Source organism: Phocoena phocoena, chromosome 4 (genome assembly GCF_963924675.1).
Source record: "Phocoena phocoena chromosome 4, mPhoPho1.1, whole genome shotgun sequence".
Classification (NCBI taxonomy): Eukaryota; Metazoa; Chordata; class Mammalia; order Artiodactyla; family Phocoenidae; genus Phocoena; species Phocoena phocoena.
The window spans coordinates 73964242-74025189 of record NC_089222.1 but is presented as its reverse complement, the minus strand read 5'-3'; the positions used below and the strand labels follow the sequence as shown (position 1 = coordinate 74025189).

The 60948-nt window shown below is 39.9% G+C and overlaps 2 protein-coding genes across 4 annotated transcripts; both read right to left on the bottom strand.

The window, feature by feature from the left end:
• Positions 1 to 3224: 3224 nt before the first annotated feature.
• Positions 3225 to 37973, bottom strand: RNF168 (ring finger protein 168). 2 transcript variants are annotated; one of them, XM_065876741.1, is made up of 8 exons: positions 37847 to 37973; positions 37181 to 37517; positions 22356 to 22432; positions 18720 to 18899; positions 16416 to 16537; positions 10833 to 10914; positions 7173 to 8076; positions 3225 to 3754 (listed from the first exon to the last, which is right to left on the bottom strand). In XM_065876741.1, exons 2-8 carry the CDS (start codon positions 37479 to 37481, stop codon positions 3642 to 3644), a joined length of 1779 nt encoding a protein of 592 aa, XP_065732813.1. In that variant the 5' UTR covers positions 37482 to 37517; positions 37847 to 37973; the 3' UTR covers positions 3225 to 3641. The 2 variants fall into 2 exon arrangements, with proteins under 2 accessions (XP_065732813.1, XP_065732814.1); XM_065876742.1 differs by lacking the exons at positions 3225 to 3754; positions 37847 to 37973 and having other exon boundaries at positions 7123 to 8076; positions 37181 to 37481.
• A 4522-nt stretch (positions 37974 to 42495) lies between these two features.
• SMCO1 (single-pass membrane protein with coiled-coil domains 1) lies at positions 42496 to 47479 on the bottom strand. 2 transcript variants are annotated; one of them, XM_065876988.1, is made up of 3 exons: positions 47430 to 47479; positions 45000 to 45149; positions 42496 to 42940 (listed from the first exon to the last, which is right to left on the bottom strand). In XM_065876988.1, the coding sequence occupies exons 1-3, from the start codon at positions 47477 to 47479 to the stop codon at positions 42496 to 42498; spliced, it is 645 nt and encodes a 214-aa protein (XP_065733060.1). The 2 variants fall into 2 exon arrangements, with proteins under 2 accessions (XP_065733060.1, XP_065733061.1); XM_065876989.1 differs by lacking the exon at positions 47430 to 47479 and adding an exon at positions 47374 to 47399.
• Positions 47480 to 60948: the final 13469 nt, after the last annotated feature.

Sequence of the window (60948 nt, the reverse complement as noted above, 5' to 3'; positions counted from 1 at the left end):
ATATATATATATATATATATTTTTTTTTTTTTTCGGATTCTTTTCCCATATAGGTTATTACAGAATATTGAGCATAGTTCCCTGTACTATGCAGTAGGTCTTTGTTGGTGATCTATTTTATACATAGTAATGTGTATGTGTTAACCCCAACCTCCTAATTTATCCCTCCCCAGACGCCACTAAATTTGGAATAAAGGTTTCAGTAAAATACATGATGCATAAATTATTATTTTTTGCAGTACGCGGGCCTCTCACCGCTGCGGCCTCTCCCCCTGCGGAACACAGGCTCCGGACGCGCAGGCCCAGCGGCCACGGCTCACGGGCCAAGCCGCTCCGCGGCATGTGGGATCCTCCCGGACCGGGGCACGAACCCGCGTCCCCCGCATCGGCAGGTGGACTCTCAACCACTGCGCCACCAGGGAAGCCCCATAAGTTATTTTTTTAAACCAAAGAAAAGAGGCATGGTTGGTTTAGCTCCCGTTTTTTTGGTAGTTTTTGCTATTATGCAACATTAAAATTGCCACTTCTCCCCAACCAAGGACCTAAGTCTTAGGCAATTAGACCTCTTATCTACTTTTTGGTTTGTGACGTGCTAATCAGCACCAAAAAAAATATTTTTCTTCTAAAAGTAAACCAGTTAACTAATGTAATTTGTAGCTTTATACAAATAAAAGCTTTAATTATAAGTTTTCTAAGCATTTTCCAATAGAAGGAATCAAGTACATTTTTTTGTTTACAAGGTGCTTTTCCAAAAGGACAATCATTTTGAACATTTTTCAAGTCAATGAACTTAGAATACATTTGTATAAACTACAGCACTTCAAGTTCTTTGGGAGTAGAAAGATTCTGTCACATTGAAACCAAACTGATTAGGTATTATCTCAGTGCCTCTTGCTAAGATTATTACATAATTCCTGTCATCTTATTTTTTGCAATCTAGGATTACTCTGGAGTTGCTTCATTATGATCTATTCCAATTACTAAAATGCCCTCCTTTAAACCTTATCCTGGTGTTCTATTATTTCTAGGGCGTACCCTCCTAGGATCTCTGGGAATTTAGCGATGATGTCTGATGGCCTTAATTTTCTGTAGAAGAAATTTCAGAGGGGTTCTTGGCATCCTGGTAGGTGAGGAATTAGAAAGCTTTGTAGGCACTCGGGACAATGGTGGCTTTAGGTGATTGTTAGCTTCTGTATAGGGTGGCACACACAAACCTTACTCTCTAATCCTCAGTTCTGGTCGAGATGGGGACACTTGGGTATACAGGAACTGAACAATTGGCAGGGCTCTCTACACGTACTTGGGAAGGTTCTCCAGTTTTCTTCCATAGATCCTTTATGAGGTTTTACTTCTTCTGGGCATTTGTGCTTAAGCATAATTTCCCACACATATTACTCCATCTTAACAGGATAGGAACTTTCCAAGTTTTTGCCTTAGAGATTTCAAGACATCTTTGTACTAGAATCTATTTACGGAAAACTTCTCTGCTGTATTTTTTTCCCCCTCTTATCTCTTAGCTCCTGCCTGTCTTCTCAAGCCTGCCATTTTAAACTCCGCTGGGATATAAAAAACACTTTTCCAGACTCTCCCAGACTCCTTTGCCAGCAAGCTTCCTATTAAGTTCTATTACTTATAAGAGGTACTAGAAGGGAAGGGAAAAAGGGACATTTTTTTTGCTGTTCCTATCAGTGTTGCCCCAGCAGTGACAGTTGACCCCAGCTTCCAAATGCCTTCAACTCTTCTAGAACCAGACTCACCGGGCCCTTTCAGAGTACCAGCAGTTGCTGGGAAGTGTTTCTTTCTCAAAGGTCTGAACATCAAGTCTGCAGGGCCCGCTCTCCAAAATAATCCTGAGCACCTACATTCTAGTAACCAAAACCCTTCCTGTGTGTTTCCCAGCTTTGAGAGTGCTAGCCACTTCCTGCAGTTATCATCTTTGGGTTATCTGTGTTCCCTTTTGTTTCAACACCTGTCTAACCAATTTCCTATACTGCATTTCCTCTGTTGAAATACCTATTTTGGTTGCTTTCTTAAGTGGATCCCAAACAACAGGTCCAATATAATCTACATTTGTCTAGTATAAACTGACCAGGGAGTGGTATTCTAATCCTGCAGTAAAAAACAGAGACACCCAAACTTTTTATGGGTCTTAAGAAATGAAGAGGAATGATACAAAAGATGGGCAAACTCAATTTATGATCTCCAATTGAGAGAAAACCTTCTGGATTCAACTAGTTTCATGGGTAGAGCCTAACTGCAGCAGCCTGGGACCACAAAAGCCAAGTTGAAGAGAAACATAAAGTGAAATGTAAAGTAAGAGAACGGTCCCCTAAGTTTAACTCAGGGTCCATGTTGCTCCAAGTCCTGCCAAAACAAGGAAATATATATTGGGGAGAACAAAACTGACTCAAAACTTGAAGTCATGATTGTTTTTTTAAGATCTTTACACAGGAATTAAGATATGGGCAAACATACAGTAGTGGCCCAACTCCCCATTTCAAAGTCTGTAGTGATTCACAAACCTTTATGCATACCAAATGTGTAGAACTTGTATAGGAATTTGAGGAAGCCACAAAATATTTCTGAGAAATGGTTTCTTCTGAGGCCAAAGTCTCTTGCAATCTGGGAACTGTGACACAGGGGAACTTATGGGCAGGGGTCTCTTGTGACGTGGAGCTGTAGATACATCTGGTAGGGGAGAGGTGAGTAGTCTTCATGAGTAGACAAAAGGTAAGTTGCAATTTACTGGATGCCACATGTGGGTACTTACGGTACACAAAGTCACTGGATAAAGTAAAACTCTCCCAAAAGTGGGAGTGATGGAGTAGTGGGGCTGAAGGATAGCCAGGAGAAAGTCACTATCACTTATTAAGGTTCTTTTTTGAGTCAGGGCCTGTGCCAGGTGCTCTATTACTTCCCTTAACTCTTTTTTTAAAAAAATTAATTAATTAGGCTGTGTCGGGTCTTACTTGCGGCACACAGGATCTTTCTTGTGGCATGCGGGATCTTTCATTGAGGCACATGGGCTTACTTGCCCCGTGGCATGTGGGACAGTTCCCCGACCAGGGATCGAACCCATGTGCCCTGCATTGGAAGGCGGATTCTTAACCACTGGACCACCAGGGAAGTCCCACTACCCTTAACTCTTGATAGCAACTCTTAGTTACACTCATTCCCATTTACAGATTAAGAAAGTGAGATTAACAGGTAGAGACCAAGTTAAGAAGGAAATTATTCTTTCTTCCCTCCTGCACGACATGCCCTTGTTTTGGTGGTCCAAAACTCATGCACAAATTACTAGTCCCATTGTTCAATTCCTTATATGTGAACTAAGGAATCGAAGAGCCATTTAAAACCATTCTTAGCTCACAGGCTCTACAAATATTGGCGGCATGCAGATTTGGCCCCTGGGATGCAGTTTGCAGACTTCTGTGCTCGGGCTTTCAATTGAGGCCCTGGTGTGTTCAACAGGCTTCCTTCCCCGGTAGGTCCTGAACTCTGTTCTTGTCTCATCAGCAGTGTGAGCCTGACGACAACTCCTCTCTGCTTTTCAGAGGTTTTCAGCCTTTTAGCCTCTGCTCTGAACAGTTTCAAAACTGCAGTTATCTTGATGGGAAAACCGACCTTGTGTTTGATGACCCTCAAGTCTCCAATACTGTCACTCTAGCTTCATGAGATGGCCCAGAGCTCTGCTGGTTTCTCTGTTCACCAGCAGCAGCCTTGATTCTCGTCCTGCATTCAGAACAGGCACATGCTACAAGCAAAAAAGTGGTTGCAAACATCAGTTTACCTCTCAAATCTCCCCTCTCTAGAATCTTAGCCCCTAAGTTAGTCCTCATTGTTTCAGTAGCTTTCTGATGCTTTTAAGTAAAGCATTTTAATTTTTAAATGTAAAAATTTTACATCTTTATCTGGCTTTTCTCATTGTTCTCAGCAGGACTGCAGGTCTGCAGCATTGCTACCTGAAAAGCATAAGCTTTGCTTTCAAATAATTTAAAAATAGTATATTAAAGCTAAATATATTCAAATTCATTCACAACGCTATTTCCAAAAATTTGCGTTATTTTTTTTTTTGCACCGAAAAACCTTCCTATGAGTCTTAGAATTTAAAGGCAAAAAAGCACTGTCTAGAGTGGTATAGGTTGAGATGTTTAAGTATCCTTAATCTTGTAATATTTTAAGAACATTTAAATTTTGAGATGATATATTCAATATGATTGAAAATTTTAAAAGTATAAAAGAACATATAGAGAAAAGTCATTCTTCCACTCCGGTCTCCCAGCCACCCAGTTTCTCACCCTGCTGGCAACACTGTTTATCTCTCTCTTAAATATATATTTCTCTTCTGTGGATAAATGGTTGCACACTATACACTACTCTACATCTTGTATTTTTTGTTTAACTCTATATCTTATAGTTCTTTTTGTATCAGTAAAGTGGGTTTTTTGCTTAATTGCTGTATAGTATTCTACTTTACCATCATTTATTTAGTGTTTCTTGATATGATTAAGGTTGTTTCTAAGCTTATTACAAACAATGCCAAACAAAAATGTTTTATGCATGCCATTCTACATATATGTGAAAACAGCTTTAAGAAATTCCTAGAGGTAGATTACCAAGTTACCTCTCTAGGGCTTTAAAAGTTTCTATACATACCAAGCAACATGTAAGAGTGCCTATTTACCCACATGCTTGCCAAGACTGGGGAAAAAAAAACCCCAAAACAAAACAACTTTACTAATCTGAAGGGTGGAAAAATGTATGAGTATTAGTATAAGTGATATTATGCATCTTTTCACACATTTAAGAGCCACTTATATTTCCTTTCCTGGGAACTATGTTTCTTGGGGACATAAACTTTTCTAATTTTCCTTTTGGGTTGTTAGTCTTTTTCTAAATGTATTGGCAGACACTTTATATAAAGGAAATAAGCTCTTTGTGATGAGTTGTATCTATTTCTTCTCAAGTTTGCCATGTCTTCCAATTTTCCTTTATGGTAGTTTTTGTTATGCAGAACTTTTTATTTTCATGTGTTAATTTTTATTTTTAACTGTGAAAAACACATAGTCCATTTCAATTTTTAACAATTATTTTAATTTTCAGATTCTCAACCTCTGTGTAGTTTTAGCACTCCCTGAGAAATTAAACACACTCATATCCCTTCCATAAAAATGGGAGGAAAGTATCAGTAAATTCTAATGACTGACACAAAACATTTACTAGTTTCTCACAAAAATGCATACATGGTAGTATCAGAAAGACTAATTGAGAAATTATCTTATGGGCTTCCCTGGTGGCACAGTGCTTGAGAGTCCGCCTGCCGATGCAGGGGACACGGGTTTGTGCCCCGGTCTGGGAGGATCCCACAGGTTGCGGAGCGGCTGGGCCCGTGAGCCATGGCCGCTGAGCCTGCGCGTCCGGAGCCTGTGCTCCGCAACGGGAGAGGCTACAACAGTGAGAGGCCCGCATACCGCAAAAAAAAAATTATCTTAAAACCAACTTTAGTCAGGAAGACTTTTTCACAGACAAATGAGTGGTTATATATGTAAATCCTAAATACATTACACTATTTTCCCCCCTTTTTGGTCATGGACTATTCCAGGAAGATTTAATTATATAACTTTTAATTTGAAGAGTCACTAAAATGTAAAGCAAAATTGGTCTTAAAAAATATTGGTTTGATGAAAAGATATATTTTAGACAAATTTGGTTAGCTTCTAACTACATTTCAGCACAATCATTACTCGGGACAATCACTTTTGAGAAAAGGCAAACCAAAATTTAAATCAGCATCAGAATTCTACCCATAATTACCCAATCAATATTGAAGTAGACGCCATCAAGTATGCAAAGATTACAGAATTTCAGTTACAAAATTTGGAGGAAAAAAATCTTAATTATGTATAAAAACAGACAAATTTAAGCTAGAATTATTAGCTCTAGGACAGTTCATTGCATTATTACCTTAAAAGGACGGCTAACTAGATATCAGCAGCAGTGCTGTTAAAACAGTTGTTTGCTCAAAGTTGTTCCTATTAATGAAACAAAAGATTAATAGTCTCTAAGTTAAATTTCACAAAACGAAATAGCAGCCTTCTGATTTAACTTTCGGGGGCAAGACAGAGCAAAACCCAAATATCATACTTTCTATTTTTGTCTACAAACACAAATAAAAGTCAGTATCAATACAAAGGTTAACATAAGGAAATAAACACATGGTTAGTCAGGTTCTACAACACAGGATATTGCGACATAACTCTCCTACAGTAAATCCCCATCCCCCCGCTTTTTTGGAATAGCAGATTAGGTAGTATGGTATGAAAAGCTGTTAAAACTCAAATGTTTTCTGTGCCATCTAGCAAAGAAAGCACGAGGAAGAATACTTTGCCAAACTACACCAGCTACTCCAGCCTGGACCCAGTTGTCTGATCATCCACTCAGTTTCAAGGCCTCCAAATTGTCAATCTACCCCACTCAGCCTCATCCCAAGCTTAGCTACTTTTGCATCAAGAGTCTAGTTTCCTTTCTGTCAGCTAAGTCCTAATTTTCCAGAAAACTCTGATTTTTCTGCTTTCACGTTGATCCTAACCCATTTTAAGTCAAAAAAAAAATGCTGTAATACTTAAAGTAATTGAAGTGGACATGGAAATTAGATTACTTTAGTGTTATGAAAGATGTACTTCAAGTGCTCTGCAAATATATGGGAAAGTTGGAAGAAAACTGAGATTCTAAACCCTGCCTGGATTCCTTAGCTACTTGGTAGATTATAATGTTGCTTTGATTACTAGTCAGTAGAAAAAGGTACGTGAAGGCCACAAAACATGCATATGGGGGGAAATGCATGGAAATGAAGATTTCTTGGGAGTTGGCCAAGGCATTTTTATATCCATAAGGACTGTCAACTTAAATTTAGTACACCAGTGATTAAAAAAGGAAAGGAGTGGGACTCTTGCTTACAACCGAGTTTGGCAGAAACACATTTGTATATTCCTCCCCTGTAATCACACCGTCCTTTAATTAAGGACAGTGAGTATGCCCACGGAGCAGAATTAATGAAAAATTTTAAAAGAATCTATGATAGAGAGCTTCACTAGATTATACAACACTCCCCTTACCCAAGCACTACTTTGTGTATCTCTGAAACATCTGAAAAATACTTTTCTGTGACTTACTAGGCTGTAGGGAATGAGGAGTTTTAGATACATTACAATTATCTCTAGTAGAATTTGTTATCTTTCTTCCATTAACTGAACGTTTCAACTGGATCTTAAAAGAAGGTTGCCAATTTTCATTTTTTGAGCCTCTCCTAGGTTTTGGATGCTCTAGATTAGTTTGTCTTTTGAAGTTTCTATCTTTGGAATTCTTCCTTTGTTCATTTAGTAATTTGTCTGGAGGTGAGGATGTAGCACGTAACTGATATTCATCTGGGGATCCTTTTTGCCGGTTTGGCCTCATCTGTTCTTGATCCACCTCTTTCTGAAGCTGTAATGCTAATAACCTGTCCTGTTCTTCTTGTTTACGTCTCTCAAAAAGTAGACATTCCAAATCTATCAGTTTTTGGGTAAAGTTGATTTCTGTTTCTTCTTGGTCTGAGGCAGCTTTGGGGAACATTTTTCTTCTTTTTGCAGAAAAGCATGGATCCCTGACTGCTTCAGACAAAGATTCCTGGTTTTTTCTTTTGGAGGTATCTTTACCGATCAGTAGGTGAGACTCTTCATTTTCTGTCTCAGCTGTGTTATTTCTAATTATCTGTGTCATATCTGATACAGTGCACTGACTCTCTGTTTTGCCACAAGGCTTAACTGCAGCTTCTCCAGAGCAGGGAACTCTGGCTTCAGGTCCCTCATGATTTATGACACACAACTCTTCTTCATGACTGCTTGGTCTTGTTCTGACTTTTCCTTCAGGCCACCATTCTTCACCACTGGCGCGTAACTGAGGCACAGGTGGCTCCAGTGAAGACTGTGCACCTTGCTCATGAACTTCAAGGCGTATCTGAGGAGAAAGTGTTGGCATATCTTCCTCAATTTCTGTGTCTTGCCATGTAGGGCTCTTCACATCACTGCTGTCAGTTTCCTGTAGAAAACAGAAAAACACGGAGTGAACCAGGGGAAAACATCAAGTCATAATACATAAGTCTAATTACACTGATACCAAAGCTGAGTTGTCACTATAAGGTAATTATTATTACTACTAATAAGATATATTAATTCTTAATGGTATTTTTATTCTGTGTGCCAATTTAGATTAAGGTATTTCTTCATTTTCACTCCCATGAAGACCTACAGTTTAAAGTCCACAAACTAGTTCTATATATGGCCAGGAGCTGGCACCATGACTTGACTTCTCATCTTACAAACTTCCTCTAGCCCAGGGATTTTTAATCCCTTTTTGTGTCACAAACCCTCCTCCTTTTGGCATTTTTGTGAAGCTTACAGACCTCTTTGAGAATAATATTTTTAAACATAACAATAAATACACAGGGGGACTTCCCTGGTGGCTCAGTGGTTAAGAATCCGCCTACCAGTGCAGGGGACATGGGTTCGAGCCCTGATCTGGGAAGATCCCACATGCCGCAAAACAACTAAGCCCGTGCGCCACAACCACTAAAGCCCACGCGCCTAGAGTCCATGCTCTGCCAACAAGAGAAGCCACTGCAATGAGAAACTCACATACCGCAACAGAGAGGAGCCCTCACTGGTTGCAACTAGAGAAAGTCCGCGCGCAGCAACAAAGACCCAACACAGCCAAAAATAAATGCATACATATGGAACAATTTATATTGCAACACAATTATTAAAATCTTACAATTTATGATGTAATAATGCATATCTATTAATAAATTAAATAATAAGATCTAGTGGCAAGTCTAATAATTTGTAACACTGAAGGAGGGATGAGTATAAACGATATTTCAAGAGATCTGCAACAAATGTAATGTGATTAAAAACCTGTATTATCTATTGGTGACAAAGTCACAGGTACTGTTAACAGTATTATGGTTTACCGGTTTGCTGCCTACATTCATAACTAAAGGAAACGCTAAAATGAGAGGTCAGGTGGAAGTAAAGATAAACTTTTCCTTATATCTAGGTTCATATGTACTCTGTGGGTTCTACCCACAGACTTTAGGTTAAGAACCCTTGCTTTAGCCAGTATAGTTCTTCTCACTTACAGGTCTTGGGTAAGTTAAGACCTAGGATTAGTTTTGACCATGAGAAAGCCTTAAGAAGAAAGGTTTCGGTACTTCCCTGGTGGCACAGTGGTTAAGACTCCACGCTCCCAAAGCAGGAGGCCCGGGTTCGATTCCTGGTCAGGGAACTAGATCCCACATGCATGCTGCAACTAAGGAGCCAGCGAGCCGCAACTAAGGTATGCTGCAACTAAGACCTAGCGCAACCAACCAACCAACCAACCAACCAACTAAATAAAATAAATAAAAAAGAAGAAAGGCTTCAATGAGAACTTGCTTCAAAACAAAAATTCCTCCTTGTTTGCGATCTTAAATCTGTTCTTTTACCTACTTTGCTTTGCATTTATCATTCCTCATAAGATTTTTTATGAACCAATGTAGTTTGGATTGGACAAATTCTAGGTTGCTTACCTAGTTTTGCTGTGAATATTAACACCAGGATAGGAAAAAAAATCCCAGCCTACAATGCCTCTCCCATCAATCCTTAGTTCCAGCATAAGCCAGACCATCTGGACTTGAATTCTCCCTCTAATACCTCTACTTAAGGGACACTGAGCAATTCTCTTGCCTCTGCATGCCTCAGTTTTCTCAACTATAATTGGGCACAAGAAGGGTACCTTATAGAGTTGGTGGCTGTGATGAAGATTAAAGAAAATAAATACATTATTTGGCACATAAACGTCCATTAAATGTTAGGTGCTATAAAACCACCTAGCTAAACTGAAAAAAGTTTAGGAACCTGTGAGTAAAGGGCTAATAAAACTTCCATGTAGGAAACTGACCTTGGTGTCAGCTGGCTTTTCCTAGTTCTATTTTCCTGGAAGCCTGATACAGGTGAAATGTCACCTGTGTTACTAGGCCACATAGTTTATGGTAAAAATGACCCTTACTGGTGAACTGCATCTGTACTAGGAGAACTAGGAGTGATCTATAAATACCTTGCAGGAAGCCAAAGCTCAGGGCTTCTGTAAATGACTTACAACTCTTTGGCTGTGTTCCTTCCTAAGACCCCTGGAAGCCACACCCATGAGTTGTTACAGTAAATAATTTACTCTTATGGGGCATGGGACTTCTAAGTCTGGGTGGTTACTACACTCCTCTGCACAGTCTCACTTCCAGGCCATCACTTAGAAGCTCTGCAGTGAGGCCTCTTGCTGAACAGATATGCCTGATGTCTGATGCTACCCTACTAGCACGCTTTGTTTACCATTGTGTAATCCTTTAAGTGAAGCTGGTACCAGGGGTAGCCTATTTAGTTTTGTGAGTCTGATGATCTCCGTCAGGGATGTACAAACTACAGCCCATGGACCAAATTCAGCCTGGTGCTTGTTTTTGTACAGTTTTACTGGAACAAAGACAAGCTCATTTGTTTATATATTGTTATGGATGCTTTCAAATGACAACAGCATCATTGAACAGTTGTGACTGAGACCATTTGGGCCACAAAGCCTAAAATATTTACTATCTGGCTCTTTAGAGAAAAGGTCTGCTGACTCCTAGCCTAAGTGAGCCTAAGGTGACTAAGAAAGGTTGTTCCATTTACTATAGTGACTTAAAAAAAGTTAGGAAACTGCAAGTATTAACATTCTATAGCATTAATAAACTTGCCAAGCCAAGAATATCTTTAGCATCCACATACCTTAGACATGGAGTCTTTCCTGTCTTCTTGCACAACTTCAGACTGTGATGCTGACCAAGGCTGAGATTTAGGTGACAAATACCTTAAAAAAAAAAAAGTTTGCCAAAATTTGAATGCTTTGAAACACAAGTGGCATGTATCCAATATAATAAAGCCAGATTAGCTATTTATGCTGAAGGCTGTCTGGCTTGCTGCTTGGCTGATTTATCAGAAAGAGTGTAATTCATTTTCCTGTCTCAGGTATTTTGGTCTATTTCTGGAGCAAAACTTAGAAGTCTGAGTATTGATATATTTTAGTGAAAAGCAGAAGAAAAGGAAGTAAAAGTCAAATCTAAATTGTTCCTTAATTCTCAAAAGAATTTAAACAGGTAGGTACTAGCATCAAAACAATCTAAGACTGTATACAGTCTTCCCAAAAGTAATGGAACTGACATTTCAAGTCAGGAGAAGGAATATGTTAGTTTCTTTTTAATGCCAGAAATTCTACATTTTTTACCTCTATTTGAAAAATGGTCTATGATTAGATTCTTTACCATTTTTGTATAGAGATTTTATTATATACATATTTTATATCAACTATCTACTTAGAGATATAAAAGATTTATCAAAGTATCAGCATAAGAGCACATCTCTAAATATCTAAGCATCTTTAATAGGCTGTTTGCCACTGAAAGTATTAAGTCTGTAATATAATGGAAAACATAAAAGAAATGGGAACAAAAGGACAGGTTATAAGAGGTTAGGTATATTTTTTAAATACTTTTTTTTGGATTTTGTTAAAAAAAAATCCAAACACATACAACAACTCTGCTCAAAAATGGCACAAATGTTGGCTGTCTTCAAGTGGTGGTAACTTTGGGTGATTTTCAAAGAGCAGCTAGCTTTTATAATTAAAGAAAACAATGGAAAAATGTCTGATTGCAAATATGTAAAATCATAAGTTCCACTGTCCAAAGCACCAACGTGTAGCATATAACATTAAAATAAAATCTAGACAAAGATCTCATATAAAGAATAAATAACCCTTATAGACAAAATAGTATCCAAACCGCATATTTAGTTACATCAACCTAAATATTTACTCTGAAAACTTATGAGAATAAGAACTACCTCTCAGTTGATAAAACAGGAGTCCAGGTTTAGTCTCATTTTAATTTTGTTTCCCAAAGCTGAAGAATTCCTTCTGCCAATGTTAGACATTAGTAACCAAGTATATTAAAACCAACATAGAATTAGTACAGCTTAATAGTTGTTCAGAAATCCATAAGCAGAAAACAAAACAAAGTGTGATCAGATACCCATCTAACATAATTGGTGAAGATTTGTGAACTCTCTGGGATATTGTTTATTTACAAAAACCAAGTAATATATGAATACATGTAGGAAATATGTGTCATCATCCCTTTCCATTCCTATTTGCTTCCTCATATGTAACCAATTTTTTAAAAAATTATTTCTATACACTACACACTATCTTTTTTTAAAGCAATCATATTCTTTTGTGATTTCCTTTTTTCACTTATGTCTTATAGATCTTTATAAAAAACTATATACATAGGCCTCCCTCATAAAAACAAATAGTTTACAAGAAAATAGTTACAAAATATATGTAAGGGGTGGTGGTGGTGGTGATGTGATGAATTGGGCGATTGGGATTGACATGTATACACTAATGCGTATAAAATTGATGACTAATACATTAGTTACAGGGAGGGAGATACTGACTGGGAAAGGATACGAGTGAACCTTTTGGAAACAGTCTGTATCTTAATCTGGAGTGTGGTTTATACATATGTAAAAATTCTCCAGAAGTTACATTTAAGATTTATATATATATATATATATATATATATATATATATATACTTTAAAAAGTTTTAAAATCTTTTATTATCGTAAAAACCCGTATACTTATCACTCAGTTTAAGGGGAAAAAAATCACTGATTTTAAAATTCTTTATGGGGCCTTCTCTTCGTGCCCCAGCTGACAGGCTACAACTATCCTGAGATGCTCTTATCTCTTGCTTTTATTTATTTATTTATTTTCCCCTTGGTCTATTTTATTTTTATCGGGGTATAGTTGTTTTATAATGTGTTAGTCTTATGTCTTGCTTTTAAAAATAGTCTTAACACACACTAGTAACCCTAAACATTTTATTGCTCAGCACTGCATGATTTCTGAACTTTACATATATGGAATCATACTACATGTATCTTTCCACAACTTGACTTCTTCACACAACGCCTTCCTGCTTCAGGCATGTTTTCCTTAGCCAGAATTCATTTTCATTGCTGGAAAGTAACAGTATTCTGGTCCACTGTTGGACATGTGGGTGCTTCTGGCTCTTTACTGTTACTAATAGTACTGCTGGGAACATTCCTGCACATGTCTTCTGGGGTTTTAGTGTCTACAGTCCAGTCATAGAGCATCAACCTTTTACACTCCCACCTATAGTGTAAGTGCTCCTTATCCTCTAGGATACTTAATATTGCCAGAAAGTTTAATTTTTCCAATAGGGTGAGTATGAAATGTTACCTCGTCATTATTTTGTTGCTATTTTAATTGAGGTGCAATTGACATATGACATTATATTAGTATCAGGTATACAACATAATAATTCAATATTTGTATATGTGAAATGACCTCACTGTAATTTTTTAAAAATTCTATTGAAGTATAGTTGATTTACAATGTGCTAATGTGTTAATTTCTGCTGTACAGCAAAGTGGTTCAGTTACACAGATATATATATATTCTTTTCCATTAGGGTTTATCACAGGATATTGAATGTAGTTCCCTGTGTTCCAAGTAGGACCTTGTTGTTTACCCATCCTATATATAATAGTTTGCACCTGCTAATCCCAAACTCCCAATCCTTCCCTTCCCCACCCCACCCCCTTGACAACTGCAAGTCTGTTCTCTATGTCTGCCTCACTGTAATTTAAATTAAAATTTCCTTGATTACTAATAAAGTTCAATCTTTTCACATATGTTTTGGCCTTCAGCTTTTGTGTTTTGTGATGTCAAAATTTTTTGCCTCTTTTTCTGTAGTTCTGTCTTTTTCTCACAAATAGGTGGGTATTCTTTAATAATACACTTTTTCCAGTAAATGAGTTGAAATATCTTCTTTTAGAGGGCAGCTTATCTTTTCATTCCCTAAAGGTATTTTGATACAGACATTTTAAATCTTATTATAGTCTATTTGGTTTGCTCCTTAAAGCATCCCTCTCTACAGACATCCTCCTTTGTTATCTTCTTAAAGATTTATTTTATGTATATATGTATTTACATATTTGCTTGCTTACTTATTTACGCATGCTGCGCTGCACGGCTTGCTGGATCTTAGTTCCCGGACCAGGGATTGAACTCGGCAGTGAAAGTGCCGAGTCCTAACCACGGGACCGCCAAGGAATTCCCTTGTCTTTTTAATAGGTCTTTAATTCGCCTTAATTTTTATAGATAGTATGAATAGAGATCCAAGCTAATTTTCCCCACATATTATCCACTGTCCCACAGGCATTTATTGACAAGTACATCCTTTCCGCACTGACCAGCAATGATGACTACTGTGTTGGTTATCCAAAGTACCCCAAAACTTAGTGGCTTAAACCAACAAACATTATCTCATAGTTTCTGAGGGTCAGGAGTTCAAGAGCAGCTTAGCAGGGTAGTTCTGGCTCAGGATTTTCATGAGGGTCCAGTCAAGATGTTGGTCAGTCATCTGGTCAGTAGCCTGACTGAGGCTAGAGGATCACCCTCCAATCAGGCTCACACACAAAGGCTATTCTGGAGGTCTCACTTCCTTACTGGTTGTTGGCAGAAGGCCCCAGTTCCTTACCATGTGGGACTTTCCATAGGGCTGCTCACAACATGACAGCTAACTTTCCCAGAGCAAATAATCCAAAAGAGAAAAGTCACTTTAGGACTTAGTCTCTGAAGTGTACAATGTCCCCCTCTCTGAAGTGTACAATGTCCCTTCTGGTAATTCTGTGTATACTTAAGTCCAGCCCACATTCAAGGGGAGGGGAATTAGGCTCAGTCTTTTGAAGGGAGAAATATCAAAGATTTGTGAACATATTTTAAAAACACCAAAGCTAGGGCTTCCCTGGTGGCGCAGTGGTTGAGAGTCCACCTGCCGATGCAGGGGACACGGGTTCATGCCCCGGTCCAGGAAGATCCCACATGCCGCAGAGTGGCTGGGCCCGTGAGCTATGGCTGCTGGGCCTGTGCGTCCGAAGCCTGTGCTCCGCGTCGGGAGAGGCCACAACAGTGAGAGGCCCGCGTACCGCAAAAACATAAATAAATAAATAAAATAACCATTTTAAAGCGTACATTTAGTACATTTACAAAGTTGTGCAACCATCACTTCTATCTACTTTGTTGTTTATTTTTAAGAATTCTTTATATATTCCAGAGACTAGACCTTATCTGTTTTTAACTTTGTGTACCTTTAACCCACCAGTTTCTCCAATTTCTGCTTTTAAATTCATCAGTTTATGCTTATATTTCTAGTAAAGTTTTATCTTTATATATTTCAAAATATATATTTAGATTCATGGCAGTTATATCCTTTACGCAGAATAGTATTAATATCAATATGAAATATCCCTGCTTTTCTTTTTTTTTTTTTTTTTTTTTTTTTTTTTTGCGGTACATGGGCCTCTCACTGTTGTGGCCTCTCCCGTTGCGGAGCACAGGCTCCGGACGCGCAGGCTCAGCGGCCACGGCTCACGGGCGCAGCCGCTCCGCGGCATGTGGGATCTTCCCGGACCGGGGCACAAACCCGTGTCCCCTGCATCGGCAGGCGGACTCTCAACCACCGCGCCACCAGGGAAGCCCCTGCTTTTCTTTTAATGGTTTTTCTCGACTTCTACTTTGCATTATATCAGGCATTAACAATATTGATGTTACATGTCTATTTCTTCTTTTAATAGCAACCACCTCATTTAATGCTGCCCTCTTCCCATCTATCTCCATCTCCCTGTCCCAAATTTCCACCATCTAAAATCCTAAATTTCTATGAATTTTGAAAGGAAGCAAATTACCTGCACAATATTTACCCAGTTGAATCAAAAGCCCTTACATGTTTTTGAAGTCTAGATTGTAGCTGATAAACTTTTTCAACTATGAATTACTATGGAAAAGCTTATATCCTCATAGAGTCATCAACTCTTCCTGCTGCTAAGAGGGGCACTCTGGGGCAACGAAATTCACTCCACTGTTGACTACCTGACTCATGTTTTTTGTACAGTGGGGAAGAAATGTAATATATAAACTGGGAAAAAGAGGGTGGGGTAATGATCTAGATGCCAAACTGTAAACTCCTTCAATGAGGATGACCTTATATGGAACTAGATTCTCACTTGAATCTAAATCAAGAGAAAAAGGAAATGGGAACAACATGGAAATCCTGAGCAATGAAGATAAAAAAGGTTTCACATCCCTCTTCATGCTAGCCAGGAATCTAAGCTATGTGAGCATCTCTCTTATTTTCACTTTACATCAACCTCAGACCATCTGGAGGGTTTTCATGCAGAGCTGATGGGCCGAATTTTGATATAGCAGTAAACTATATTCACTTACTTCTGAATATCTCCAGTGTTTGTTTGTTTGTTCTTACTTTTCTTCTGTGACTTGGTTGTGAGTGGATCAGATTTTTCGGAATTCAAGGGCGAAGCCAAGATACTTCCCTCACAGAAATTGTTCTTCAACAGCAGAAAAAGCATAAAACAATTTTAAAATAAAATAAGCTATTAATTCAGAATCCATAATAGAATTTTTCAGGAATTATTAAATTCTATACATCCTTTGAATAATACTGACCATGAAAAAATTAATATAAACAAGATAAAGTTTATCTAAGTTGGTCTAAATTGCATTTTTACTCTACATTATAAACACAAAGAGCATGATGGTACTAATCTCATTAGCTGATAATTTCTGCTAACTTTTCTAATGAATAATTTCATATTTATAACTACCGTAATCTGTAGGGAAAAATTCAGAGCTGTGGCTATACCTGGTATAAAATTTATTTTGTGTTAAATAATTTAATTTGGGGATTTAAGGGCATACCAATAAATATCATCAATATTTACTTGCTGTCTTATGGCAGTCTCATAAGTTTCTTACTACACTATTGGAAAAATTAATATACTTGGTGGTGGCAGACATCTGGCCTAGGACGACCAAACTTTTACAAGTAAATGAAAAACTATTTTAAAATATCAGTAGATCTGCTCTTATAAGCCCATGTGAAAACACGAAGAATTAAAACAATAACTCTTGAAAGACAAAGTTGACCCCAGATTTTCCTCTCTGATATATTTTCTCTCCTATCCCACTTGTTGTTCTATTAATCTATGTCTTTTTTTTTTTTTTGGCCACGCTGTGCAGCTTACAGGATCTTAGTCCCCAACCAGGGATTGAACCCAGGGCCATGGCAGTGAAAGCGCCAAGTCCTAACCACTGGACTGCCAGGGAAGTTCCATAGTCTATGTCTTTTATTTAATTTCTCAATTGTGTACTGCTCCAAAGCTATTCCACTTAAATTTTAAAAGGAAATACATTTTTAAAAAGGGCATATAGGGCTTCTCTGGTGGCGCAGTGGTTGAGCGTCCGCCTGCCAATGCAGGGGACATGGGTTCGTGCCCCGGTCCGGGAAGATCCCACATGCGGCGGAGCGGCTGGGCCCGTGAGCTATGGCTGCTGAGCCTGCGCATCCGGAGCCTGTGCTCCGCGGCGGAGAGGCCACAACAGTGAAAGGCCCGCGTATGGCAAAAAAAAGGGCATATAATCTAAAACTTGGGCATATTATTATGAATGGCAGGCCTCTCAAAAATGGGGAAAAAAAACCACAACCCAATTCTGGATATACTTCATTTTGGTAAGTATATTTTAAGATATTTGTTGTTTGAAAGCAGAGGAATTGTTTTTAGAGGCTCTCAAACCTGAATGTACATCAGACTTCCCTAGATGCCTCTGGGAGTGGTATTCCCTAAATCCCATCCCCAGAGATTCAGTATTTTAAAAGAACTACAAGTGATTCTGCCAGGTTCTTTCAAATCACTGGGTCCCACTGTATCCTTTGGTCTTACAGTATGTGTTTTATCATCCTTTCTTTAATTCATTGTTCCCTGGGCAGTAATTTAACTACAGCAAGATAACAAAATCCAGGTTTAATATGTTATTTAAGAATTTAGGGACTTCCCTGGTGGTCCAGGGAAGCAGTTAAGACTGTGCTTGCACTGCAGGGGACACTGGTTTGATTCCTGGTTGGGGAACTAAGATCCTGCAAGCCACACAGCATGGCCAGGGAAAAAAAAGAAGTTAAAAAAAAATTTAATGTGCTTCACTTTCAAAAAGTGATCTGCATCCATACAATGGAATATTTTGCCACTCTTACAAAAGAATTATACACTATATGTAGTAATATAATAGGAAAAATCTCTAAGAAATAGCGAGTGAAAAAGGTCAGGAGAAAAACAGTGTGATTCACACATCCTTTTTAGGTAAAAAGAAAAAAAAGTTATAAGAAACTGTTAATAGTGCTAACTAACCTTTGGGGAAAAAGACTGATGTAATGGAATAGGAATAGGAGTGGAGAAGTGTGTGTGTGGGGGCGGGGAATGGAGCTTTCATTTTCCACTGAATAGCTTTCCTGCATAACTGAATTTACTAACAACTTATAAAAATGTTTTTTTTTAAAGCATACTTGGATTAGAGCAAATATATAACAGTATGCCAAAAAAGTTTTGCTTTAAGTAGAGCAAATATGTCAGAAATAGTTTCTAGTTATGGTGAATGCTTCGTTTTTTAGATTGTTCAAACTCACATAGTCAAAGCAATAGGAATGTAAATACTTCAAAGTTCTTTCTTAAAACTTACAATATTAAGGCTTAGCTTTCTTGCCAGCTCTTCATCACTTTTCAGTTGTTCTTCCATCTCTCTTTGCCTTTTTTCTGCCTGTCTCTTTTCCTCTTCTTCCTCCTCTGCCAGTAATCTCTGTATGTATTCTTCACTGGCTTTGTTTTCTTCTTCCTCATTGGCTCGTCGCTCTGCCTCCACCTTAAAAATGATTAATAAAGAACAATCCTTCTCTGAACTTTTTAGCATACTTGCAATATTTCTTTCTTTCTTTTTTTAAAGATTTAATTTTATTTATTTTTGGCTGTGTTGGGTCTTCATTGCTGTGTGCGGGCTTTCTCTAGTTGTGGCGAGGGGGGGCTACTCTTTGTCATGGTGTGCAGGTTTCTCCTGTTGCGGAGCACGGGTTCTAGGCATGTGGGCTCAGTAGTTGTGGCTCGTGGGCTCTAGAACACAGGCTCAGTAGTTACGGCGCACGGGCTTTGTTGCTCCACAGGATGTGGGATCTTCCCAGACTAGGGATCGAACCTGTGTCCCCTGCATTGGCAGGTGGATTCCTTCCCTCTAAAACACCTGGGAAGTCCCAATATTTCTTAAAAGAATAGAAAAATTAAAAAAAAAAAAAAGAACAAATCGGCAGGAATTAAAATTTCTCAAATGAAGTACAAATCTGGAGAGGCAAATTCCTGTAGAATAGTTCAGGAAGTCTCCTTCAGGAAGCCTTCCCCAGTCAGTCCAATGAAACCTTGATCAAAGTCTCATCCTTCCACATTTCGGTCCTTATCACATTTTCCATTACACTGTCACACATTTTTGGAGGTCTTTCTAGGTGATACTTTTCCTCAGTTAACAGAAGGCCATGTTCTGACTAATTTTGGCATAGGTTTCTGAACTAAACCCTAGCAAGGTAGAATGGAAATGATAAAAACTGACTTAAACCAAACAGTGTCCTTCCCTGAAGTTGGGATGAATCCCCAAACACAGTGGGCAGGGGTGAATAGTTGCTGAAGAAACAACCACAATGGTCATTATATGATTTACAGATGAGGAAAGACACAGAAAAGCTTTCCTAGATCAGAAAGTGATCTAACTTTCTTTTCTTAGCTCAGTAACTGGCAGCGGGGAGACTCAAACTCAGCATCTAGGACCTAAGGCCATGCTTGTGGGCATCTGAACTATACTTCCTGAAAGAAATAATGTAACAACTACTTTAGACATCTAAAGAATTTGACTCAAGAATAAGTCCTTGACCCAATTCAAGTGAAGGTGACATGAGTAAAGGTTTGTTAAGGAACTTTTAAGTCTTCTTGCTCTTAAAGGAAAGCCACTGGAAGAGACAGCTGGTTCTTCCTCTGCATACTGTTGTATATGCACCTGAGGTTCAGAAATGTGCAGCTACTTGTTATTAGCCTGAGGAGAAAGCCAGCTGACAGAAGTTAGCAAAGAAATGGAACTAGAGCTCTGGATGAAACCGACCCTGAAGCCCCTATTAACCTCTGGAATTCCAGTAAATTACAATTTTCTGTCACCTGTACTCAAAAGCATCCTGAAAAAACCTGTTCTCACTATATTGTTGTAAAGATAAAATTACTCCTTACTTAAGGAACTTCCCTGGTGGTGCAATGGTTAGGAATCCGCCTGCCAATGCAGGGGACATGGGTTCGATCCCTGGTCTGGGAAGATGCCACATGCCACAGAGCAATTAAGCCCATGTGCCACAACTACAGAGCCTGCGCTCTAGAGTCCGCATGCCCTACAGCCCGAGCACTGCAACTACTGAAGCCTGCGCGCCTAGAGCCCATGCTCCACCACAAGAGAAGCCTGAAAACCAGGAGGAAGAGTAGCTTCTGCTCGCCACAACTAGAGAAAGCACGTGCGTAGCAAAGAAGACCCGACGCAGCCAAAAAAAAAATAAATAAAACCCTTACTTAAGAACATCGTCTAGACAATATGCTGACAATTAACTATCATAATTATTTACTAGTTCTTCTAGAGCTCTTATGGTCTAATACAGTAGCCACTAGCTACATGTGGCTACTGAGTAGTTGAAATGTGACTAGTCCAAATTGAGATGTATTATAAGTACAAAATATACAATTGCACACTAAATAAGAAAAAAAGTCAATACTTTCTATACTGATTACATAATAAAATATTTTAGATATATGGGATTAAATAAAATATACATAAAATTAATTTCATCTTTTTTAAAAATACTTTAAAAAATATTTATTTATTTTGGGCTGCATTGGGTCTTCGTTGCTGCACGCGGGCCTTCTCTAGTTGTGGCGAGCGGGGGCTACTCTTTGTTGCGGTGCGTGGGCTTCTTGTTGTGGTGGCTTCTCTTATGGTGGAACATGAGCTCTAGGGTGCATGGGTTTCAGTAGTTGCGGCACATGGGCCCAGTAGTTGTGGCTCGCGGGCTCTAGAGCACAGGCTCAGCAGTTGTGGCACACGGGCTTAGTTGCTCTGCGGCATGTGGGATCTTCCCAGACCAGGACTTGAACCCATGTCCCCTGCATCAGCAGGCAGATTCTTAACCACTGCACCACCAGGGAAGCCCCTCATCTGTTTTTTTTTTTAAATCTTTAAAAAATGTGGCTAGGGCTTCCCTGGTGGCGCAGTGGTTAAGGGTCCGCCTGCCGATGCAGGGGACGCGGGTTCGTGCCCCGGTCCGGGAGGATCCCACATGCCGCGGAGCGGCTGGGCCCGTGAGCCACGGCCGCTGGGCCTGCGCGTCCGGAGCCTGTGCTCCACGGCGGGAGAGGCCACAACAGTGAGAGGCCCGCGTACCGGGAAAAAAAAAAAAATGTGGCTAATAGAAAATTTTAAATGATATATGAACCCACACCATATTTCTATTGAACAACACTGCTCTACATTAATCAGGGTAGGGGGAGTACTAGGGCTTTCCTAGTACTAGTGAAGTTCAAAGGCCGTAAACACCACTCCCTCTTTTCATATTTAGGTTCTTCACAATTAGCCCTTTATGCTTTCCTCACCTAAATGCATTGTTTGTGCCCCCCAAACTTCATATATTGAAGCCCTAACTCCTGATGTGATGATATTTGGAGGTGGGGCCTTCGGTAGGTAAGGGTCATGAGGGTGGAGTCCTCATGAAAGGGATTAGTACCCTTAGAAGAAGACACACAAGACAGATGATCTATCTCTCCCTTCCTCTCTCTGCCAGGTGAGAATACAGTGAGAAGGCAGCTGTCTACAAGCCAGGAAGCAGGCCCTTGCCCAATACCAGATCTCCCAGTGCCTTAATCTTGCACTTCCCAGATCCAGAACTGTAAGAACAAATGTTTGTTGTTTAAGTCATCCAGTCTATGGTGTTTTTGATATAGCAGCTTAAATGGACTTAAGACACCCATAATCTACCACCTTTTTCCCATCCTTTATGCTCAAAGCTTCCCGGAAATTAAAAAAATTTCCTTCATACTTAAATGCTTACAGATCACTATCACATAAGAAGAGCATATATAAATAAATTAAAGCAAGTTTTAAACTATTTTGAACACATGTAAAAAATGGAGCCTTTATAAAGCACATTAAAATTATTAACATTTCAATATATACTATTTATTTACATAAGCACATAATGTAAACACAGCAGAAAATTTTTCCAGAAAAGAGCAACTATTTAGTACTTACCTTGCTTATCTCCTCTTCATATTCTCTTCTTAATTCCCCAGGTTTACTTAATAGGCGAACTGGCTGATAGTCATCAACTGTTTCAGATCAAGAAAGAAAATTATATTATAGGCAACACCGAACTCTATGGCTAGCTTTGATCTTCCACTAAACCTGTATTAATATAAAAATGCAAAATTAAAATAAACATACAATTATGAACAGATATAGCAATATTTTTTTAATGGAATTCCATTTTAAAAGAAAGGCCAGGACTTCCCTGGTAGTGCAGTGGGGTTAAGAATCTGCCTGCCAATGCAGGGTACATGGGTTCAATCCCTGGTCCGGGAAGAAAAGATTTAACTCTTTATCCACATTCTATGACCCCCAAATCCCACTCTATATCCAACAGAAATGTAGGCATGTGTTCACCAAAATACAAGTATAAAAATGTTCACAGTAACACTACTCATAACAGCCTAACAGGATACAGAATTTTTCATTGCTTTCACTATTTAATATTTATACAACATAGTACTATGTAGCAATGAAAATAAACCATAACCACATGTATCTCATCAATCTAACCATGAGCTGAAGAAGCCCCACACAAGAGTACGATTCCATTTTTTAAAATGTTCAGAAACAAGCAAATATGAGCCATGGTGTTACAGGCCAGAATAACATCAACAGTTACAGGAACGGGTGAGTGAATAGATTCTGCAAGAGATGATTCAGGAGTTCTGGCAAAGTTCTGGGTCTTGAATGTAGTACTGGTTACACAGACATGTTCACTCTGAAAATTCACTGAACTGTAGACTTATGACTTGTACACTTTTGCATGTACCTGTCAATAAAATTTACATGAAAAACAAAGTAAAGAGGATCAACTTCCAGAATCGTAGATCTGCAGACTTTTTCTTCAACAAAACAACCATAACTGGAGAAAGGTATAAAAAACTGGTAGAATAAAGTTCCTGAAAATTGTCCTAAGAGCCCACAGCAAAAGAAGAAATATTTCCCCCCATCCCACCAAATTTACTAAATCTCAGCAAGAAAAGTGAGAATCTGTGGCACTGCAGCCACAACTGTTCTGCCCCCTCCCTAACTCAACAAGAAGGAAGCTCCACTCCAAGTGGGTGTGTCAAGACAGGAAGACAGGGCTCCCTATCTCCCTAGCTCCCAGTCAAGGGGTAGTACATCATCCCTCCAGGAGGAGCAGCATAACAGCATCTCTTATCACTTCCAGCTCAGTGCTGCAGAGCTAAGTGGAGCTGATTGTGGGCTCTGCTCTTCCGTCCACTTCCCACTCAGGCATAATATGGAACAATAACGGGGCCCCACTGCCCTCATCACAGCTCACTCATAGGGCCAAGGGTTCTAGGACAGGCAAGCCAAGGAGAAGAGACTACCATGCCTGTCCACTGGCCTGTTCCTAAAGAGAGAGGTAAGCCATTGTCTCTGCCTCCAGCTGCAGAGCAGTGGCTCAGAGATTTTGCCAAGGGAGACAGCCCATAAGAACTGAGGGCTCCAAAGATTTCCCTCAAAGAAAATGACTTTATCTGGAATAGAATGTGGATTAGTTCAAGCCTAAAGGCACTCTTGAAAACAATGGCAATTTTAGTGGTAAACACTTAAAGAGAAGGCAGGGTGGGACTTCCCTGGTGGCTCAGTGGTTAAGAATCCGCCTGCCAACGCAGGGGACACGCATTCAAGCCCTAGTCTAGGAAGATCACACATGCCGTGGAGCAACTAAGCCTGTGTGCCACAACTACCGAAGTCCGCGTGCCTAGAACCCATGCTCTACAACAAGAGAAGCCACAGCAATGAGAAGCCCGCACACCACAACAAGGAGTAGCCCCTGCTCACCGCAACTAGCGAAAGCCCGCGCATAGCAACAAAGACCCAATGAAGCAAAAATAAATAAATAAATAATTTTTTTTTTTAAAAAGAGAAGGCAGGGTGGAGTGATGTCAGCAAAATGGCAGAGCAGGCAGCTCCAAGCTCTCATCCCTCCACAGAAACGTCAAAAAAGCAAGGAGAAACTACCAGAGCCAACACTTTCAGAACTCTGGAAAGCAAAGGTTTATAGCAACCAAGAAAATGGCAACTTCAGGAAGATTGATTCAGGATGGTGCAGTAGAAGGAGTTGTGCTCACTCCCTCGTGCGACGGCACCGAAATCACAAATAACTGCTGAACAATCGTCAACAGGAAGACACTGGAACTCACCAAAAAAGATACCCCACATCCAAACACAAAGAAGCCACAATGAGATGGCAGGAGGGGCGCAATCACAATTAAATCAAATCCCGTAACTGCTGGGTGGGTGACTCACAAACTGGAGAACACTTATACCACAGAAGTCCACCCACCGGAGTGAAGGTTCTGAGCCCCACATCAGGCTTCCCAACCTAGGGGTGCAGCAACGGGAGAAGGAATTCCTAGAGAATCAGACTTTGAAGGCTAGCAGGATTTGATTGCAGGACTTCGACGGGACTGGGGGGAACAGAGACTCCACTCTTGGGGGCACACACAAAGTACTGTGTGCACTGAGACCCAGGGGAAGAAGCAGTGACCTCATAGGAGACTGAACCAGACCTACATGCTAGTGTTGGAGGGTCTCCTGCAGAGGCGGGGGGTGGCTGTGGCTCACCGTGGGGACAAGGACACTGGAAGCAGAAGTTCTGGGAAGTACTCCTTGGCGTGAGTCCTCCCAGAGTCGGCCATTAGCCCCGCCAAAGAGCTGGGTAGGCTCCAGGGCTGGGTCGCCTGAGGCCAAACAACCAAAAGGGAGGGAACCCAACCTCACCCATCAGCAGACAAGAGGATTAAAGTTTTACTAAGCTCTGTCCATCAGAGCAACACCCAGCTCTACCCACCATCAGTCTCTCCCATCAGGAAGCTTGCACAAGCCTCTTAGACAGCCTCATCCAGCAGAAGCCAGACAGCAGAAGAAACAAAAACTACAATTCTGCAGCCTGTGGAACAAAAACCACATTCACAGAAAGATACACAAAATGAAATGGCAGAGGACTTTGTACCATATGAAGAAATAAGATAAAACCCCAGAAAAACAACTAAATGAAGTGGAGATAGGCAACCTTCCAGAAAAAGAATTCAGAATAATGATAGTGAAGATGATCCAGGACCTTGGAAAAGGAATAGAGGCAAAGATAGAGAAGATGAAAGAAATGTTTAACAAAGAGCTAGAAGAATTAAAGAACAAACAAAGAGATGAACAATACAATAATTGAAATGAAAAATACACTAGAAGGAATCAATAGCAGAATAACTGAGGCAGAAGAACAGATAAGTGACCTGGAAGACAGAATGGTGGAATTCACTGCCATGGAAGAGAATAAAGAAATAAGAATGAAAAGAAATGAAGACAGCCTAAGAGACCTCTGGGACAACATTAAACACAACAACATTCGCATTATGGGGGTCCCAGAAGGAGAAGAGAGAGAGAAAGGACCTGAGAAAATATTTGAAGAGATTATAGTTGAAAAATTCCCTAACATGGGAAAGGAAATAGCCACCCAAGTCCAGGAAGCGCACAGAGTCCCAGGCAGGATAAACCCAAGGAGAAACACGCCAAGACATGCAGTAATCAAACTGAAAAAAATTAAAGACAAAGAAAAATTATTGAAAGCAGCAAGGGAAAAACGACAAATAACACACAAGGGAACTCCCATAAGGTTAACAGCTGATTCCTCAGCAGAAACTCTACAAGCCAGAAGGGATCGGCATGACATATTTAAAGTGATGAAAGGGAAGAACCTACAACCGAGATTACTCCACCCAGCAAGGCTCTTATTCAACACAGAAATCAAAAGCTTTACAGACCAGCAAAAGCTAAGAGAAATCAGCACTACCGAACCAGCTCTACAACAAATGCTAAAGTAACTTCTCAAAGCGGGAAACACAAGAGAAGAAAAGGACCTAGAAAAACGAGCCCACAACAATTAAGAAAATGGTAACAGGAACATAATTATCGATAATTACCTTAGACATGAATGGATTAAATGCTCCAACCAAGACATAGGCTCGTTGAATGGATACAAAAGCAAGACCCATATATATGCTGTCTACAAGTCTCACTTCAGACCTAGGGACACATACAGACTGAAAGTGAGGAGATGAAAAAAGATATTCCATGCAAATGGAAATCAAAAAGAAAGCTGGAGTAGCAATACTCATATCAGATAAAATAGACTTTAAAATAAAGAATGTTACAAGAGACAAGGAAGGACACTACATAATGATCAAGGGCTCGATCCAAACAGAAGATATAACAATTATGAATATATATGCACCCAACATAGGAGCACCTAATACATAAGGCAACTGCTAACAGCTATAAAAGAGGAAATTGACAGTAACACAATAATAGTGGGGGACTTTAACACTTCACTTACTCCAATGGACACATCATCCAGACAGAAAATTAATAAGGAGACACAAGCTTTAAATGACTCAACAGACCAGGTAGATTTAATTGATATTTAGACGACATTCCATCCAAAAACAGCAGATTACACTTTCTTCTCAAGTGGGGACGGAACATTCTCCAGGATAGATCACATCTTGGGTCACAAATCAAGCCTCGGTAAATTTAAGAAAATTGAAATCACATCAAGAATCTATTCTGACCCAAACGCTATGAGATTAGAAATCTATTACAGGGGAAAAAACGTAAAATACACAAACACATGGAGGCTAAACACTACATTACTAAATAACCAAGAGATCACTGATGAAATCAAAGAGGAGATCAAAAAATACCTACAGACAAATTACAATGAAAACATGACGATCCAAAACCTATGGGATACAGCAAAAGCAGTTCTAAGAGGTAAGTTTATAGCTATACAAGCCTACCTCAAGGAACAAGAAAAATCTCAAATAAATAATCTAACCTTACAACTAAAGGAATTAGAGAAAGAAGAACAAACAAAACCCAAAGTTAGCAGAAGGAAAGAAATCATAAAGATCAGAGCAGAAGTAAATTAAATAGAAACAAAGAAGACAATAGCAAAGATCAATAAAACTAAAAGCTGGTTCTTTGAGAAGATAAACTAAATTGATAAACCATTAGCCAGACTCATCAAGAAAAAGAGGGAGAGGACTCATATCAATAAAATTAGAATTGAAAAAGGAGAAGTTACCACAGACACCACAGAAATACAAAGCATCCTAAGAGACTACTACAAGCAACTCTATGCCAACAAAATGGACAACCTGGAAGAAATGGACAAATTCTTAGAAAGGTATAACCTTCCAAGACTGAACCAGGAAGAAACAGAAAATATGAACAGACCAATCAAAAGTAATGAAATTGAAACTGTGATTAAAAATCTTCCAACAAACAAAAGTCCAGGACCAGATGGCTTCACAGGTGAATTCTATCAAACATTTAGAGAAGAGCTAACACCCATCCTTCTCAAACTCTTCCAAAAAACGGGAGGAAGGAACACTCCCAAACTCATTCTATAAGGCGACCATCACCCTGATACCAAAACCAGACAAATATACTACAAAACAGACCAATATCACTCATGAATATAGATGCAAAAATCCTCAACAAAATACAAGCAAACAGAATCCAACAACATATTAAAAGGAACATACACCATGATCAAGTGGGATTTATCCCAGGGATGCAAGGATTCTTCAATATACGCAAATTAATCAAAGTGATATACTGTATTAACAAATTGAAGAAGAGAAAGCATATGATCATCTCAATAGATGCAGAAAAAGCTTTTGACAAAATTTAACACCCATTTATGATAAAAACTCTCCAGAAAGTGGGCACAGAGGGAACCTACCTCAACATAAGAAAGGCCATATACGACAAACCCACAGCAAACATCATTCTCAATGGTGAAAAACAGAAAGTATTTCCTCTAACATCAGGAATGACACAAGGATGTCAACTCTCACCACTATTATTCAACATAGTTTTGGAAGTCCTAGCCGTGGCGATCAGAGAAGAAAAAGAAATAAAAGGAATACAAATTGGAAAAGAAGTAAAACTGTCAGTTTGCAGATGACATGATACTATACATAGAGAATCCTAAAGATGCCACCAGTAAACTACTAGAGCTAATCACCGAATCTGGTAAAGTTGCAAGATACAAAATTAATGCACAGAAATCTCTTGCATTCCTATATACTAATGATGAAAAATGTGAAAGAGAAATTAAGGAAACACTCCCATTTACCACTGGAACAAAAAGAATACCTAGGAATAAACCTACCTAGGGAGACAAAAGACCTATATGCAGAAAACTATAAGACACTGATGAAAGAAATTAAAGATGATAGCAACAGATGGAGAGATATACCATATTCTTGCACTGGAAGAATCAATATTGTGAAAATGACTATACTACCCAAAGCAATCTACAGATTCAGTGCAATCTGTATCAAATTACCAGTGGCCGTTTTTACAGAACTAGAGCAAAAAAATCTTAAAATTTGTATGGAGACACAAAAGGCCCTGAATAGTCAAAGCAGTCTTGAGGGAAAAAAAATGAGCTGGAGGAATCAGACTCCCTGACTTCAGACTATACTACAAAGCTTCAGTAATCAAAACAATATGGTACTGGCACAAAAACAGAAACATAGATCAATGGAACAAGATAGAAAGCCCAGAGATAAACCCACACACCTATGGTCAACTAATCTATGATAAAGGAGGCAAGGATATACAATGGAGAAAAGACAGTCTCTTCAAAAAGTGGTGCTGGCAAAACTGGACAGCTACATGTAAAAGAATGAAATCAGAACACTCCCTAACACCATACACAAAAATGAACTCAAAATGGACTAGAGATCTAAATTTAAGTCTGGACACTATAAAAGTCTTAGAGGAAAACATAGGAAGAACACTCTTTGACATAAATCACAGCAAGATCTTTTTTCATCCACCTCCTAGAGTAATGGAAATAAAAGCAAAAATAAACAAATGGGACCTAATGAAACTTCAAAGCTTTTCCACAGCAAAGGAAACCATAAACAAGATGAAAAGACAACCCTCAGAATGGGAGAAAATATTTGCAAACGAATCAATGGACAAAGGATTAAACTCCAAAATACATAAACAGCTCAAGCAGCTCAATATTAAAAAAACAAACAACTCAATCCAAAAATGGGCAGAAGACGTAAATAGACATTTCTCCAAAGAAGACATACAGATGGCCAAGAGGCACGTGAAAAGCTGCTCAACATCACTAATTATTAGAGAAATGCAAATCAAAACTACAATGAGGTATCATCTCACACCAGTTAGAATGGGCATCATCAGAAAATCTACAAACAGCAAATGCTGGAAAGGGTGTGGAGAAAAGGGAACCCTTTTGCACCGTTGATAGGAATGTAAATCGATACAGCCACTATAGAGAACAGTACAGAGGTTCCTTAAAAAACTAAAAATAGAAGTACCATATGACCCAGCAATCCCACTAATTGGGCATATACCCAGAGAAAACCATAATTCAAAAAGACATGCACCCCAATGTTCATTGCAGCATTATTTACAATAGCCAAGACATGGAAGCAACCTAGATGCCCTTCGACAGACAAATGGATAAAGAAGATGTGGTACATATATACAATGGAATATTACTCAGCCATAAAAAGGAACGAATTTGGGTCATTTGTAGAGACATGGATGGATCTAGAGACTGTCATACAGAGTGAAGTAACTCAGAAACAGAAAAACAAATATAGTATATTAACACATATATGTGGAACCTAGAAAAATAGTACAGATGAACCAGTATGCAGGGCAGAGATAGAGACACAGATGTAGAGAACAAACATATGGACACCAAGGGGGGAAAAGTGGAACAGTGGGTGGTGGTGATGGGATGAATTGGGCGATTGGGATTGACATATATAAGTTAATATGTATAAAATAGATAACTAATAAGAACCTGCTGCATAAAAAATAAAATAGAAAAGAAAACTTCAAAAGATAATGTCTTGCTGTTTCCAATGGGGTTTTTTAGTGGTTTGTCTAAGATATATCTCTATGGAGATCCTAGTGTTGTATCTTTCTTATTCTTCTAAAGCCGGGTAAATGTGAATTATAACATTAAATGTTTAAAAAAGAAGAAAAAGAAAAAGCCAATCTCAAAAGCAGTAAGGGGCTTCCCTGGTGATGCAGTGGTTGAGAGTCCGCCTGCCAATGCAGGGGACACAGGTTCATGCCCCGGAGCGGCTGGGCCCATGAGCCACGGCCGCTGAGCCTATGCGTCCCGAGCCTGTGCTCCGCAATGGGAGAGGTCGCAACAGAGAGAGGCCCGCGTACTGCAAAAAAAAAAAAAAAAAAGCAGTAGGAAAATTTTGGAGACACTTTACTTGTTCTTGCCCCACACCCTCCTCAGCATACTGGCAGTCTTTAAGAGGGAAACCCACGTTCTCAGATTGGGACACTTGTTCCTGGTTCTGGAGGGAAATGAGCAGACTCAGGGCAAGATACATGCTCAGAAAACATCTGAGCAGACCCTAAGCTTTCACCTTGGGCTGATCCCAGGCTCAATTCAAGGCTGGCGAATTGTTGAAGGGCAGCCTTGGCACCAAGCCAATGTGCCAAGACTGAGAAGTGCTTCTTTGTTTTGTTTCTTTTTCTTGTTTTTTTCAGCTCCTGACATTCAAAGAAATCTGTCAGAACACTAACTGAACACAAACTAAGACAAAGACTCGGTGACCACACACATTAAGGAACACAGTCTTTGCAAAAATAGTTTGGGAAACTCAGTAACAAATGGCCTATTATAGCCTTCAACAATCAAAAAAATGGTAAACACCAGGGAAAGGGAAGAATCTGATTCCCAGAGTTACCACATTGTAATATTCAAATGTTCAATTTTCTCCAAAAAACCAACCACAAGGCATACTAAGAAACAAGAACATTTGGACAATTCAAAGGAACAGAAACCATCCCTAAGGAAGCCTACACATCAGACTTACTAAACAAAAACTTTAAAATAACTGTCTTATCAACAAATGGCACCAGGAAAACTGGATATCCACATGTAAAAGAATGAGGTTGGACCCTTCCCTCACACCATATACAAAAATTAACTCAAAATGGGTTAAAAACTTAGGGACTTCCATGGCAGTCCAGTGGTTAAGACTCTGCAATTCCAATGAAGGGGCGCAGGTTCAATCCCTGGTCAGGGAACTAAGATCCCACATACTGCACAGCACAGGGGGTGGGGGTGGGGTGGGGTAAAAAAAAGGATATACAACCCAATAAGAAAAAAATGAGCCTGAGATCTGAACAGACTCTTTACCAAAAGAGACAGACAGCAAAAAAGCGCATGAAAAGATGCTCATATCAAAACTTGTCAAATTGCAAATTTTAAATACACTCAGTTACTGCACATTAATTATACTTCAATAAAGCTATGAAATTTTAAAAAATAAACAAATAGCACTGACAGAAAAGCAAACAGATGTGCTCACGTGACACGCAATGGCTTGGACTGACTATAGATAATAACACTGTGTATCATGAAGGCTGATTTTAAAGAATGACATTATGATGGACTCTGTTAGTTTCCTATTTTACACCCAGTCTTCTTTGCTTCCTTATTAAAAGAACCTCAACTGTGTACAAGAAAATGTGTCCAGCTAAAACAAGCAGAACTCTTTATCTGTGGCTGTTTTACCTTTGTAATAGAGACGCCACCCCCTTCCCTCCATGTCCATGCTGGAATACAGGAGCACAGCATTTGTACTGTGACCACGAGGACACAAGCCAATACTAAGGATGGAGGGGGGAAAAAACGGGGAGGAACCTGGTTCCTTGATGACATCCACATGAGTCAAGTCTTAGACTGCTTGCCTCTGAACTTCTTGTTGAGAAAAGATGTCTTCCTTGTTTAAGCCATTATTTGTTGCTGTGTCTCTTGCACATAGTTGATCAAAATTTGTAACATTCAGAGAATTTAGTTCAGAAGTGGGGTCTGAGGTACTAGTCACCCAAATCAGCCCTATGTCACTGTCCAATTTTATGGTCCCACTCTTTTCCCTACTAAGTCCCTTAACTTTTATAAGAGATCTAGTGAGATTTTAAACTCAATTTATGTTGTAATTCATCAACTCACAAGCTCAGGCTCTGTGTTTTGACAGTATCAGCCTATGACTGTAAAAGATGAGAAAACTCTCTTAGGGAAATCACAGAAACTTCCTGGGTTTTTTAATGCCTTAAGAAAGAATTCTACTTAAGTAAAATTTCTGAGTAATGGAGGGGGGGAAAAGAAGAATTCTATACAAACCCATGGCAAGCACCCATAGCCTCTCCTTAAGTGGGCACTTTATTCTAGGTAATAACTTAAGGAATGGTTTCATCACTGCATGATACTGGACTGCTAAAGTCACATCCTCTGTAACTAATTTTATCCTCACTGCCATCAAACCCAAACAGTTGCTACAACCAATGTGAGATTCCCACATCTTTGAAGGTCTCCTACTTGCAACTAATCTTGCTATCAATTATCAAACAGGTCTGCCTAGTAATAGCATATTATAGAAATCAAATATAGAAATAATCTTTGGGTGGGCCTGAGACCCAGGTCCTAAAGGTATGTAACCGGCAATAATGCCCAATTACACCATGAGAGTTGTTCTAGCAAAAATACCATTTCTGCTCAGACCTGGATTCCAAAAGTCCAAGCAGTGCTGCCCCTGAAGAAGTGGGTTTCTCTGTCACCAGGCTTGCAGGTCAGTCTTCCTGCTCAATGCTACATATTCATATTGTTTACTTCTAAATCCAGGTCTTAGGTCACATGCCTGGCCCTAGGCAATGGGAAGTATGAATCCTGTAATTTTGTGGAGAAGACAGAACCCTGAGGTAGGGAACTATCAAAACGTAAGATGTTGTGCAGCCACAAATTGTAACTGTCCACCACTTACATTATTATCTTTACCATCTTAACCTCAAACATTTTACACAAGACACTTCTATACAATGACAGTTAATTGCCCATCACCACTTTTTAGTCATACTTACTGAAAGGCCACCTAAAACTACATATAAAGCTCCTGAAGAAAACAGGGGAAAAGCTTCATGACATGGGATTTAGCAATGATTTCTTGGATATGACACCAAAAGCACAAGTAACAAAAGTAAAAATAGACAAACGGGCTACATCAAACTTAAATACTCTGTCCATCAAAGGACACAATCAATAAAGTGAAATGGCAACCTATGAAATGAGAAAATATTTGCAAATCATATCTGATAAGGGTTAACTCCAGAATATATTAGGAATACTAACAACTCAATAACAAAAAAACAAATACCCGATTAAAAAATGAGCAAAGGACCTAAATAAACATCTTTCCAAAGAAGATATGCAATGGCCAATAAGCACATGAAAAGATGCTCAATATCATTAGTCATTCGGGAAATGCAAATCAAAACCATAATGGGATAGCATCTCTCACCCACTAGGATGGCTGTATCAAACAAACAAAACAAAACCATAAAGTAACAAATGCTGACCGAGATATCCTAAAAAGGAACCCTTGCACATTGCTAGTGGGAGTGTTTAAGATTGTACAGCTGCTATGGAAGAGTATAGCAGTTCCTCAAAAAATTAAACATAGAATTACCATGTGATCCAGCAGTTCCTTTCTGGGTACATACCCAAAAGAGTTGAAAGCAGGGATACAGACACTTGTACACCAATGTTCACAGCAGCATTATTCACAATAGCCAAAAGGTGGAAGCCAAAGATGGAAGTAACCCAAAGATCCATTGACAGATGAATGCATAAACAAAGCATGGTAAATACATACAATGAAATATCATTTAGCCATAAAAAGGAATGCAATTCTGACCCATGCTACAACATGGATGAACTCTGACATTATGCTAAGTGAAAGGTGGTGATCATTTTGTAGTGTATAAAAATATCAAATCACTGCTGTACCCCTGAAACCAATACTGTAAGTCAATTATACTTCAATTTTTAAAAAAATTGCCCATTTGCCCTCCTGGAAAGAAGAGAGAGGAGAGGAGAGGAGAGAAGGGCAGGGGAGGGGAGGGGAGAGAAGGGAAGGGGAGAAGAGGGGAGGGGAGGGAAGGGAAGGGGAGAAGAGGGGAGGGGAGGGAAGGGAGGGGAGGGGAGGGGAGGGGAAGGGAAGGGAGGGGAGGGGAGGGAAGAGAAGAAAAGGGAAGAAAAGAAAAGGAAAGGAAAGGAAAGGAAGAAAGAAGCCACATACAAAAGCACAAACAGCTACTATGATTCTACTTATATGAGGTACCCAAAGTAGTCAAATTCAGAGGCAGGAAGTAACACTGGTGGTTGCCACGGGCTGGAAGAAGAGGGAATTGGGGAATTGTTGTTTAATGGGTATGCAGTTTCAGTTTGGGAAGATGAAAAAGTTCTGGAAAGGGATGGTGGTGATGGTTGCACACCTATGTGAATGTACTTAATACCTTGGACTGCACACCTAAAAATGGTTAAAATGGTAAATTTTGTTATGTATACTTTACCACAATTTAAAAAACACACTAAGCTACCACTTAACACCTCCTAGGATGGCTGTAAAAAAATTAAAAGAAAAACAAAAAAAACCCCCAGAAAATAACAAGTGTTGGTTAGGATGTGCAGAAATTGGAACCATTACACATTGTGGTGGGAATGTAAAACGATGCAAACCTGTGGAAAAGTTTGGCAGTTTCTCAAAAAGCTAAACATAGAATCACCATATGATCCAGCAAGTCCACTGCTAGATATATACACAAAAGAAATGAAAACATATTCAAACAAATACTTGTACATGAATATTCATATCAGCACTGTTCAAACAGCCAAAAGATGAAAACTACCCAAATGTACATCAATGGATGAGTGAAAAAAATATATCCATAAAATTATTCAGCCCTAAAAAGGAAAGAAGTACTGATATAACCTTGTATGAACTTTGGAAGCATTATGCTAAGTGAAAGAAGCCAGACACAACAGATCACATACTGAATGAACACACTTATATGAAAAACCTAGAACAAGCAAATTCATAGAGATTAGAAACTCCGGAAAGGGGGAGGGGAGCGGAAGAGTCATTGCTTAATGGTTGAAGAGTCTGTCTGGGGTAATGAAAAAGTTTTGGAAACACAGTGGTGATGGCTGCAAAACATTGTGAATGTAATTAACAACACTGAACTGTACGCTTAAAAATGGTTAAAATGGCAAATTTTATTTACCACAATAAAAAGAATTCCAAAATAAGGCAAGTAGACCAGAGCATAAGCACCACGTTCAAAGCCTAAACATGAAACACCGCATGACTTATTGATCACATGAGTGATCAGGCTGCTAGAGTCCAGTGTTCAGTTTGGAGCATAATGAATAGTACATACTGTGGAGAGCTATGAATAAAAATGGATGAACTAGATGGAACTGGCCACAGAAAGCTATTTTAGGCTCCCAGTGTAACAGGGAAGAGGCAAATCGGACTAGATCTGATTTTTACTTTAACCTTTGCTTCCTGTTGCTTTTGTTCACTAAAAGGATACTGTCTACACATAATGGCTTGCCTGGGGGAACCCTGCCTCTCTGCCTGAATGTTAAACCAAAAGTGCCTTTGTTCAAGGAAACATCTGGGATATTTGCAAAATTTATGGCTTTTTTACTTTACTTCCTCATCTCCTCCCCCTCTCTGTGCTATAAAAGAAACTGGCATCCAAACCCGGTAACATGGCTATTTTGAGACTTGAGTTGGCTATTTTCTAGGTCTGCCGGCTTTCCAAATAAACTCGTATTCCTTTCCTCAACACCTCGTCTCTGATTTATTGGCCTGTCGCCAGGGAGCAGAGAGCTTGGATACTGTAACACTTGCAAGCTGAAGAATTAAATGAATGGCGATGCACGGCAAGTAAGTTAGAGAAAGTAATTTAAAGTGAAAAAGATATTAACACAAGAATCCAGTAGTTTCCTTACTTCTGCTGTTGCTATACTACACTGTTGCTCATCTGTGACTATGTAACTTTTCACATGACTTAAGACTCTAGCAGGCAATTCTTTTGTTCTAGGTTTTTTCTTTTCATTTTTAATCCAGCAAGTATCAATTGAATACAGCCTGCGCTGTGACAATGAACAAAATCGTGCCACTGACCGTAATCAACATTTTGGGACCCATAAAACCCAAATACCCCTGAAAAATTTAGACAAACACTAACCGGGCTTTCTGTTTTATTCTTTAAAAAAATGGATTAGGGGCTTCCCTGGTGGCGCAGTGATTAAGAATCTGCCTGTCAATGCAGGGGACACGGGTTCGATCCCTTTCGACCCCTGGTCCGCAAGATCCCACATGCCGCGGAGCAACGAAGGCCACGCACCACAACTACTGAGTCTGTGCTCTAGAGCCGGCGTGCCGCAACTATTGAAGCCCGTGCGCCTAGAGCCCGGGCTCCGCAACGAGAAGCCACTGCAATGAGAAGCCCGTGCACCCCAACACAGAGCAGCCCCCGCTCGCGGTAACTAGAGAAAGCCCACACGCAGCCACGAAGACTCAACGCAGCCAACAAATAATTAATTAATTTAAAAAAATGGATTACTGGTGATTGGCTGTTTTTTGGGGGGGTACGTGGGCCTCTCACTGTTGTGGCCTCTCCCGTTGCGGAGCGCAGGCTCAGTGGCCATGGCTCACGGGCCCAGCCGCTCCGCGGCACGTGGGATCTTCCCGGACCGGGGCATGAACCCATGTCCCCTGCATCGGCAGGCGGACTCTCAACCACTGCGCCACCAGGGAAGCCCGGTGATTGGCTTTTAAAAGGATTTTTGATTTTAGATAACAAACGCCTTCGGTTTTACTCACCAATTTCCTCTGATTCTTGCCCAGAGGCTCTAAGCTTGCATTCCTCTGTATAGTGTTTTTGAATTATCTCCCACAGTTCCGTATTGACAAGAGAATTTGTTCGGGTATGGTACCGAGTCCACGAAGAGACCCGGCGGCGACAGAAGGGACAGCACAAATTTGCCTTTTCAACAGTCGATTGGAAGCATGGTTTACAGAGCGTGTGGTTACAAGGGAGTGTCACAGGCTCAATTAGGATTTCCACACAGATCTGGCACTGGCATTCCAACAAGGAAGGGATGGCGTCTTTGGGTACAGCCATTTTAATATGCTAATAAGGCATATTCAACATCAACACCTGAAAGAGAAAGAATCGTATTTCCAGCCCAAGTAAGGAAAAAGCAAATTAACAGTTATGTGTTTAAATATTATTCTCAGCAGTCTACCAGAATTCAGAGATTGGGAGTATCAAACGTCTTGAAGTAAAAAGATGTTCTGCTGGCAAGGTAAACAGTACGACCCTGGAAGGCGGTGTATTTGTCCATGTTTAAGACAAACATCCGGAAAGAAAACAAATGAACCTTGGCTGCTCCCAGGCGTTAACAACCGCTGCGGCAAGGAGAACGGTGGGCTCTGGCTCTTTGGCGCCGCAGGAGGCTTGCACCAAGTTCCCCTCCTCCCTCTTACCAGGGGAGGATGCTCTCTTAGCTACAGGCAGCCAAGCCCGAGGCCGCCTAGGCGCGCAACCACCAGGCCACCGCTCGAGAAAGAACGCTGCTTCCGCCCGGACGCCGGCCTCTGCTGGAGCGGGACTCCAGTCTTACCGCTGCTGTGGGGCCGCAAGCGAGCACTTCCCGGGGCTCTGAGCCCACCCCTCGCCTTTCTTCGGTCAGCCAGAAAGCCTCATCTTGGCTGCAGTGCTGTAGCAAACCGACAAGGGCTAGTGACGTCACAACTGCCCGCCAAAACGGCCCCGCCCACCTTAGAGAACCGACCAACAGCAGAGACGGCTAACATTTGGCCGGGAGGGACTTCCGGGCCTGCGCGCGCCGCCCGCCCCGCCCCCGGGAGAGGGCCCTCCCCTTGCGTCGCAACCCCTGCGGCTCCACTTTTCCCGCGTGATTCTTGCTCCCGGAGGCTGCGGAAGCCCGGAAGTGTCGCAAGGTTAGTCTCTGGGCTGAAAATGGGAAACCTCAAAACAAACTAAAAACCGAATAGTAATTTAAAAAATTCTTTCCTCAGTACTCCACAGAATACACTTCTGTTTTCGTTAATTTGTAACTAAGCCTCTTAGGTCGCTTTCCAAAGTTCTTGGAAAAGCATCTCCGAGAAAGGCTGTGGTCAGAATCCACAAACTTGCTGCAGTTGAACAGGCACTTGGGAAACAAACTGGTGCTGCTGCCACGATCTTGGGCTTAACTACTTTATTGTTAAATTTCAGTCTAGAGCAGTCAGAATTACAAAGGAAGTCAAAAGGAAAATATTTCATCTTTTTATGCTTTTGGAATAAGTTTTTCTACTTTGGTATTGAGTTCTTTTACTGACAACTGATCCTACTGAATTGAGTTGTATGAAAAAGTAGATTTTGGCTAAGAAAACGGTGAGGATTATATAAAGACTGTGATCTCTAGTACTTAAGAACCAAGCTTCATAGAGACAAAGTAGAGTTATTATTTAATGGATATAGAGTTTCAGTTTTACAGGTTCTGGAGACGGATGGTGGTGATGGTTGCACAATTTTATGAATGTAAATATTTAATACTGCTGAACTGTGCACGTAAGAATGGTTAAGGTGGTTCTCACTACTGCACTTGACTAGTCTTAAAAAAAATAATAAAAAAATTTTTTTAATGGTTAAGGTGGTGAATTTTATGTTATGTGTGTTTTACCTCAATTTTAAAATTTTTGGAAAAAAAAACAGGTCTGAGTTTTCTGAGGAAATGCTAAATAGCTGTGGACGAAGAGGAAAGAAAGTCACTGTGCATGTAAATAGTCATTAAGGTCTTTTAGGTTTGCTGAGGTCATTTAGGTGCTGGAGATGAGTGGTTTACAGATGAAGGCAAAACTAGGAGGTGTGGATCCTTTCTAGAGAGCTTTGGAAGTTTCGTTTTTTTTAACTCGAGTTCAAAAAACTGGTTGTCATCCAGTTGTCCATAGTATCAATCCCTTAATTCCAGGCTCCCTAATGTGATCCCAACCTCCTTTTCCTGTGGAATCTCCTATTATTCTTTTAAACATTCAGTTATGATCTATTCACTGTCATACAAATCTTGTGTTTTGGGGCCATTGCTTGAAATCTCAGTTCATCCTAAATGAATTGCTTCATGGCTTTGCCTCGTTCAAGGCACTTCCTGTAGGAGATATTTCTCCACCACACAATGATACCCCTCCTCTGAACTCACTCATTTGTATATTGCCTAGTGATTATGGGGTTTTTTGTAATCTTATTTTAACTCTTGCATTTTGATTTCTATTTTCCGGTACCTGTGTCTTGTGTAATGGATACATTTTATGTGCTTCCTCAGATTTCCCTGGCCTCGTTTACTTTGCGGACCCACAGTCCTTTCCTCTGCCTGGGGCTGACCAGTTGCAATTCTGGAATCTCTGGCTTCTCCTGCCACTTCTGGGATCCTGTGAAACACTGCACTGAACAATGCAGTCACTGGCTTCCCAGTGGCTGCTAGGAGGGCTTAGATGATGCATCCTGGAAGTATGAGAGGGTCACTCCCCACAGAGCCAATTTTGACCAATTGAAAACAGTAGACTTTGTGAGCACAACAGAGAAATTTTCCTTCCTTCTTCCTATTGAAACCAAGCCCCTCTAAAATCGAGTTTCCCTGCCAAGTTTATGATTAACCTCTCTGTAGAAAACTTTATTCCCTTTTTTGTTCCAGTAGGATTGAGGAGTATCAAAGAAAAGGGGGGATTGAAACCAAGCAGGACCCTGCAGGGCCCTTCCGGCTACAAAGGTCCCTCCATGTTTCCTGTTTCTTGTAGGAAACAAAGGCTTTTGTTTCCTAGCCCTTCCCTGAGTTCCAAAGAGCAGACTCAAGCAGTTACAAATTAGGGAAGGGAGGAAATGCAGAAACAAAGGAAAAGCAGCCAAGTAGAAAAATTAATAATAGGTTAAACAATACTTCAGTGATAAAACACTCCTAGTTCCTTCTCAAGGGATGTACACAAGGATCTGATGTATATCTTTTGAGTTGTTCTGAAGAAATTAAGGCTCACCCCACCCAGGTGGAGGATGGTGACTACATGCTGATAACAAGCACTAGACCCTAAACTTGTAGAAATCGGTTGATGATTAAGATTCTGGAAACATCACCCTGTTACCTCACAACCAACCAATCAAAAGAAAATCCGTGAGCTGCAACCCTCACATCAAAAGGTGCCTTTAAAACCCTTCTCTGGAAGCCACAGAGGAGTTCCTGTCGTCTTTCCAGCACTAGCTGCCCGTTCTCTTTGCTTGGTGCCCTGCAATAAACGCTGCACTTTCCTTCAACACACCCCCATGTCAGTAGGTTGGCTTTGCTGCATGGCGGGCAAACAGACCAAGTTTGGTTCAGTAACACTTCCAACACATGGTTTCTCTCTCTCTCTTTTTTTTTTATTTTGCATGGTGTCTCTAAACAATGTATCTGGAGAAGGACAAGACTGAGTGCATGGATCTAGCAAGCAACCTATTGTCAAGGAGGAGCCAGCAAGGTAACACATCATCTTGTATTACTTCTCATCCTTCTCTACATAACAGCCTTCCAAAGTGTTACTCATTCTGGTTGTCCTGAATTTGTACCTCCCAAATAAAGCATCAGTGTTTAACTTTTACCTGTAGGGCAGGATCCACATTTTAAAATGTTTCTGTTATTCACACTACCTAGTGCATGGCATTTATTCAAAAAATATTATAGGGGGCTTCCCTGGTGGCGCAGTGGTTGAGAGTCCGCCTGCCGATGCAAGGGACACGGGTTCGTGCCCCGGTCCGGGAAGATCCCACATGCCGCGGAGCGGCTGGTCCCGTGAGCCATGGCCGCTGAGCCTGTGCATCCAGAGCCTGTGCTCTGCAATGGGAGAGGCCACAACAGTGAGAGGCCCGCATACAGAAAAAAATATATATATATATTATAGGGCTTCCCTGGTGGCGCAGTGGTTGAGAGTCCACCTGCCGATGCAGGGGACACGGGTTCGTGCCCCGGTCCGGGAAGATCCCACATGCCGTGGAGCGGCTGGGCCCATGAGCCATAGCCGCTGAGCCTGCGCGTCTGGAGCCTGTGCCGCAATGGGAGAAAAAAAAAAATTATAAATAGGACTTGCCTGGTGGTCCAGTGGCTAAGACTCCACGCTCCCAGTGCAGGGGGCATGAGTTCGATCCCTGGTCAGGGAACTAGATCCCACATGCCACAACTAAGAGTTCGCATGCCACAACTAAAGATCCCACACGTGGCAACGAAGGTCCCGCATGCCACAACTGAGACCTGGCACAGCCAAATAAATAAATTTTTTTTTAAATTATAAATATATGGTCAGTGTGTGAGAATTCCCTTTCTAGTACAAGTAACTATGGAACTGTACTAGAGAGAAAATGCACATCAACATACAAAATATATTAGATGTTTTATTTATTTATTGCTTTTAGTACGTACATTCACATGGTTCAAAATTCAAAAAGTACAAATAGATTAACATTGAAAAGACTTCCTCCTACATTTGATCCCTAGCTTCTCAGTTTTCTTCCCTAAGAAAACCAATGTTACCACTTTTTTATGTATTTCTCCAGAAGAAGTTTATGAAGTTTATAGATATAGTAGCCTATATGTTTGTTTTTGCTCGTTTTTTTCCATTTAGCAATATATATTGGAAATGAATATTTTATTTTATTTTATTTATTTTATTTTTTTGCGGTACGCAGGCCTCTCACTGTTGTGGCCTCTCCCGTTGTGGAGCACAGGCTCAGGACGCGCAGGCTCAGCGGCCATGGCTCACGGGCCCAGCCGCTCCGCGGCATGTGGGATCTTCCTGGACCGGGGCACGAACCTGTGTCCCCTGCATCGGCAGGCGGACTCTCAACCACTGCGCCACCAGGAAAGTCCTGGAAATGAATATTTTAAAACAACACATCTTGGTGATAACTGCATATTACTATACGATTACATGAAGAGCTTCTTCATTCTCTTGTATTGCTACACAGAAAGTATCCACTGTATCAGTATATCATAATTTAACACTCTCCTCACTTTTGCTATAAAAATAACCCTGTAATAAGTTGCATGTATGTATTTTTTCCCATTTGCAAGATAAATTACTAGAAGCGTAATCTCTGGGTCTAGGGTAACAGGTTAGCTTTTGGCTGATGGTATCAACTCTTCTAGGGATGACTTTTGCTCTTCAGGGGCCCTCACTGCTTTTCCCTTCTCAATGACCTGAACAGCCTTTAGCAAACCATCCTGCAGAGCCTGGTTCTTTACCATATTAGTGATCATGAAATTGACATCTTTTATATACATTTGCCTTACTTTAGCAATGTAGTGTTCTGCCTTGTTACCATGTGCTACAAAGAAGGTACACAGTGCTGTGATATCTTCTTCTTGCATCCCATGCTCCTCCAGAACAGACTCCCATACAACTCTAATGCGCTTGTTCTTGACTTTTCGTCTAAGGATGGAGGCTAAGGTGGGAAGACCTCTCACCAGATCTGGCAGCTTCTCAAGCACACGAGTGTGCAAGCGGATGAGTACTTCAATGACGTAGCTGTATAAAATATTCAATTCCATTGGAGTGAACCTACAAAAAATGTGGAGAGCTTCTTAAGCATTAGAACTCTTTACATACAAACATAAAATGAATTTTCTTAGGATAATTCAAAGAAGTATAAACCTACTAGGAGAACTGTAAGCAGATACAGTAGGAGGTCCCCAGAGAAAGAGAACCAGGCATGGCTCTCTTGACATAAGAGAAGCCATTTTTTGTTTGTTTGTTTTGCGATATGTGGGCCTCACTGTTGTGGCCTCTCCCGCTGCAGAGCACAGGCTCCGGACGCGCAGGCCCAGTGGCCATGGCTCACAGGCCCAGCCGCTCCGCGGCATGTGGGATCCTCCCGGACCGGGACACGAACCCATGTCCCCTGCATCGGCAGGCAGACTCTCAACCACTGCTCCACCAAGGAAGCCCAAGAGAAGCCATTTTTGACCTAAGCCATTTTGTGATCTAATCCTGGCCATAGTGCTTGACCTTGAACAGGTCTCAGTAATTCATGATTTTAATGGTAAGTGAGGGAATGCAGGGACAAAGGAAAAGCTTCAAGAAAAAGTAGTTTAGTAATAAGAGTCCTAGTTCCTCCTCAAGGGATATATATAATAATCTGATACATATCTTTTGAGTTCTGCAGGAACTGAGGTCCCCACCCAGTGGAAGATGGAATAATGATGTTGACCTTTTCTGACCCTTATGACTTCAGTCAACTAAAGCTTGGACTCTGTCAACCTTTGCCCCAATTTGCTGCTGAGTTCTCCTCTATTCAAGCGCCTTCATGATTAGGCATGTACCCTTAGCTTAAAACTTCCCCAGTTTTGCTGTTTGGGAAGACGCTGCTTTGGGGAAGATCCCTGGTGTTTTCCTTACTTGCTGCAAGTAATACATCCTTTCTTGTCCCAGTCTTTGGCTTGGTTGTCTTTTGGTTCAACGCCCACCAAGAGTTGAACCCAGTTTTCAGGTAACAACCAGCTGTTGCAGTTTAGAAAATGCTTACTTTAGAAATAGGGCCTGCCAGTGTTCATAGTAGTTATTTACAATCGCCAAGACATGGAAGCGACCTAAGTGTCCATCGACCAATGAATGGATAGAGAAGATGTGATACATATATACAGAGGAATGTTACTCAGACATAAAAAAGAACAAAATAATGACACTTGCAGCAACATGGATGGCCCTAGAGATTATCATAATTAAGTCAGACAAAGACAAATGCCACATGGTATCACTTATATGTGGAAGCTAAAAATATTATGCAAATGAACTTATTTACAAAACAGATTCACAGACATAGAAAACAATTTTACGGTTACCAGAGGGGAAGGGGAGAGAGATAAATTAGGAGTTTGGGATTAACAGATACACACTATTAAAAGAATTTTAATAAAAAAAAAATAATAAAATAAAAAAAATAATAAAAAAAAAGAATTTTAAAAAAAAGAAAAGAAATAGGGCTTGCACTAAACTGGATAGCTTAGATCTCAGGCCACTCATACTGTAAGTTTCTCCATGGCAGAGGAGTTATATTATCCATCTCTATGTTAGTAAGACTTTGGCAAAGAAGGGACTCAGATGTGTACCACAGTTCTGGCAAGTAAACAGGTGCTCAAATTAATCTCTTTTGAATGAATGAGCTTAAGAAAACGTAACTTTTTCACAATCCATTGTTGGAACCATATTAAGAAACCCAATTTTAGGGACTTCCCTGGTGGCACAGTGGTTAAGAGTCTGCCTGCCAATGCAGGGGGCACGAGTTCGAGCCCTGGTCCAGGAAGATCCTACATGCTGCGGAGCAACTAAGCCTGTACGCCACAACTACTGAGCCTGCGCTCTAAAGCCTGTGAGCCACAGCTACTGAGCCCGTGTGCTGCCACTACTGAAGCCTGCGTGCCTAGAGCCCATGCTCCACAACCAGAGAAGCCCCTGCTTGCTGCAACTAGAGAAAGCCCATATGCAGCAACGAAGATCCAGTGCAGCCAAAAATAAATAAATAAATTTATTTTTAAAAAAAAAAAGAAACCCAATTTTAGAATGAGTACAGCAAGCTCTCACAAAACCACAAAATTCCACTGATTTCTGATTGGATACTCACTTGAATGACAGAACTGCTGTCCACAGCTCATATTGGGCAGCTTGGTTTGCCAGAGTCTTGCTATGATGTTCAAATTTCTGTGTCAGATTATCCTTGGTGAAGTCCAGTTCTTTAAACTGTGCTTCTAATGCTTGGAGTTTGTGGTCTACTCTATAGGATAAAAGAATCAAGGGTTAATTTAGGTCAGGGCACAAAACTAAGGTTCTGTCTTAATATAAGGCTATAATACATTGTTTATAACCACTATCAAATTTGAGTAGCTATTTACATTTTAAGATTATGAACAGTTGTTCCCATTTGCCGTTCTCTCTAGTCATCATCCTAGGTCTGGCATTCCTTATATTGCCAAACATGTGAATTGTCTAATTACCTCAATTACATGCCATGTCTTGTCTTCGTACCATACTTTATACGTTAAAAAGTATTTTATACAAGCTTTAATTTGATTCTCACAACAACCATTAGAAGTAAAGCAGTGATTTTTACTATTTACGGATAAAGAAATTGAGTCTCAAAAAGAGTTTTTCATGATCTAAGTTGTAAGCTCTTGGAGGGAGAGGATCAGAGACTATTTCTTGGACATCTTTATGCCTGTCCCCCAATACCTATAAGAGGCCTTACACAGAAGTAATACAACGTGTCTCCTATGATTGACATTTTTGATGTTAGTGAAATGCTAAGCAGTGTAACAGCAAAAGGGGGATCTGAGTAGCTCTGAACAGCCCTGATCATTAGAGGGCGCTGTGGCACCAAAATTATGTCTAACTGAACCACAAAGAATTGGAACCACACAACTCACTTGCCTGAAGCCACCCACATTGTCTTTCACGAAGGAAATGATACGCACACAGCCAGTTCCCCGAGTTTCTATGTCCCCAGTCACCCGAATACTGTTGTGGTTGCCTAGGGTTCTATCCTTGACCATTTTCTCTTCTTGGTCTTTACTTTCTCCCAAGGCTAATTTAGCTTCAGGTACGACCCCTCTCCTAAGCTCTAGACCTGTATATTCAACTATGTTTTGCACATCTCCACCTGGATGGTGATGTCAAACTCAACTGTCTTAAGCTGAATCTACTAAGTCCCTCCTCCCTCCTCTCGCACCCCATCTTCAGGAATTTCGGCAATGGAATTTTCTCATTGCTTTGGATTCTATTTACATATAGATAAGGCTCTGTATGAAATGTGCATTTTTGTAGTATAGGCCTGCATGGCCTAATATGCCAGTAATCTCTGTCTGCAAGTCAAAACTATGATATCTGGCAAACTCTTTGTATTAACTTTTAGACCTTTAAGAAGATACTGCTTTTAGGTCATCTCCAGCTTGAACTCTAGAGGGAAACTCTAGCTTGTCATTCAGTATAAAGGTTTACAATTGGAGCATTTCTTTGCAATCTTTTCACCAAAAGGCATTCCCGATCATTCCACATAAATCCTAAACAACATGTCTGCAAATCTGCATTTCTACTACAATTCTCCAGCTCAGTTAATGGCGTCACCATCTACCCAATTCCTCGAACTAGAAATCTCAAAATAACTCACCATTTTTTCCCTTTCTCTCCATCAGCGTGTCTCTAATCTATCCCGTTCTCTCTATCTCCAGTAAGCCAGTTAATCGCCATCTTTCACTTGGACCTAGGATTACAGTAGTCTAACATGATTCCTCCTTTTCACGTCCAATCCATTCTCCAGAGATATTCTTCTAAAACACAATTCTGATTTTATAATTTGACTATTATATACGTTTTATGCTGCCGACTTGCCCAGTGATATTGCTGGAGCCAAGTTGGATTTCCTCAGCAGGAAACAGGCTCTTTGCCCTTCGCCCCCATCTTCTACCAGTCCTCTCACACATCCTAGTCACCAGTCATATGAGACATCTAGCTGCTGACAGAATACCATATGCAATTCCAAGCTTCTATGCTTCCATGTACTGTTTCCTCAGCCTAGAATTCCTTACCGTATTTTTATTTCTTGTAAACTCCTACTCACACTTTCAGATCCAGCCTAAATGTCCCTCTATGAAGGGTTCCCTTTCCTAGTGTCAAAGGCAAAATTCATTCCTCTCTTCATGTTCTCATAGCCCTTTAGGAACATCACCATTATAATGTCAGTCACATTAAATTGTAAGCATTTTTGAATACTTCTGTTATTCCTAAGGCTGTGAGCTCCTTGAGGGCAGAAACCACATGTTACTTATTTTTGCAAACCTGGCATATAGCACATACAATAATTGAATGGAATTATAGCACCTGGGAGTAGATTTTTCTTTATTATTAATTGACATTTTTTGAACCTGAACACGTTAACAGAGAAAGAATTCTAATTAGCATGTCCATAGTTTTTTGCTTATTTTTATTCTTCATTCTTCTCTTACTCATCTTCCCAGAAAAGCAGACCCATGCTTGCTCCCTCCCTGTAGCCATTAGCAACCTTTTCATTGCCTCCTTTAAGGATATCAGGGTTGTGGTTTCATTGTTCATCTTCTTAAGGCAAAATGAAAAAGAAAACAAGCAAAACAAAAACCCAATAGAGGTTTGAATCCAGGGTTTTCTGCTCTCTTCCACTCAGCAACAGGCAGCAGCAGTGTGAGTATTCGATCTAAATTCTGCCTGAAAGGTCACTCAGTACAAGAAGCTTTTAATAGCTTGTACATCCAAATATAGTTTCAAAGGCTGATCCTATGAACACAGGTGTCCTGGGATACACTATAATATTTGCCTTTGAAAAGTGATCATAGTTCATCAACCTAGTACAACAGCCAGATGTAATTGTGGCTCTGTGTATATTCTGGTAAATGGATATACAGGTACACAATGTATACATATACTAGGATTAAATTTAATGGAAATATTACTCTCTAATTTTAAGAGCTTAATTATTCACTTATAATCTCAATTAGGTTTAAAGAAGCTCCAGACTTTTTATGATGTATTATATCAATGCAAAAAAATCCGACCATCCTTAGAAACTTATATTTATTGTAGTATTAGATTAGGTATTGGAAATAAAAACAGACATAAAACAGGATTCCTGAATTCAAGGGGTTTAAATACTAACTGGGGAGATACTTAAAAGATAATATATACTTAAAAGAAAATATATATAAAATGTGTGCTGAGTAGATACAGACCGTAAAAATCATAGATGATGAGAGAGTAGGTCACTGAAGCCTTGGATAACTGAGAAGCACTCACATTGAAGGTGGGATTTGGTCTTGGCCTTAAGGGAAATGTAGGTCTCTGATTATCAGAGAAGAGAGAGAATAATATTACAAACTGGAGAAACTGTGGGTAAATTCACAGGGGTGGTTGGCAAGGTACATGATGTGGTCAGGGAACAATGAGTAAGTATTTTGTTGACTTTCTCTCAACAAAAGATTCATGTGAGAAAAAGAAAAACGACACAAACTGGTAAAAGTCAGGTCATGGATTTATTCATTCATTGAATAATTTATTTACTTATTCAATATTTGCTGAACACCATAAATATAAATTGAATGGGCAAAACCTATGAATGAATGATCAGCACTATTCCAGGTATTAGGAATAAAATGAGTAAGGCAAAATCCTTGCCCTAAGAAGCATACTAGTAGGGAGACTGAAAACGAGGATTGCAAAAGGGTTCTAGCCAGCCTGGTAAGCAGTTTGGACATATGTGCGGTGTTGGTTCTGTAAGTTATTCTAGCACTGGTGTTTAAGATGGATCCAAATGGGAATGAAACCAGAGGCAGAGATGTCCCTCAGGAGACTGGTATCACAGTCAGAGGTGAAGTGATGAGATTACAATGTCTGTCCTTGGAGTGAAAAAGGAAAGGGACAGACCTGAGAGACAGTATGAGTCCCCAAGGCCTCCTGGGGGCTGGAGTCAGTAAGTCTCACATGAATTTTCAGAAAAGTTTGGGTGTCCTGAAGGAATCAAGTCCTTCCTTGCCTCAGTGGGGAAACCTTGCTAGGGTCTTTGTATCCTACCCAGTGGCCATCCTCCCCAATACCTCCCCACCCCCGCTATTTTTTCCTCATTAACAGAATCTAAATCCAAATATTGTTCGAGCATTGGGCAGCTGTGTACTTCAGGGGACTCTGGGTCTACCCACCCCCTTAGTCACAAGGGTGGTGAATCTTGATTAGACCAAACCAATCACAGTAATTTTATTATTGTTGCCATTGTCATTGGTTTAGGAATGGGCAGGTGGCAGAATTCTGCCCTATGAAATGTGGGAGGAGATTTACTGTGGGGCTTCTGAGAAAACATTTTTTTAAACTTGTGATAAAATATACATAACATAAAATTTACCATTTTTGGTTGGGGGGGGTGGGTGAAATGGGTGAAGGTAGTCAAAAAGTACAGACTTCTAGTTATAATAATAAGTCCTCGGGATGTAATGTACAGCATGGTGACTATATTTAATAACACTGTATTGTATATTTGAAAGTTGCTAAGAGACTTGATTTTAAAAGTTTTCATCACAGGAAAAAAAATTGTAACTGTGTGTGGTGACGGACATTAACTACACTTACAATGGTGATCATCATGTACTGCATACATATATAGAATCATTACGTTGTATACCTGAAACTAATATAATGTTATATGGCAATTATATCTCAATTTAAAAATGTTACCATTTTTTACCATTTTAAGTGTACAGTTCTGTGACATTAAGAACATACACACTGTTGTCCAAACATTACCACCATTTCCATCTCCAGAACTTTTTCATCTTCCCCAGCTGAAAGTCTGTACCTATTAAATACCAACTTCACATTCTCCCCTCTCCTCAGCCCCTGAAACCACCATTCCACTTTCTGTCTCTGTGAATTTGGCTATTCTAACTCCTCACATAAGGGGAATTGTGTCTTCTTGTGACTGGGAGAAGAGTTTTTCTGATGATAAAAAGAAACACATGGGAGAAAATGTTCTCTTCATCCCTCAATATTGTTGGATTTTCCTTCATATGATGCCAGGGACTGCAGCATCCAGCCTATTACGGCCATGAGGGGAACCAGCCTCAGGGAGTAAGCCAGGGCAGCAGAGCAGAGAGAGGAAAAGAACCTGTCCCAAAGGAAAATAGTATGGAAGTTCCTCAAAAATTAAAAACAGAACTACTACTATGATCCAGCAATCCCACTTCTGGGTATATATGTATATCTGAAGGAAACGAATACTGGGTATCGACGAGAGACCTGCACTCCCATGTTCACTGCAGCATTATTCACAATAGCCAAGATATGGAAACAAGCTAAGTGTCCAAGAAAGAAGAAAATTCTGATGTTTGCAACAACATGGATGGACCTTGAGGGCATTATGCTAGGTGAAATAAGTCAGACAGAGAAGGACAAATACTGCATGGTACCACTTATATGCGGACTCTAAATATAAAGTTAAATTCATAGAAACAGAGAGTAGAAAAGTGGTTGCTAGGGACCGGGGGGTGGAGGGTGGGGAATAGAAAGAGATTGGAAAAAGGATAAAGTTTAAAAAAAGGAAGAAAGAAGCTGTCACTGAATTAACCTCCCCTAGAACGCTTTCATTGCTAATGTGCTTATGAGGAATAACAACTTTGCCTTATTGATTAAGCCTTTTATAGTTGGGGCTCTGTCCTTAAGGAGTTCAGCAAAGTGAAGGAGACTTTTTTTTTTTTTTGCCACACTGTGCGGCATGTGGGATCTTAGTTCCCCCGCCAGGGAGCAAACCCGGGCCCCCTGCAGTGGAAGCAGAGAGTCGTAACCACTGAACAGCCAGGGAATTCCATGCACGAGACTTTATACATCAAGTTCTTCTTTGCTGGGGTTTCTTCAGAAGCCCTTCATTTCTCTGGAGCTAACATTAGTTTGCTGATGGGTAGACCTGTGGCCAGTACCTTGACAAGGAAATAGAGAAGGAAGGAACAATGGTGGAAACTCTCACGTAACCTGGCATCTCTGTCCTCAGCACACTCAGCATGAGCCATTGGGGGACCAGCCCCCAGCCTCTGGAAGAATGTTTAGAACAGGGTAAAGAGCAAATGGTTTGGCTCTGGGATCAGAGCCTGCCAATTCCACCCACCAGTGCTGCTTCCTTTAGGATACTGCCTGCCCATCCAGATCCAATACTTGTTCCCTTCTCCCTACTTGAACTGACCACCTCTTGTCTGTACAGACCTAAACAGAACCTGCTGATCATTCCATCCTTGATTGCCTCTCTGCTATTTGGCCTGTTGTCTGCCCAGTCTTTGAATTTCCTCTTCTCTTCTGCCAGGTTCACCTTCTGGACCCTCCTTGTCCCCTATCATTTTGCTTTCCAAACTTTTTTTTTTAACTAATGAACTTTATTTTTTAGAGCAGTTTTAGGTTCCCAGGCAAAAGAGCAGAAAGTACGGAGAGTTTTTATATATCCCTCCCCTCACACAGACTCACCCTCCCCCACAGTAGACATCCATGTACCACAGCGGTACATCTGTTACAAGTGATGAACCTACATTTTCACATCCTTATTATCCAAAGTCTCTAGTTTACGTTAGGGTTCACTGTAGGTGTTGTCCAGTCTATAGGTTTTGACACATGCATAGTAATCTGTATCCACCATTGTAATATCATACAGAATAGTTGCACTGTGTGCTCTGCCTATTCATCTCTCCCTCCCCACAAATCTCTGGCAGCCACTGATCTTTTCACTGTCTCCCTAGTTTTGCTTTTCCCAGAATGTCATATGGCCAGAATCACACAGTATGTAGCCTTTTCAGATTGGCTTCTTTTACTTAGTGATATGCATTTAATTTTCCTCCAAGTCTTTTCATGGCTTGATAGCTCATTTCTTTTCCTTTTTTTAAAAAAAAACATTTTAAAATATTTATTTATTTTTGGCTGTGTTGGGTCTTCGTTGCTGCATGTGGGCTTTCTCTAGTTGTGGCAAGCGGGGGCTACTCTTCGTTGTGGTGCACGGGCTTCTCATTGCAGTGGCTTTTCTTGTTGCAGAGCACAGGCTCTAGGTGCATGGGCTTCAGTAGTTGCAGCTCGCAGGCTTTGTTGCTCCGCGGCATGTGGGATCTTCCCGGACCTGGGCTCGAACCCATGTCCCCTGTATTGGCAGGCGGATTCTTAACCACTGCACTGCCAGGGGAGTCCTGTTAGCTCATTTCTTTTTAGCACTGAATAATATTCCATTGCCTGAATGTACCACAGTTTCTTTATCCATTCACCTACTGAAGGAATCTTGAATGCTTCTAAGTTTTGGCAACTATGAATAAAGCTGCTATAAATACACATGTGTAGGTTTTTGTGTGGACATAAGTTTTCAGTTTATTGAGTAAATACCAAGGATCTCGACTGCTGGATTGCATGGTAAGAGTATGTTTAGTTTGTAAGTGTCTTCCAAAGTGGCTGTACTATTTTGTATTTCTACCAGCAATGGAGTTAGAGTTCTTTTTGCTCTGCATTCTTGTCAGCATTTGGTGTTGTCATTGTTTTAGATTTTGGCCACTCTAATAAGTGTGTAGTGGTATCTCATTATTTTAATTTGTAATTCCCTAATGACAAATGATGTCGAATATCTTTCGTATGCTTACTTGCCATCTGTGTATCTTCTTCTGTGAAATCTCTGTTCAAATCTCTGTTCAAACTTTTAAAAATCAGGTTGTTTTCTTATTGTTGAGTTTTAGGAGCTCTTTGTATATTTTGAATAATGGTACTTTATCAGTTGTATATTTTAAAAATATTTTCTTCCACAATCCTTTTTCATAGCAAAGCTGCAACCTAGATTTCTGCCTGCTTTCTGTTGCAGGGTACAGATCTTTGAAAGAATGAGGAACTCAAGACCTAAACAGCAGTGCCAAGAACTAAATAGTACTTTGGTCTGCTAAAACAAGCATCTGAGAAACAAGCTTCTAAAGCAGCAGCAGCTTTTTGTTGTTCATCCTAGAGCTGAATCAAGTACTAATAATTGAATACTTTGAGTACTATCTTTGAGTGCTGAACTCAAAGTACAGACACTAAGAGAGTAATGTTATTTCTGACCCAGGGAAAAGATCCAGGAGTTTTTGCCAGAGATGAAGTTACCAATAGTAAGTTTACTAATGGCCACCTTGCCCTAAGAGTTCTTGAAAGAGTAGCACATGTGGATGGAAATAGGGCTTGTTAAAATGATACTTTGTCAGGGGGGCTGCCAACCTGGTTTATCCAACTTTTTTAGATTGCTCACAGTGCAACCTTCAGGAAAATGCATTCAGTCCAGATACTTACCTACACCAGTACATCAGAGGAAGGGGTTCTTTAACTTATGAATTTATAAAGACTACAAAAGGATTCATTGAGAATGTCTGAGCTCATATTCTTGAAAGAGAATTCCATACATTTTATTAGCTCCATCACCAGACTCAACCTTTCACCTGACCCAGTCATCATATAAAAGCAAAATTCAGACACAGTGCCAGTTCCAAGCGATCACTCCATTTGCTTGCAGCCTGCTTGCATTGGTTTCCTTTTCCCTCATTTCTAGATTCCAGTTTCTAAAACCTGGCTTGGTGTCCTTCAGGCTAAACTGTCATTGGTCTCTGATCAGATTGGTACAAATTCTTGTTCTACCACTTCTTAACTCTGTGAGCTTGTGCAGATTACTTAATATCTCTCATCCCCCATTTCTGTATTTTAAAATGGGGGCCATCATCAAAAGGACTTTAGAGGGATCGAGCCTCAACTACCCACAGAGAGAACCTGTACTCTGTGTTGGCTATCTTCCCTTCTCTGTCTCACTTTCCTACTTCTGTACTATGGGTGCTTCCTGAAATTGTAACTGAGCAGGACGCTATGGGGCCTTTCTGGGACAGAACCCCTACACACACACATTTCCTCTGCCTATTATTTCCAAGCCTATTATCTGTAGAAAAACTTTAGCCTCCTAGGCCTTCCCTGAGTTCCAATGAATAAATTTAATCAGAGAAGTGAGAAAATGCGGAGACAAAGGAAAACAGTCAAATAAGACAAGATAATAATAGTTTAGCCACTAAACAAAGTCAAGGACCTTTAGTTCCTCCTCAAGGACTATAGATAATATTCTAAGCCATATTCTTTGAGCTATTTTGCAGATACTGAAACACTTGCCAGATGGAAGAAGTTAATTATATCCCGCCTACAAGCACGTAGACTCCAGACTAGTCAGAACCAGAAGGTTGATGCTGTTGACTCCTGAGTACCTCACCACCAACCAGTCGGAAGAATGTCCATGAGCTGATCACATAACCCACAACCCTCTCCTCAGGATGTATCCCCTTCTTTTCCAATATAATTTCTGAGTAAAACCTGGGGAGTCAGGAGTTTGTTCTTTGGGACATGAGTCCACCTCTTCCCCAGGATTGCAAGCTTCCTCAGTAAAGCTGTCTTTCCTTTTACCCAACACTTGTCTCTCAGTATTGGATTCTTGAGTGATAAGTGGCTGAACCTGAGTTAGGTGACAGAATCATCTCACAAACTACATGCAATTCTCATCTCAGGTCCTACTCTGGGGTAAACCAAATTAAGACTTCACCCCTATATCTGTTTGACATTTCTTGTTCAAACATTAATCTCAAAGAATCTTAGCAGACCCTACTAGCTAGATTGGCTATTGACCCCCACTGTGTCTGTGTGATAGGCATGTTCATAGACAGTGGGGTTCTTACGGAAACTTCCATTAATGAACTGGTGAAAAACAAAAATGGTTTAGCTACTTCAAATCTCCTGATTTTTTTTTTTTGGCCACACCACATGGCATGTGGGATCTTAGCTCCCCGACCAGGGATCAAACCTGTGCCCCCTGCAGTGGAAGTGCGGAGTCTTAACCACTGGACTGTCAGGGAAGTCCCCCTGAATTTTTTTTTAATTAATAAGGGTTTTAAAAACATCAAAGTGTCAGGGGCTTCCCTGGTGGCACAGTGGTTAACAATCCGCCTGCCAATGCAGGGGACATGGGTTCGAGCCCTGGTCTGGGAAGATCCCACATGCTGCAGAGCAACTAAGCCTGTGCACCACAACTACTGAGCCTGCACTCTAGAGCCCGCTCGCCACAACTACTGAGGTCACGTGCCACAACTACTGAAGCCCACGTGCCTAGAGCCTGTGCTCCACAGCAAGAGAAGCCACCACAATGAGAAGCCTGCACACCGCAACAAAGAGTAGCCCCCACTCGCCGCAACTAAAGAAAGTCCGCGCACAGAAAAAAGACCCAACACAGGCAAAAATAAATAAATAAATTTATATTTTAAAAAAAACTAAGTGTAACATGCACACAGAAAGCTGTATATTGTAAACCTGTGAAAATTAATAAAGGGAAACCTCACTAAAAATGGCATCAAGAGGCTAGGAGTGGAAGTTCTCATGCAGTACCACTCAAAGTCAACTACAGATCCCAACAGAAGAATCATCAACAGGAAAAAATCACCAATTACAGGCCCCAACAGGAAGAGGTGTATGTTGAGTATCCTACAAGCATTCGACTACCCCAGCAACTCAGCCAATGAGAAAGTGTCATCACCCTGAACCCTCACTTTTCTTCAGTGTGCTTTCATTCAAAACAACCTTTTCCAACTTCCTCCATTTTCTCTATAAAATAACGTTCCTCTCCTTTGTTTGTTGGACTTGCCTATGGTTTTCGCTGTGGCTTATTTGTCCTGAATTGCAACTCTCTGCTATTCGCAATTAAACCAATTTTTGCTGGTAAAATAACTGACTCTTTTATTTTTAAAATCAACAAGCTTGATGACTGTGATATTTTGATATAATAAGAAATACATATTTGGTCTTTGTCCTGGTTCTTGGCACAGAGCTTCTAAAACTCTTTATCACTTCCTAAGTGATAGGAGTAATAGGAACATCTCTTGTTATAATTGTTTTTTCTCCCTGGATCCTAAAGCAGGTGAAAGAAGCATCTTTTATTATAATATTTGGTTTTATCCCCAGTTGCTGAAATATCTACAGAGTGATAAAGGTGAAAGGAGTGTCCTTTGTTATTCATAACAAGCCACTTTCAAAACACCTGAGTTTATGAGGCAATTTTTATATTTTATTTATTTTTAATTTCTTTTTTTTTTGCAAATTCAAAGCAATAAAATTTGGTATCCTTTAATCCATTAGATCACATATCCCTGACAATATGTACAATGTTTCTATTCTTTTGTTTTATTTTTTTATACAGCAAGTTCTTATTAGTCATCAATTTTATACACATCAGTATATACATGAGTATATACATGTCAATCCCAATCGCCCAATTCATCACACCACCACCACCACCGCCCCACCACTTTCCCCCCTTAGTGTCCATATGTTTGTTCTCTACGTCTGTGTCTCTATTTCTGCCCTGCAAACCGGTTCATCTGTACCATTTTCCTAGGTTCCACATATATGCGTTAATACATGATGTTTTTCTCTTTCTGACTTACTTCACTCTGTATGACAGTCTCTAGATCCATCCACATCTCTACAAATGACCCAATTTTGTTCCTTTTTATGGCTGAGTAATATTCCATTGTATATATGTACCACATCTTCTTTATCCATTTATCTGTCGATGGGTACTTAGGTTGCTTCCATGACCTGGCTATTGTAAATAGTGCTGCAATGAACATTGGGGTGCATGTGTCTTTTTGAATTATGGTTTTCTCTGGGTATATGCACAGTAGTGGAATTGCTGGATCATATAGTAATTCTACTTTTAGTTTTTTAAGGAACCTCCATGCTGTTCTCCATAGTGGCTGTATCAATTTACATTCCCACCAACAGTGCAAGAGGGTTCCCTTTTCTCCACACCCTCTCCAGCATTTATTGTGTGTAGATTTGCTGATGATGCCCATTCTAACTGGTGTGTGATACCTCACTGTAGTTTTGATTTGCATTTCTCTAATAATTAGTGATGTTGAGCAGCTTTTCATGTGCCACTTGGCCATCTGTATGTCTTCTTTGGGGAAGTGTCTATTTAGGTCCTCTGCCCATTTTTGGATTGGGTTGTTTGTTTTTTTAATATTGAGCTCCTTGAACTGTTTATACATTTTGGAGATTAATCCTTTGTCCATTGATTCGTTTGCAAATATTTTCTCCCATTCTGAGGGTTGTCTTTTTGTCTTGTTTGTACTTTGCTTTGCAAAACCTTCTAAGTTTCATTAAGTCCCATTTGTTTATTTTTGTTTTTATTTCCATTACTCTAGGAGGTGGATCAAAAAAGATCTTGCTGGGATTTATGTCAAAGACTGTTCTTCTTATGTTTTCCTCTAAGAGTTTTATAGTGTCCGGTCTTAAGTTTAGGTCTCTAATCCATTTTGAGTCTATTTTTGTGTATGGTGTTAGGGTGTATTCTGACTTCATTCTTTTACATGTAGCTGTCCAGTGTTCCCAGCACCATTTGCTGAAGAGACTGTCTTTTCTCCATTGTATATCCTTGCCTCCTTTGTCATAGATTAGCTGACCATAGGTGTGTGGGTTTATCTCTGGGCTTTCTATCTTGTTCCATTGATCTGTATTTCCGTTTTTGTGCCAGTACCATATTGTTTTGATTACTGTAGCTTTGTGGTATAGTCTGAAGTCAGAGAGTCTGATTCCTCCAGCTCCGTTTTTTTCCCTCAAGACTGCTTTGGCTATTCAGGGTCTTTTGTGTCACCATACAAATTTTAAGATTTTTTGTCCTAGTTCTGTAAAAAATGCCACTGGTAATTTCATAGGGATTGCACTGAATCTGTAGATTGCTTTGGGTAGTATAGTCATTTTCACAATATTGATTCTTCCAATCCAAGAACATGGTATATCTCTCCATCTGTTGGTATCATCTTTAATTTCTTTCATCAGTGTCTTATAGTTTTCTGCATATAGGTCTTCTGTCTCCCTAGATAAGTTTATTCCTAGGTATTTTTTTTGTTGCAATGGTAAATGTGAGTGATTCCTTAATTTCTCTTTCAGAGTTTTCATCATTGCTATATAGGAATGCAAGAGATTTTTGTGCATTAATTTTGTATCTTGTAACTTTACCAAATTCGGTGATTAACTCTAGTAGTTTTCTGGTGGCATCTTTAGGATTCTCTATGTATAGTAACATGTCATCTGCAAACAGTGACAGTTTTACTTCTTTTCCAATTTGTATTCCTTTTATTTCTTTTTCTTCTCTGATTGCCATGGCTAGGACTTCCAAAACTATGTTGAATAATAGTGGTGAGAGTGGACATCCTGTGTCATTCCTGATGTTAGAGGAAATGCTTCCAGTTTTTCACCATTGAGAATGATGTTTGCTGTGGGTTTGTCATATATGGCCTTTCTTATGTTGAGATAGGTTCCCTCTATGCCCACTTTCTGGAGAGTTTTTATCATAAATAGGTGTTGAATTTTGTCAGAAGCTTTTTCTGCATCTATTGAGATGATCATATGGTTTTTATTCTTCAATTTGTTAATACAGTGTATCACATGGATTGATTTGAGTATACTGAAGCATCCTTGCATCCCTGGGATAAATCCTACTTGATCATGGTGTATGATCCTTTTAATGTATTGGTGGATTCTGTTTGCTAGTATTTTGTTGAGGATTTTTGCATCTATATTCATGAGTGATATTGGTCTGTAATTTTCTTTTTTTGTAGTATCTTTGGTTTTGGTATCAGGGTGATGGTCGCCTCATAGAATTAGTTTGGGAGTGTTTCTGCCTCCACAGTTTTTTGTAAGAGTTTGAGAAGGATGGGTGTTACCTCTTCTCTAAATGTTTGGCAGAATTCACCTGTGAAGCCATCCAGTCCTGGACTTTTGTTTGTTGGAAGATTTTTAACCACAGTTTCAATTTCATTACTTGTGATTGGTCTGTTCATATTTTCTATTTCTTCCTGGTTCAGTCTTGGAAGGTAATACCTTTGGAAGAATTTGTCCATTTCTTCCAGGTTGTCCATTTTATTGGCATAGAGTTGCTTGTAGTAATCTCTTAGGATGCTTTGTATTTCTGCAGTGTCTGTTGTAACTTCTCCTTTTTCATTTTTAATTGTATTGATTTGAGTCCTTTCCCTCTTTTTCGTGATGAGTCTGGGTAATGATTTATCAATTTTGTTTATCTTCTCAAATAACCAGCTTTTAGTTTTCGTGGTCTTTGCTGTTGTTTTCTTTGTTTCTATTTCATTTATTTCTGCTCTGAGTTTATGATTTCTTTCCTTCTGCTAACGTTGGGTTTTGTTCTTCTTTCTCTGGTTCCTTTAGTTGTAAGGTTAGATATTTTATTTGAGATTTTTCTTATATCTTGAGGTAGGCTTGTATAGCTATAAACTTCCCTCTTAGAACTGCTTTTGCTGCATCCCATAGTTTTTGGATTGTTGTGTTTTCAGTGTCATTTGTCTCTAGGTATTTTCTGATTTCCTCTTTGATTTCTTCAGTGATCTCTTGGCTATTTAGTAACGTATTGTTTAGCCTCCATGTGTTTGTCTTTTTTACATATTTTTCCCTGTACTTCATTTCTAATCTCAGAGCATTGTGGTCAGAAAAGATGTTTGATTTGATTTCAATTTTCTTAAATTTACTGCGGCTTGATTTGTGACCCAAGATGTGATCTATCCTGGAGAATGTTCCATTCCCACTTGAGAAGAAAGTGTAATCTGCTGTTTTTGGATGGAATGTCGTATAAATATCAATTAAATCTTCCTGGTCTATTGAGTCATTTAAAGCTTGTGTCTCCTTATTAATTTTCTGTCTGGATGATGTGTCCATTGGAGTAAGTGAAGTGTTAAAGTCCCCACTATTATTGTGTTACTGTCAATTTCCTCTTTTATAGCTGTTAGCAGTTGCCTTATGTATTGAGGTGCTCCTATGTTGGGTGCATAAATATTTACAATTGTTATATCTTCTTCTTGGATTGTTGCCTTGATCATTATGTAGTGGCCTTCCTTGTCTCTTGTAACATTCTTTATTTTAAAGTCTATTTTATCTGATATGAGTATTGCTACTCCAGCTTTCTTTTGATTCCCATTTGCATGGGAATCTTTTTCCATGCCCTCACTTTCAGTCTGTATGTGTCCCTCGGTCTGAAGTGGGTCTCTTGTAGACAGCATGTATATGGGTCTTGTTTTTGTATCCATTCAGCAAGCCTGTGTCTTTTGGTTGGAGCATTTAATCCATTCACGTTTAAGGTAATTATCGATATGTATGTTCCTATGACCATTTTCTTACTTGTTTTGGGTTTATTTTTGTAAGTCCTTTTCTTTTGTATTTCCTACTTAGAGAAGTTCCTTTAGCATTTTTTGTAGAGGTGGTTTGGTGGTGCTGAATTCTCTTAGCTTTTGCTTGTCTGTAAAGCTTTTGATTTCTCCATCAAATCTGAATGAGGTCCTTGCAGGGTAGAGTCATCTTGATTGTAGGTTTTTCCCTTTCATCACTTTAAATATGTCATGCCACTCCCTTCTGGCTTGTAGAGTTTCTGCTGAGAAATCAGCTGTTAACCTTATGGGAGTTCCCTTGTATGTTATTTGTCATTTTTCCCTTGCTGCTTTCAATAATTTTTCTTTGTCTTTAATTTTTGACAGTTTGATTATTATGTGTCTCTATGTGTTTCTCCTTGGTTTCTCCTGTATGGAACTCTCTGCAGTTCCTCGACTTGGGTGGCTATTTCCTTTCCCATGTTAGGGAATTTTTCGACTATAATCTCTTCAAATATTTTCTCAGGTCCTTTCTCTCTCTCTTCTCCTTCTGGGACCCCTATGATGCGAATGTTGTGTTTAATGTTGTCCCAGAGGTCTCTTAGGCTGTCTTCATTTCTTTTCATTCTTTTTTCTTTATTCTGTTCAGCAGCAGTGAATTCCACCATTCTGTCTTCCAGGTCACTTATCTGTTCTTCTGCCTCAGTTATTCTACTATTGATTCTTTCTAGTGTATTTTTCATTTCAGTTATTGTATTGTTCATCTCTGTTTGTTTGTTCTTTAATTCTTCCAGCTCTTTGTTAAACATTTCTTTCATCTTCTCTATCTTTGCCTCTATTCCTTTTCCAAGG

Bases quoted from the DNA above. Each gene is read 5' to 3' on its own strand.
- SMCO1 (XM_065876988.1), bottom strand. From the start codon at position 47,479: ATGAACAATGAAACCACAACCCTGATATCCTTAAAGGAGGCAATGAAA. The intron at 45,150-47,429 runs GTTGCTAATGGC...TTTATCCTATAG, and splicing joins TTAAAGGAGGCAATGAAAAG to AGTAGACCACAAACTCCAAG. The intron at 42,941-44,999 runs GTGAGTATCCAA...CATTTTTTGTAG, and splicing joins ACAGCAGTTCTGTCATTCAA to GTTCACTCCAATGGAATTGA.
- RNF168 (XM_065876741.1), bottom strand. From the start codon at position 37,481: ATGGCTGTACCCAAAGACGCCATCCCTTCCTTGTTGGAATGCCAGTGC. The intron at 18,900-22,355 runs GTAAGTACTAAA...ATCATTTTTAAG, and splicing joins ATGAAGAGGAGATAAGCAAG to GTGGAGGCAGAGCGACGAGC. The intron at 8,077-10,832 runs GTATGTGGATGC...TGTTTTCTACAG, and splicing joins GGAAAGACTCCATGTCTAAG to GAAACTGACAGCAGTGATGT.